The 72,089-nt window shown below is 32.9% G+C and overlaps 4 protein-coding genes across 4 annotated transcripts; 2 read left to right on the top strand and 2 right to left on the bottom strand.

Moving 5' to 3' along the window:
* Positions 1-16,815: 16,815 nt before the first annotated feature.
* LOC127076764 (WAT1-related protein At4g30420) lies at positions 16,816-19,002 on the top strand. Its single transcript, XM_051018538.1, has 7 exons — positions 16,816-17,154; positions 17,258-17,326; positions 17,411-17,527; positions 17,626-17,866; positions 18,145-18,303; positions 18,382-18,533; positions 18,626-19,002. Exons 1-7 carry the CDS (start codon positions 16,967-16,969, stop codon positions 18,846-18,848), a joined length of 1,149 nt encoding a protein of 382 aa, XP_050874495.1. The 5' UTR covers positions 16,816-16,966; the 3' UTR covers positions 18,849-19,002.
* Positions 19,003-34,492: 15,490 nt separating this feature from the next.
* Positions 34,493-38,145, top strand: LOC127076765 (WAT1-related protein At4g30420). Its single transcript, XM_051018539.1, has 7 exons — positions 34,493-34,719; positions 34,821-34,889; positions 36,509-36,625; positions 36,715-36,955; positions 37,294-37,452; positions 37,540-37,691; positions 37,802-38,145. Exons 1-7 carry the CDS (start codon positions 34,532-34,534, stop codon positions 37,998-38,000), a joined length of 1,125 nt encoding a protein of 374 aa, XP_050874496.1. The 5' UTR covers positions 34,493-34,531; the 3' UTR covers positions 38,001-38,145.
* An 11,127-nt stretch (positions 38,146-49,272) lies between these two features.
* Positions 49,273-53,507, bottom strand: LOC127076762 (WAT1-related protein At4g30420). Its single transcript, XM_051018536.1, has 7 exons — positions 53,179-53,507; positions 52,957-53,025; positions 52,644-52,760; positions 52,345-52,549; positions 49,854-50,012; positions 49,585-49,736; positions 49,273-49,470 (listed from the first exon to the last, which is right to left on the bottom strand). Exons 1-7 carry the CDS (start codon positions 53,349-53,351, stop codon positions 49,314-49,316), a joined length of 1,032 nt encoding a protein of 343 aa, XP_050874493.1. The 5' UTR covers positions 53,352-53,507; the 3' UTR covers positions 49,273-49,313.
* An 11,317-nt stretch (positions 53,508-64,824) lies between these two features.
* On the bottom strand, positions 64,825-65,896 carry LOC127138204 (WAT1-related protein At4g30420). Its single transcript, XM_051064594.1, has 3 exons — positions 65,369-65,896; positions 65,096-65,247; positions 64,825-64,981 (listed from the first exon to the last, which is right to left on the bottom strand). The coding sequence occupies exons 1-3, from the start codon at positions 65,762-65,764 to the stop codon at positions 64,825-64,827; spliced, it is 705 nt and encodes a 234-aa protein (XP_050920551.1). The 5' UTR covers positions 65,765-65,896.
* Positions 65,897-72,089: the final 6,193 nt, after the last annotated feature.

Genomic DNA, 72,089 nt, shown 5'->3' with positions numbered 1-72,089 from the left:
TACAATACATAGCGATGGATATTAGGGTCGTCCACGATATCAGATCAATAGAGAATTCCACCTTCCTTTATGGAGGAAGAGAAGTGACATCCTTGAATTTTTTTAAAGAAAACTCACAAACAACTGCATTCATGCTTCTTAACAACATTAAACTTTTTTAATTGTTTGATGTTAGTTAGGAAAACTTGAATGTAACGTAGCAATATTTGTTGTTGTTGTTGGTGGTGGTGTTGGAAATATTTAAACTCAAAAACTATTGCATTCATGCTTTATCCCAAAAACGTTAAACTATTTTCACAAGTATGTATTGAAGAAAATAATTTTATCAATTAATATTACAAGAGAAGAGAAATCAACCTCGATCAAAACATTTCTCTGCGCCTGCAATCCATCCTGAAGAATGTTTTTGTAATGTTGATTTCATTTTGCTGAAAAATCAACGTAGGGGAGAAGTTGTTTATTTCACCTCAGTAGAATGGAAACTTTCCATTACAACCTTCGTTATCTCGCTCACCAAATCTTTTGGCATCTCTTAGAGGTGGAAATAATCGGTCTAAAAATTGATTGTTTATTTAATAAAGTGTTTAGATTTTTTTGATTAATCATAATTCATGTATATGATAATATCCTTTAGTTATTTGTACCACACAATCAAACAAAAGAGAATGTCTTCAAATGGGTAAAAATGAAATTGGTTGGGACCTACTTATCTTGTTTAGTGTTATTAGCAAATAAACTTAAAACCCACTTGTTATTTTGATGGTAATCTATATCCATGTACAGAAGCCACTCATGTTTATTAGCAAAGACATGATAGGTTTAGCAAAGATGTAGAAATAGGAGTCTAATGAGAACGGTGGCATTATCATATAGCTTGAAAACAACAATTATAATTTATATTTATTTTTTATTTGAGAGTGATTCGTACATTGTTGTGTGACCACATAGGCATTCTAATTAAACTCCAATATTAGTTATGGAAGTAGTAAGGTCTTGCAAAATTAAAATTTATTTCCATATCAGAATTAATTGCAGAACTAAAATTGATTTCCTTATCAAAATACAGAATCAAAATGCAGAAATTTTGTCCAAATCCTTTAACTTGTTTGTCTTAAATTCTCTCTTCCCTTAATTATTACCAAGATTTCTCTCTTGTAAGAAGGGTTAAAATATTCCTGATACTCTTTTTCATATTATTCTTTGCTTAAAAATATGTTTGCTTGAATTTAATCCTATGTATATTCTTTTGCATGTTCAGGAACAACTACAAACTGCAAATTCTAATAAAATTATAACTCTCGATTTGAAAATGAAGTATTTGAGAATGTTTTAAAAAAAAGAATATCCTAAATATATTTGAATAATCAGACTTAGAATAACTGATATCTCAAATTTCTAGATTTACGAGATTGATATTTCTATTGAAACAAATGAAACGAAAAAAAATGAGACAAAAACAGTTATACTTTAAGAGAAGATTTAGATATTCAATGATTTGATAGAAAAAATTACATTATTAAAACAAAGAGACAATTCTAGGGATGAGGACATTGCAATCTCAATGCAAATCTTCAATATTTGAGAAAGACATAAATATTTTTGATGCATTCAATCTTAGTGAATTTTGACATAGTGTAAAATATACTTAAAAATATTCAATAAGTATTAATTTAATATATTTTTAGGCATCAGACTTAGAATCATCTAGAGAGGATAGATATTCTTGTAAGTCTAACTAGGGACTTGAAGTAATGAAACATCAACTAAGGACTAATGTGGTGTGTGCTTAAAGTCGTGTTATATAGATTCTTTGTTTTTCTAGCTTGAAATTTAGTATTCAAAGCCATAACATATTGACCGTGATAGCAAAACAGAAACGAAGAAGGCAAAAGAAGAGCTTATGCCATCTAGGTCAATCTCTATCCCTCACTTTTGATGATATCAGGATATGCTATAGACATGCCACAGGTACTTTAGATGCTTCTAAGATACTCTATTTCACAATTTCAATTAGACTTTCTATTTTCATATTAATATCGTTTATATTTAAAATACATCAAGTCTTTTCTTTAAATGAAAGTTTGTTTAAACTATGCTTATGCAAAGGTGTTGTATCACCGCTATTTGCACCCATTTTATGTCAGGTTTTAATCCTTGACCTGCAGCAACGTCTTCAATGGCCGACTCAGATTCAAATGACAATGACGCTACCTCGTCTTCTATTCTTGTCGAGTGACGATAAAAATGACAGACGTTATGTACTGTGCTTCAGACCCGACTCAAATTTAAATGATAATGATGCTACTGTTATATCCCAAAATTTTCCCTCCTCTTTTCTTCACATATCCATCTAACCATGTGACTAGGGTTTCAATTGCATACATTATTAACTCATGCATAAGCATCATTCATCACCATGGATTTTAAGTGTTTGACTTGCAGGGCTTTGGTTTGTTCGTACAATAACTAGAAATGTTTGGTTTGGACTTGCCCCGAAACACCGAGGCCTCCAAAACCCTAATCTCAGGTGATTGGTCCGTCCACTTGACCCCCCTTGGTGCTCAAGCCTTTTGGTCATGATCAGAGTCCTTGGTCTCATAACTTCCATCCACTTTTATTCATTCACTCGATCATTGTCATGCCATTATGCTTGGTCCATAGGTTCTTTTCTCTCGCTTTCATGGGTTGCTTATAGTTCTTGAGTTTGGGTTCATGGTCGTGTTCATGCATTGAGTCAAGTCATTTTCATTCAATCGGTCAATTCCATTATTTTTTATCCCTAAAACATTCATTACATACAAAAAAGGATGCAAAAAAGGTATTGCATTGGAAAAAACTCATTTTTGGAGGTTTTTAGCCCTGTGAGTTGACTCATGACTCAGCGCAAAATCCCCGGGTCCAAACAGGTTGACCCACCGGTCGACTCAATTCTGGGAAACTTGAGTGAGTCGACTCACTCACTCTTCACGTCGACTCATTCAACTTTTGTCTTTGAACCTTGTTCCCTCGGGTCAGAATAGGTCGACTCCCAGGCCGACTCAAGTCTGGGAATTCCTGATTGAGTCGACTCACCTGTCCCTTGCGTCGACTCATTTCCAATTTTCCTTTCAATCATTTCGTCGCGGGTCCGGACAGGTCGACTCCCAGGTCGACTCAACCCTGGGAAAATCACTGTTTGAGTCGACTCATTCCCTGTTTGAGTCGACTCATAGCTTGTTTTGCAGGATTTTTGCACCACTAATGTGAGAAGGGAACTTTTGGGTTGAAGCATGATCCTTCATCATTGAAGCTTGCAATCCAATACCAATGTACACCTGCATGAACACCAGGAAAGCCGTGAGCACTCGACGACACTCCAAGGTTCGATACTTCATCAAGCTTCAACCACATGCATTGTGAATACAATGATTCTGCAGCAAACCAAGTCAGCAAATTCACAAACACTTCAACTTGCACAATCATAACCAAGACCAAAATCACATAACACAACCACTGTTAACTTACAGTTGCAAGTCATTATAGTTATATCTTGTGCCTTAGCCAACATCAAAGCCTGATTTCATTCAAATATCCACCTGCAATAGCCAGTCATAAACCACCATTTCCACTAAATTAACCAATTAACTAACCTCCAGCTCAGTGAGTTAACTACCTAAACTCACTGAGTTCATTCCAACTAACTCCAGACCTCTTTTAACTAACTTCAAGCCTCATTGATCCCAAGCCTAACCTCTATAAATTCTCATCTTCACCAACATTTGAAGGTTTCACTATTCACTACTCACTACTCTCTACACATTCTACACCCTTTGCAATCATCATCTTCAGCTCTCTGCAACCATTCTCTGAATCCTTTCCCTCTCACACTCAAAGCTCAAATTTCCAAAAACTCCAATGAAGCTTCACATTGAAGCTTCAAGAAGAGTGAGCTTAACCTCATCACTACAATGTTTTTGAAGAAGAAGATTCAGAAAACAAGCAAATCAGAGGAAGATAAAGGCAATACTTCACCTATTTGTACAAGTGATTTTCCGTCTTCATCTTCTCCGATCAACACTCGTCATTTTTCATTGCATTTTGGTTGTTATGTTGAACATTACACCATGCTATTACAAATCCCTATCATGAGGAGCTCTGAATCTTGTTCATGGAGGAGTATTTTAGATCTAAGTTCTTAGGGATTCTTGAGGTTTCAGTCCCATTATTGGATTTAGGACATCATTTAGATAATTTGGAGGGTACATCCTTGTTCAGGAGATGGAGACGGAGAGGGAGGTGTTTTCGCTTTTCATTTTCGGTAGCCACCGCCGCCGGAAGCGATTTCCAGCGCGGTGACTCATGGTGGAGCTCCGGCGCCGGCGGTCTGAGCTGTCATGAGAAAGGCGCGCAAAACATTCAAATTTTTCTGGTTTTTTTTCAACACTACTCCCAATCTTTGGGTTTATTTTCTTATTGGGCTTGTCACACTCTAAGCCCAATACAGTGATATCTCACTCCAATTTTTCTGCTACACCCCCTGGATGAAAATGGGATTGTTCTGCATTGGGTTTTGGCAACTGAAACCCATGTATTTAGACTATGCTTTGCCCTTTGTTTTTCTGCACATCCAAATTAGGCATACACCTTTATTTTGCAAAGGCCCACGCTATTTTATTTGTTTTGTTTGATATTTGTTTTGTTAATTAGATAACTTTGGTTGATAGAATTAGGTTAATTAGATCAATTAGGAGTTCAACTAGAAATTTCATAATTAGGATTATATATTCAATAATCATTAATTTGGAAAAAGACCATTTTACCCTTTAGGAGTAATTTTGGACATTTTACTCATATAATCACATGCTCCTTTAGGATTAGAATTTAACTTAGAATTTTAATCCAAAGTCTCAACATTAACATGTTCCTTTAGGAATAGAATTAACATAGATTTTTTTATCGAAACTTTGATTAACACGCACATGCTCTCCTAGGATTTTAACATAGGTTTTTAATCAACTTTAATCAAACATAACATGCTCCCTTATGCTAGTTTGATCAATTATAACCATTAGATTAGGTTTTAACCAAAAATTCCAAATCACTTTAAACTCATGGTTCAAGTTGATCAAAAGCAATTTTGATCAATTAAATCTTTTGAACTTGAATAATCCCACAGTCTAAATTGAGTGACCAAAAGACCCTTGGTCAGTTAATAAGACTTTTCTTCTAGGCTGTGGAGCTCGAGTCCTAAAGTTAAGATCTTCAATCAAGGCATCCTCAATCATACCAAGCAGCGGATTATGCAAATGCTTCAAAGGTGACATCTTCGAAAACTTGTCAAATCCAAGTTGGAATTGTGTGGCATAAGCCTTAAGCAATAGAGAAGGAATGGGAATAAAGTATTCCTACCCCCATTCAGAGTATCTTTGGGTATGGGACGGATGACCCATCGCTCATCGTATTCACCTCTGTTCATAGCTTTAGCACAATTCTAATCATACGATTGACAAGTCTCTCTCTCTTCACAAAGAAGAGCAAGGATTACATCAATAACTTATCAATCATGAATCAAGTTGTACGACACGGGCCTTAAGTAATAGAGAAGGAGTGGGAATGGATAATTCCTACCCCTATTCTGAATATCCTTGGGTATGGGACGAATGACCCAACGCTCATCGTATTCACCTCTATTCATAGACTTTAGTGCAATTCGATTCAAACGATTGATAAGATCTTCATCAACACAAGACACAACAACAAATATTCTTCTCTCTCAACTTGAAAATTAAGACGAAAGTTACATGCCACAAGCCTTAAGTGGTAAAGAAGGAATGAGACTGGAGCTTTCCTACACTCATTCTGAATATCTTCGGGTGCGAGACGTTTGACTCGTTGCTTATCGTATCCACCTTTACTCATAGACTTTAGTGTGATTCTTATCAAATAACTACCAAGTCTATTCACTCTCCTTTCTAATCATTTCCATTCAATCATCAATCATATTATTTTTCCTTCAATCACCTTGTTTTTAGCCCTAGTGGGCTGAACTACGAAAGCTCTGACTTCCTTATTGCACCATAAGGGTACGTAGGCAGGAGAATTTAGATTCTTCGCGAGCTATCTTATTTATCAATCTACCTTATCTATTGCTCAATCAATCATTCCTCATTCATTATATCAATACCATCTTTTTGAGATCAATCATATCTTCTCCTTGGACTCCTTGTCTATCCTTTTGGGAGGTCTTAACGACAGTCCATCTCCTCAATCAAGAGTTGTTTGGGCTACAACCTTAATCACTTAATTCGGTCTTTATTTTTGGCTTTACCTTATATTGGCGGCCTGCTACCCCACGTATTGGTAAATGCCTACATTGCTCTTCGATTTAGAATCTATCTCCTTCTTGGATCCAAGATACTATTCTCCTTTGATCTCGAACTATTTGTTTCCTCAACAAGTGATATTATTCCTTGTACTATCCAGTACTGCAATCATTCCTTGAATTGGTGTTTGTCTTGTGAGCCCCTGTTGCTTAGACAAATGTCTCTTTGTATTCTCGTAGTTCCGAACTACGATTGCTCTGACTTTCTCATTGCACAATGAGAATACGTAGGCACGAGGGTGCGAATCCTTGGCGAGCATACTCCTAATTATTCCTTCTTCCGCCTTAGGACATCATCTATATCTTTGACTATTTATTACCTACATTCGACCATAAATCGTTCACCCAATGACATGTTATTTCTTTGACATCGAAATACACCTTCTTGGGGATTCCATACATACCCTTTTAGGACACATAATATAGTCTATCTTTATACCTAGAGTTGTTTGGGCTACAACCTCAAAGATTTAATTCCTTCTTTTTTGGCTAAACACCCTATAGTGGCGGCCTGCTGGTCCACGTATCGATTAAAGTTATTTCCCTCTATGGTATGAATCTCATTTCCCTTATGGATTCCAATACACTTTCACCTTTCGATTTCAAACAATACTTCTCCAGTAACTTATCACCATATATTAAATTATGTGACTTCGGTCACTTCATTCCGTTCATCTCCATGATACATTCATATTCTACCTTCATTCACTCCACTTGACATACCAGTTATCTTTGAGCCAAATACACTACCTCTTTGTCCTCCTTCTTGCGTCACCTGGTTAACCAAGAGATGTTTGGGACCGTGCCCAAACACCTATTTCTTCGTCTTTTCAGTTTTACCCTATAGTGGCGGCCTGCTAGCCCACGTACTGGTAATAGCCACCTTACTCTTGGGTTCATCTTTTCATCCTCGTTGGAGTTTAAAACATAATTATTTGGTTTAGACCATATTTCTATCACACTTCTTTTCACCTCCGGCCTCTAGTTCCTTGAACTACGATGCTCTGAATTCCGCATTGTACTATGAGGATACGTAGGCATGTGGGCCCCAATCCTCATCGAGCACTTTATCTATTTATTTTCCTTTTCCCCATTCTTTTACGAGTAACCTTAGATGTAACACCTATTCGAGCGAGAACAATCAAAACGGTTCCCATGGAGTACCATGGATGTTTGGGGTGCTAATACCTTCCCATTGCATAACCGACTTCCTTACCCAGTATATCTCTTTCCCCCGGGTTTTATCAATGTTTTCCTTCCCTTTGAGGATAAATAAAGTTCGATGGCGACTCTGTTGTATGTTCGAGCGTGCGATATGTTCGGGTATATTTCCGTTAGCTTCAGCTACCTCATCTTCTATAAACACAATTAATCAATAATGTATTTTTCGTTTGATAAAACACTACACTTTTTATGATTGACTAGAACTTCAGCACCGAGCAAGAGGTTTTGCTTGGAAGTTTGGAAAAAGTCTTAAGTTTCTTTTGAAATATTAAACTTGATTTTGAGTATAATCTTATTATTTGATTTTTGAGTTTAGTTTTTTCGGACTAAGTTAATTTTGGATAATGTTTTTAGAAAACTCATGTAATATTTGGAGTGTCTAGACATTTCTTAGGGTTGTAATATTTTTTAGAATACTCTTTGAATGTCTAGAGTTAAAAAATTTCTAGAATTAATGTATCTAGAGTTCTCCTTAGGGTGCTATAAATAGAGATATAATCCTACACTTTTGTATTAAGAAAAAAATACAAAGTTCCCTCTCCCATAAATAATTCTCCTACCTATCAAGTTTCAGTTCAAGCCTCTAATATTCCCACACACTTTTCTTAAATACAAAAGTTTTTATTTTTAACAAAGTGGCCTCAGAGCTTCAAGGTACTAAAAAAATGGCAAATGGGGGTTTCTCTTTACAAATGGCAATGCTCATAAAGAATAACTATGACAATTGGAGTATCAAGATGAAAGCGCTACTAGGAGCTCAAGATGTGCGGGATATCGTTGAGAAATTCTTCAAGGAGTAAGATGAAGTCTCGCTAAGTCAAGGTGTAAAGGAGATATTGAAGGATTCAAGAAAGAGAGACAAGAAATCTCTCGTCATTTATCAATCGGTGGTTGAAGATACATTTGAGAAGATCTCCAACGCAATGACGGTCAAAGAAGCATGGGACAAGCTTCAAACTTGTAACAAAGGAGTGGATTAGGTGAAAAAGATCCATTTTCAAACTCTTAGAGGTGACTTTGAACGTTTATTTATGGAAGAGTCAGAGTCAATTTCTGATTATTTTTCTCGAGTATCGGACATAGTCAATCAACTTAAAAGAAATGGTGAAGATGTTGATGAGGTGAAAGACATGGAGAAAATACTTTGCACATTCAATCCAAGTTTTGACTTCATTGTTGCCAACATTGAAGAAAACAGGAATTTAAAGACCATGACTATTGAGCATGGGTTATTTACAAGCATACGAAGAAAAACAAAAGAGAAAAATTAAACAAAATGAGGCTATTTAGCAACTACTATAACTCAACATAAAGGAAGTAAACTATGCGAATTACAAGAGCCAAAGAGGATGAGGCCGTGGCCAAGATCGTGGTCATGGACGAGGACATGGAGGAGAAGGAAGAGGCGGTTACAACAACTACTCTAACAATGGATAAAGAAGTTGGAATCCACAAGCAACAAGAGGTCATGTAAGAGGAAATTCATGGTCGAGGTGTGATAAATTACATATCCAGTGCTTCAACTGCAACAAGATCGATCACTATGCATCTAAGTGTAGATTCTCGAAGAAGGTTGTGGAGAAATCTAAATTTGTAGAAGAAAAAGGCAGAGAATAAGAAACTTTGCTGCTCGCATGCCAAAACCAAGTTAAAGAGAAAAGAATTAAGTGGTACCTCGATACCAACGTAAGCAACCACATGTGCGGAGATCAAAACATGTTCGTAGAGATCAACGAGGCGACAACTGACAATGTCTCATTTTGAGATGACTCAAAGATACCGGTCAAAGGCAAAGGTAAAATTCTGATACGCTTGAAGAATGGGAGTCATCAATTCATATCCAATGTCTATTATGTTCCTAACATGAAGAATAATATTTTGAGCTTGGGAGAATTATTAGAGAAAGGTTATGATAACCACTTGAAAGAACATAGTATTTTCTTAAGAGATTGTGGACATAACTTGATTGCTAAGGTGCCTATGTCAAAGAATAGAATGTTCCTCTTGAACATTCAAAATGATGTTGCAAAGTGTCTCAAAACTTACTATATTGACTCTTCTTAGCTATGGCCTCTACGATTCAGACATCTCAACTTCAACAGTCTAAAATGTTTGTCAAAGAAGGAGATGGTGAGAGGCTTTCCTAGTATAAACCACCCAGACCAACTCTGTAAAGGATGTCTAGTTGGGAAGCAATTTCGAAATCCAAAGGAATCAACGTCAAGAGCGACAAAACCGCTAGGGCTCATACTCATCAATGTTGTGGACCAATAAATCCAAAATCTTTTGGTAAGAGTAAATACTTTATTCTTTTTATTGATGATTATTCTAGAAAGACGTGGGTTTATTTCTTGAAGGAGAAGTCATAAGTGTTCGGAAACTTTAAGAAGTTCAAAGCCCTTGTGGAGAAAGAAAGTAGTCTTTCCATTAAGGCCATCAGATCTGACCGATGAGGAGAGTCCATTTCAAATGAGTTCCACAAATATTTTGAAGACCGTGGAATCTGCCTCATACTAACAGTGCCAAGATCACCACAACAAAATGGAGTAGCAGAGAGAAAAACTCGGATCGTACTAAACATGGTGTGAAGCATGCTTAAGAGCAAGAAGATGTCGAAATAGTTTTGGGCCAAAGCAGTGGCATGTGGGGTTCACCTGACAAACCGTTCCCCAATAAGAAGCGTGCATGAGAAGACAACACAAGGATAAAGGAACATATTACACCATCGGCCTCACCGACACCGAGGTTGGATGAAACAAGCTCAAGTGAGAGGACACCACGACTAAGGAGAATTGAAAAGCTTTATGAGGTAACCGAAAATATAAACAACATTAACCTCTTTTGTACCGCTTTTCTTTTGGGTGATTGCAGGAATATAAGCTATCAAGAAGTAGTTGAAAACGTAAAATGGAGATACGCCATGGAAGAAGAAATCAAGTCAATCACGAAGAATGATACATGAGAGCTTACTACACTTCCACGATGACATAAAGCAATCAGAGTAAGATGGATGTACAAGGCACAGAAGAATGCAAAAGGAGACATGGAGAGATACAAATCAAGATTGGTGGCGAAAGGCTATAGTCAAAGAAAAAGAATTGACTATGATGAGGTATTTTCCCCCGTCACTCGTCTTGAAACTATTAGAGTGGTCATTTCTTTGGCAGCCCAAAATGAATGGAAGATATATCAAATGAATGTGAAGTCGGCCTTCTTGAATGGTTTTCTTGAAGAAGAAGTTTATACCGAGCAACCACAGTTCTAGGAAGTAAAATGATAAGAAGAAAAAGTCTTGAAGTTGAAGAAGGCGTTGTACTGACTCAAGCAAGCACCGAGAGCTTGGAATGTTCGAATCGACAAGTACTTTCAAGACAAGAACTTCATCAAGTGTCCATATGAGTATTCACTCTATATTAAAGCGCAAAGTGGAGATATTTTGATTGTGTGCTTATATGTTGATGACTTGATCTTCATATGGAACAATTTAAGCATGTTCAAAGAGTTTAAGAAAGACATGTCAAATGAATTTGAGATGACAGATATGGGGCTCATGGCATATCATCTCGGTGTCGAAATAAAGCAAGAAGACAAAGGAATTTTTATCACCCAAGAAGGCTATGTCAAATAAGTCCTTAAGAAGTTCAAGATGGATGATGTCAATCCAGTTGGCACCCCAATGGAATGTGGCAGCAAGTTGAGTACACATGAAAATATAGATATTATGGATCCAACTCTTTACAAAAGTTTGGATGGAAGTCTACGTTACTTGACAAGTACAAGGCTGGATATTCTCTATGTTGTAGGAGTCGTAAGTCACTACATGAAAGCTCTAACAACAACTCGCTTCAAGGCGGAAAAAAGGATACTTCGATACACCAAAAGTACAATAAACTTTGGCTTGCAATATTAATCTTCTAACAATTATGGGATTATTAGCTACAGTGATAGTGATTGGAGTGGAGACTTGGATGATAAAAAGAGCACTATTGGTTTTGTGTTCTTTATGGGAGATAATGCTTTCACTTGGATGTTAAAGAAGCAACATATCGTCGCACTCTCAACTTGTGAAGCTGAGTATGTCATCGCCACATCATGTGTTTGTCATGCAATTTGGCTAAGGAATTTGTTGAAAGAGTTAAAAATGGCACAAGAAGATCCTGTGGAAATATATGTTCACAATAAATTAGCACTTGCTTTGACAAAGAATCCTGTATTTCATGAAAGAAGTAAGCACATCGACATCCGTTACCACTTCATAAGAGAATACATCGAGAAGAAGGAGGTGAAGTTGAAGTATGTGATGTCTAGAGATCAAGCTGACAACATTTTCACCAAACCACTCAAGTAGGAAACTTTTGTGAAACAAAAGAATATGCTTGGAGTCACAAATCAAGTTTAAAGGGGGATGTTGAAATATTAAACTTGATTTGGGTCTAACCTTATTATTTGATTTTTGGGTTTAGTTATTTTTGGGTTAGTTAATTTTGGATAATGTTTCTAGAAAATTCTTGTAGTATTGAAGTGTCTAGATATTTTTTAGGGTTGTAATATTTTCTAAAATACTCTTTGAATGTCTAGATTTGAGAATTCTGTAGAATTAGTGTGTCTAGTGTTCTCCTTAGAGTACTATAAACAAAGATGTTATCCTATATTTTTGTATCGTCGTATTGCTTTACTAGGTTTGGATATCATGTGATGATGTTATTCTTTTGTTGTAAATAGAAATCCAAGTCAGCTTGTTAGCGTGTTCTTATTATTATACTTTGATTCTGTATTGTTAGCTTTTTAGCATATCAAGCTATGAGGTAAAATTGAGGATTGTGTGTGTGAGACACGAGTATTCTAAAACTGAAGACATACATACATATTGGTTTTGCACTTGTACATGGTTTTTACAATAATTTATGCTCTTTTTATTTCATATATAAGGTCTTTTTATTTCATATATAAGGTCTTTTTATTTTATATGTTAAGCTTATTTGTGTTTTTTTTTATCTTTTATATTTTGATTAAGTTAATGTTAATGTACCCAGATACCCCTATCCATGCAACATAGGTATTCATGTTGAAATTTGAGATGTATATTAAGTGGAAACAATGGAAGTGTGATTTAAAACAAAAGACATTATCTAAGTAAAATGGAAGAAGAAGCTGCAGGTATATTATATTTTATTCTTCGAGTTCATATTTGAAATATTATAAAAATATTTATTAAATTGTGCTTGTTACTTATTTTATTTTATTTTCAATGGATTATAGATGTTCTTAGTGCCCCAAACTAGATAAATTTTTAAAGTCCATGCAGTAATGAAGATGGAAGTGAGGAAGATTAAAATTGTTTTTATCTTAGATATGTTTTTATATTTTTTGTTATTTTCGTAACATCTATTTTAGTGGTTGTTATTATATTAATTGACACTACTTTATTATTTTGATATATTTCTAAGACTTGCTATTTTGACAATATAATTGAATTTTTTTTAATGTTACATTAAATTTTGTGTGGTGAATATAGAAAGTATTCATAATATTTGTTTATAAAAAAAAATATTAATTATAAAAAAGAAATATTTATAAAAAAAAGTCATATACCAACTACTAATTTTGTCCAAAAGCAAGTTGCTATATCCATATATCAACGACTAATTTTGTGTGGTGCATATAAAACATATTGAAAATTTTGATTATTAAATAGTGTAAATAGTCGTTGTTATAGTCCTGAGATTTTGTCCGACGCCTGAAAATTGTCGTTGTTATAAGATATTTGGACGATAATTTTCCTTATGTATAGAGAAGTATAGTTGACAGAAACAAACGTCCGTTGGTGTAGGTTTTTTACCTTTACCAATGGATTTTGGCCCTTTACCAACAACTTTTTGTCGTTGGTATATGAAAAATTTCTTGTATTGTATTAGACTTATGTCTTAGCCTTCGTTACCACAGACCTACATTTATGGTGAAATCCTTCTCTCAATCATGGTGATAGATACTTTTTTTTAACAGTGTGGAAATAAATGGAAGGATGTCTGATGTCATTTGTTTGCCAATAATTATAAATGGGCCCTCACATTGCAGGAAAATCTTGTAAATTATCCAAAAAGATGTTGATAAATAAATGAGTCTTTACTAAGTGTTTTCTCGGGTGTTTTTATTTTTTTAGTGTTTTACTTATATAATTTTATTTTTTTAGTATTTTTGATATATAAATGAGTCTTTACTAAGTGTTTTATCGGGTGTTTTTATTTTTGTCAATATAGAAAAAAAATGACAAGAATAGACAAAAACTAAAGATTTCGTATACACTAGGATCTAAGTCGATGGCAAGGAAGCGAGATGAGATGGTATGACTCAACCTATATATTGTTGATTGTAGAAATTGAGAGATGTACGAGCATACAACAAATGAGAAATGTATTTCGTTTGTCCTAAAAATTCGGAAATATCTTTTGTCAACGAAGACACTTCGTACAAATAATAAATTTTGTGACAAGCTTTCACCTCAGACAACAAACACTGATGTGTAAATCATTTGCTTACCACTTTTTTTTAAAATACTACTTATTCCATTGATTATGCTGGAAACCAAGAGTAGTCGTTATGATTCAACCTCCCTTTAAATCTCAATAAGTGCATTTAATCCCAATTTATATATCTTATCATTTTTAATTAATGAACTATTCCTTCAATTTATTTGAAAATCGATGAAAAATGTTTTGGTTAACCCTCTTTCGAATCCCATCAATGTTATTTTAACGTTTTTTATTTTTTTATTTTTTATCCATGACCTTTTTTCTCGGTTCTTTTGGAAACCGGGGAAAAACATGCGTGTTTGTTTATTTAAGAAAGGAATCTTTGTCGTCTATTTATGAAAAAAAAAACTCTAAAATAACTTACCAAAATGATATTTTGTTAAAAAAAAAATAGATGATAAATTTTTATTATTTTATGGTCAGACCGTAACTTTTTAAAGATGAAGACCGTTGTATTGTGGATTCAAATCAGAGATTTTTTTAAATAGTCTATTTTTTCAATTAAAATTTTAAAATAATTATTTTTTAAAAATATTTATCGAAATAATTATTTTTAATGAAGCATGTGTCAGTTGGATTGACGCATCAATTCTGTTAATGAGCATAGGCGCTCATACCTTTGACGCATGCATGCAATGAAGTCAATGCAATTGACGCATACTTACTATATATCATGTGTATGCGCCATTGCATGTGGCGCATGCTGTATATAATTTTTTAAATTTTTTTATATTTTATAATTATAAATAAATAAAATAAATAGGTAAATAAAAAATAATTATTAATATTATGATATAAAATTAAAATACATAACAGTTGACAAGAAAATCAATGACCCGTCCGATTGAAATGCCCCCTGTTTCACATCCCGATGCATTAGCCTGCCTTCTAAGTCTTCCACGATTTCCTTGAGGTGTTTGCATTCTTTGAATGCTGACATGATGCAACAGTGGCTGGTGTGAAGGTCCGGTGGGAGGTCCAGTGATATTTGACTGATTTCTCATCATTTCTCCCCAATAGTTTAGGGGTTGTCGCCAACGTCGCTGCCGTAATTGAGTTCGGTGTCCATGTTGTCGTAGTTGGATCGTTTTGGTTGGGTGGTTTGTGGACGGTATGGTTGCTCGAATCCGGACATTAAATCATTTTGGAAATGAAGCAATGATTCATGTGGTGTATTAAACTCAAACAATGGTTGGGTGTTATGGTGATAAAATGTTTAGGAGTTCATAAGTGGGGGGCTATGATGGCATGAGATTGAATCATATGAATCATCCAGGCAATAGACAAATGTGGTGGCTGTGTATGGTTGTTGGTGGTTAGGGTTTGATTCCTAGTTTTGAGTGTGTCATGAATTGGTTGGTGGTGGTTTGGGTGTGCCATGAATTGGTTGCGAGGTAGGGTGTTTGGTGGTTGGGTGTATATGGTAGGTGATGGTGTGAGGTTGGTCGTTGGGTTGGGGTGGGTTGACATTGTTCTTGGGTGGAGATTCTTCTGATCCTTTCACCATCTGCAATTTCTCCATCTGCAATTTCTCCATCTAACCAACGATTCAAGGTCCTATTAAGATGTTCGAACGTATCTACATTCCAAAGTTGGATCTTGATCGCAAGCTGCACTACTGAAAAAATTAAATCGGTATTTCTCTTGTGAATATAAGGAAACAAGTATGAATATGAAGACATTTTAAAGAAAATCAAAGGCGGTTGAAGGAAAATGGAAGAAGAGGATAAGAAGTTGTGTGAAAAATTATGGAAGGGTCATCTTGTGTATTTATAAATGTAGTGGTGGAGCAGTAGTCACATGCATTGACGCATACATATAGTGGACTATGCATGCGCCATTGCATGTGGCGCCTACACATGCATACGCCATTGCATGTGGCGTCTACACATGCATGCACCAATCCTACTAGCGCATACGCGATGGATGCGCCAGCGCATGTGGCATCAATGATTAATATTTTCATTGGATGCGCCAATACAACTGACGCCTAGATTATAAACATGATTATTTCGGTAAATATTTTGAAAAAATAATTATTTTAGAATTTTAATTAAAAAAAATTATTTAAAAAAAAAATCAAATCGGAACTACTACCGAATATGTGTCACTAGCAATTGAGTCAGAGAAATCTTCTCTAAAAATAAGTGAAGTAAAGAAAATGAAAAATTCTAGGAAAAAAAGAAGAGAGTAATTTGTTTTTTAAAAAGAAATTTACTGTTTTAGATATGTATTAATGTTATTTTTATAATAAATTGTTAGAGTTAAAATGAAAAAATAAAAGTAAAATTATTGATAGGAAGTTGTCATACATTAGCTTAAATACTCCTTCTGGTCAAAGATATAAATAAAAATTAATAAAAGAAACAATATATTAAGTCAAAATTAATAAATATATATATAAGAATAAATGTATTTAGTCATAATTAGTAAATACATAATAGAATTAATGTATTTAGTCAAAATTAATTAATATATAAAAAAAATAACTATTTTTTATAGAGATTAATTACTATGCACTATAGAGATTTTTTATAGTGTAAATCCATTTTTATATATTTGAGAATGGAATATTATTTAATAATTTTAAAATACAATATTTATATTTTATTAAATTCTATTTAAAACAAAAAGAAAATTACCAGTACCATTTTTGTAATCAAAATCATAAAAACTCTTGATATATTAATTTCTTCATCTCTCGTATAAAATATGTACCGTGCTTGTAATTTTCGTGCTATTATTATTTAGTAGTTAATAATGATAGATATTTTATAAGTGCAACAAATCAATATAAGGTTATTCATAGTTCTGTGTGGTTGTCTCTGGAAAATTCAAAGGAGACAGGAAGATGGCAAGTTTAAGCATGGAGTACTATCTTCCAGTATTGGTTATGGTTTTGATACAATTTATATATTCAGGTTTGACTCTTAGTACAAGAATTGCCCTTGTGGAGGGTATGAGCCCAAGGGTATTTGTGGTATATCGTCATGCTTTTGCAACCCTAATTTTTGGCCCCATTGCTTATATATCATCAAGGTAACTTCTTAATAACTCTAAGGTTCACCACTCTTATCTCAAAATGGATTAATTAAATATTTGCTTCTTTCTCTTCTTTATTTATTTATTTATTTATTTACAGGAGAAACTCGACTTCTTGCTCCTTAAATTTGAAGAGTTTTTCATTGATATTCATCACCTCACTAATTGGGTTTGTTTTCATTTTCTAGTAATATAATTGCATATAAAAGACTCACCGAATAAAATTTAATAATGATTGAATCATATAATGCAGCGTTACATTGTATCAAAATTTATATTTTGAGGGACTATATCTATCTTCTTCTTCAGTTGCAAGTGCCATGCTAAACCTTATTCCAGGAGTCACATTTGTAATAGCAGCCTTTGTAGGGTAATCATTAATCAAATCGTATGCCTAATATGTTTTTGTTGCGTTATCAAAATTTAAATTAATGCGTTTCGATTAATTTGAAATTGAATATTTTACAGAATGGAGAAAGTGAATTTTAGAAGTTTGAGAACTATAGCCAAAATTGTGGGGACATTGATATGTATTTGTGGAGCAATGTTCATCGCATTGTTGAAGGGTCCAAAACTACTGAATGCAGAAAACACACCTTTGAAATCAGTCATGGCCTCAACCTTGGGAGGTGATGAGAACAAATGGTTGTTAGGTTGTTTATTTCTTTTGGGAAGTAATGTTTCTTGGGCAGTTTTTCTCACTTTACAGGTATTTAATTTTGTGTCGATAAGAATCAATTTTGCAGATGCTGCAATGGTTAATTGCGGCTATTATGAGTGATATTTGAAATACACTGTTGAAAAATACTTATAGTTAAGACTTTTCATTATATTTTAAAATTATCTGACGCAGTTTTTAATGCAGTCATATATATGATTATAACTCACATCTCGCAGAGGTGACCGCGTCAGCAAGATTACAATATTACGGTCGCATCAAAATGCATTTTATATATAGATAACCTTACTCTTCTATGTTTTTCTCAGGTTCCAGCATATGCAAACCATCCTAATTATTTATCACTATCAGCATGGATGTGCTTAATTTCAACATTCCAATCAGGAGTAGTCACAATATTCTTGGAGCCAGACCTAAATGCATGGAAAATTACTTCTCTACTTCAACTTGGTTGCACTTTATATGCAGTATGTGTGTAATTTTCCATCATGATACAACAATACTTATAATCAGTGGCCAAATTTAAATTAAAATAAATTTTACAGGGAATTATGGGATCTGCAGTTGCATTTTGTCTCCAAGCATGGTGTATTAAAAAAAGAGGACCTCTTTTTTCTGCAATGTTTAGTCCTCTTGTGACATTAATTGTGACTGTATTAGCTGCCTTGTTTCTTCATGAAGAATTATACACCGGAAGGTATTAATATCAAAGTTCGATTTATTTATTATTAACACGTCTTGAATTATTATTAATCAAATTAAGTAATGATTTTGTTTCATGTGATTCAGCTTAATAGGCGCAATTGGAGTGATCGTTGGCTTGTACATTGTGCTTTGGGGTAAAGCTGGAGATGTATTTGAAGTCAAAGAGAAGATGGATCCCAAATTGATGGTTAATGAGAGACAGGAAGTGACATTTTCTATGAATGAATCTTATGGAGAATCAGGTAGTAGAATTGATATAGAAGAACCTCTTTTAACCGATGTTGTAAAAATAGATCATAGATCGTAGCGGTGAGGCCTCTAGTGTTCTGTAATACTTAAGATAATAGTATAAGCTATTGATATTTTATAACGTGTGTGCACATACTCTTATTTTGCCACATTTTTTTATAAGCCTTTCTTAAAGAGAGAATAGTTGATTAAGCAGGAATTATTAACATCAATTGGAATCCTCTTTTTAAGATCAGACACCAAATCACAACTTCTTTAACATGAATCTAAGATAGTCCAAACTGAGTCTGTCATAATTCATCGTCATAATGAGGATGAGTACACTACCAGCACTAGAAGAACCATCCTCCAAAGCCAACATGTGTCGTTGAAATTCTTCAGACTTACTTTCCAACATTCATACATGCTCATAAGCTTAGTTTCAGTGGTATCACCACCAATTTGTGTCATTTGTTTCAAAAGATCAACATATTCCTGCTGTACGATACAACATAAAAAACTTTTGAATTTATATTACCTTAAATTCAAATTCATATCACCTGAAATTCAAATTAATCACTTTTAGAGATAAAGCCCAAACAACAAAATAGGTTCTAGTATAACTTTAACCACAATTTCATGTAACAAATACATAGAAACAAGTTATACAAAAATCATAAAATTTGGAAATGATTTTATAAACTTTCATGTTTAAGTGTGTTTAAGAATGTGTTGATTAACAGAATTTATAATACCTCAAATTCAAATTTACTAATACTGCAACATCATGTAACATGCAAAGCAAGGAAGAAACAATTCATATGGTGATACTACTCTTATAAGGCCTTCTACAACCAACTGTAGTGTGCTCTATTTTTTTTTTAATAGAGATGTCCTCTTTGTGCAGTCTTCATGTATTATGCCTAAGTTCAGCTCCAATTTGTCCTATTTTATTCTCTTTCATCTGAAACATATACAGAAATAAAATCCACAAAATAGAGATTAGACTATTTAAGATTAGAAGATAAAATACTCTAAAAGCACAATTGAAATTCCACTAATCAAATCCTCTCATACATAAATAATTGCTCATCTTCAAGCCATTTCCTAAGATAAGGAAGATTAGGACTAAAAAAATGTATCTTGAAGAAATTTTTAAAGGTATACTAGCTTGTAATCCTTGTTCTGCTTCAGCCTAGTTTTGGATCATTCGACACTTGCCTTACCTTAAAATTCTTATGAAAACGCCTACTAAAGAGTCTTATGCTTTACTATAAGTCTATGTATTTTCCGTTTTCCCTTCAAAACACAATTCTTTTCAATTTTGTATAACTTTTAGGAAGGACAACCAATTAAGGACTATCTGAATTACTCTGATTAAATGATCCTTTATTCATGTACAATTTTTTTCATTTTTTGAGCATTGAGAATCACTTCGCCTTTGGACTAAATAACCAGGTAAGGGTTATCCAACTTAGTAAGCTCAGTTGCCTCAGTTTATACATGGTTTTGTAAGAAGTGATTATGACATTTGTTTATACATATTAAAGAGGATTGAGAAATTCATTATCTACCTATGTTGATGATATATTGATGGAATGTTCTAGCAAAAACGAGATTGTTAAGTTCAAGGAGATATTGAATGGTGAATTAGAGATGAAATATCTTTGTGAAACTAAAAGAATCATGGGTATGGATATCATGAGAAGCCGCAAGAAGAGTGAATTTTTCTTATCTCAGTTTAGTTACTTGAAGAAAGTGGTGGAACCGTTTATAATACAAGATGTTAAAATTGTGAACACTCATTTGTGTCATCACACAAAGCTTTCGGTAAAAAAATATCCTTAAAATGAGGAAAAGAAGATAATGGAAAATACTCCTTATGAAAATGGGGTTGGAAGCATTATGTACGGTATGGTTAGTATTATACTAGACTTAGCATATGCAATAAGCTTAGTAAGTCGATTTATGATAAACCATGGTCAGGTTCATTAAGAAGCTTTAAAGTGGGTGATGAGGTCAATGAATGATTCTTTAAAGGGTGGTTTAAAGTACACAAGTATAACTCAAGAGGAAGACGCTTTTGAGGGCTTTATAGATTAAGATTATGCAGGTAATGTGAACACTAGAAAATCTCTATCAGGTTTTTGTGTCTGCGTTGTTTGGAACAACTATAAGTTGGAAGGCAAATCAATAATCAGTGGTGGTCGCGTTATCTACTATTCAAAAGGAATATATTCCCTTGTTGAAAGAGTCAAGGAAGTCACATTTCTACAAATAATACATTTTATGACAACGCTTTCACGTCAACCAACGAATAAGTGAGGGATATGTCCTAGGAACGCCATGATTATTTTTAATATATATACCAGGGACCTCGCTTCGAATCCAAGTTACTGTTTTTTTTTCTTCAATTGGCCTAGGGAAAACGTTACCATTTCTTAGTTGGCATCATTCCCCTTTCCCTTTTTTATTTATTTTAAATTACGAAATTAATATTTTCAAATGTCTTTATTTTTCTATTACTTTTTTTATTTTTAAAATTGTATTATCCCTCGATTACTTTGCCCAACCTAGAGGTAATAAAATTTGCATGAATTTCCTAGAATATGGTGCTTTTTTATTTTTTATTTTATTTTTAATTAATTTATTTCCTCAGTTTTTCCCGAAACCAGCGTGTAAGTTCTTTTGCATGAGTACTTCATAGAACTAGACTCTAACTTTCCATTTACCTATCAATACTCCTCATTTTATCGTCATTCTCTTAAAAAACCCTAGGCGATTCTCATCTTCATAAAAGCTCAGATTCCCTCGTCTCTTCCGACATCAACTTGATCATTGACTCTTCCAACCCAACTCGTTGAAGCTTCGTGATCACGTTTTCGGTACGTAACTCACTTTATCTAATGTTAGTTTGAGAAAATGGTGTCATTGACCTCTGAGATGTTTATATAAATGTTTTTTTTCTTGAATAGTGTTAGGTTGAAAACATGGTGTCACTGACCACTAAAATGTTGAAAAAATATTGTTTTTCTTGAATTGTGTTGGTTTGAGTAAATGGTGTTACATACTGACCACTGAAATATTCATAGAAATGTTGTTTTTCTTGAAATGTTGTTTTTCTTGAGTATTGTTTGTTTGAGAATATGTTGAATGTGTGTTCTTAGGAAGTATATCATGAGTATAGTATAGTTCAATTGCATTAGTTGCCTTGGCATATATTTTTTTGTTTGAGCAACATAGTTCTTGGTTTACACAAAGATCATCGATTCGACCAACACCTCTCATACAACCTCTGATACAACCTCTGTTAATATTAAAAGTAAAAGAAAAACTAGAGGTTCCATGATTGTTGACCAAGGGGACAAAAGCCTACGAAAGCGATGTTCGCTTCCTAGTTAATTTTTGTCCCAAACCGATAAGGCTTATGGTGAACATGCTGATAGTTTTAAGGGTTACATGTAAGTACAAGATAGATGCAAAGTCATAACTTTTATAGATAATTAGCATGAAGTTTATGGTGAATTGAAAGATAAATTATGGACTGGTATAATGGTATATTATAAACTTTATGATTTTTGTACAAGTATAGATGACCATTTATTTTTTGGTTCAATACTAATATTAACTCTATTATGTAATGATAGGAAGTGTTTATTGTTCCAGAGGATGGTATGATGAAAAAAATGGATTGGATATGCTAGTGAGCGTTGAAGGAGTTTTAAGACACAACTCACACATGATTATATTACAAACTCAAAGGATAACTTAGAACCTCCATACATGAAATATTCATATATTGATAAGAACGTTTAAGAGGAGTTTTTCAAGTCTCGCACCACTCCTGATTTCTTGACTAAGAGCCAAAAAGGATAGGAGAATAGAGTCATAAATATTTATCCATATAGATTGTCTCGTGGAGGATATGATAAACTGGAACAAAATATGATTAATGAAAAAGAAAACAAAAAGAGTCCTTCTAGAAGCCTTGATTGCATCCCATCTCCACCATCACGCCATGAGAAACAGAAGAGGGCACGTTAAAAACCTGGAGGCAAGTTCACATCAGAGGCTTCACGGAAGTGGATGAAAAATTGTAAGTACATAATTTTTTCAACATCACTTATTTAAGTTAATTCAATTTGGTAAAGATGGACTATTATATGCGTTGTAGGATTTAATCGTTGAAAAATACAAAGATGGTATCTTTGTTCCACGAGAACGTCATGACATCTTAGTAGAAGTGATTGAAATTGAGGAGTATGATGGGCATGTTCATGATCTTGGATGAACAAGTAACAAAGTAAAACATAAGAAAGAAATCAAATATATGGTTGATTAAAAGGTTGGGGAGAAATAAATCAATGAGATGGTTGATTAAAAGGTGGGGGAGAAAGTACAAGAAATATTAAAACTAGAGCGAGAGAAGTGGACTCAGGCGGCACTGGAAAAGTAGATCATGAGGTACGAGAGATAGTAACTCAAAAGGAACGTGAGATGGTGCATCTGAAGGAGTGAGAGAGGTTGTTGTAGAAGGTGCGGGGGAGGTTGCAGGAGGAGTGATAGAGGTTGAATGAGGAGGAGCGAGAGAAGTTGATTGAAGAAATGCGAGAGAAGTGTACTTGCGATGTGATTGAGGTAAGTATAAGTTAAAAAAATTATGTTATATATTGTTGTTATTATTTGTGTATTTAAATTTATGTATTTTTTTTGAGGTTGTTTTATGATGTACCAATTGAAATAAATGTATGTACTCATCCACCCAAATTCAGATCAGTTAGACATACCTGAGAAATTAGTTGAGAAAGTTGTTATGGATGGTGTAAGCACGAAAGGTAGTTGTCATGCCCCACAACATAATATTGACAACACATTACCTCATCAAGATAATATACAAATACTATCAAGGATGATATAGGAGATTCCAAACATCTACAAGTTTAAATTAAAACATGAACCAAAACAAGTTTATATACTTCATAAGAGTTGTATTTTGGAATTTTTGAAGGGAGATGACTGGTTGGACATAACCTTACTAATATTGTGGTACTTGTAAGTACAATTTTCATGGTAGTTTCAATTTATACTCATTGTTCTCATGCTTTAACATCAATATTGACTTATGCAGTAACTTTTACGTACATGCATGAGATGTGTGTTGAAATAGAATTAAGAAAGTATTGTTTCTTAGACCCATATGATCTTCAATTTCAACAAAAGGAAGCAAACGTTATCTAGATGTACATATAAAATAAGTTGATTGATAAGAACAAAGAATGTTACATGGGACCGTTTTACCATGTGTAAGTATATATTAATTTGTATTTTCTTTTATAAATAAATTTTATGCACATTATTAATTATTCAGAATGTGTATGCAGTTCACATTGACACCTAGTTAGTATATTTCTGAAGTAAACTATTGTAATTATTTTATGTTCGTTACACTATAATCTTGATGATATGATGCATGACGTTTTGAGCGGATAAGTGGTATTATTTGTAATACTCAGATTTTACCTTTCGCTTTGAATATTTTTTATTCATAATTAATTTTTACTGACATATAGAGTTATGGAGGGCTACAATTTTGTGAAACTAAAAGTAAACGGTAAAAAACAAGGTTCCTTTTCCAAAAAGTGAGTATTATTTGTGCTTTTTAATATTCTTTTATTTAACTAATGTATTACTTGTGCTTTGTGTGTATTACTAACTATATGAAAATTATTTGTAGTCCAAAAACAATCCGACAGTCATTTGTGTGGATACTATGTTATGAGACATATGTTTGACATTGTCTCCCGAGGCATTAGTAATTCATTGTTAAGATAATGTTATTGTTGTTGTTAAGTTAAATTTTGTCACAAAATGTTATGTTTTGATTATGATTTTGTGTAAAAAAAAATTACAGACAAGTTAAATTGAGATTTAAAACAAAATATAAATGACAAAAATTAGGTTTTACCCATCGGTTTTAATTTCAAACTGACATAACTACATTCTTTTTCCCTCGGATATTAATAGAAACCGAGAGGTATGTGGAGAGCGCTTTATAGCTTTGAAAATAAAAAATAATGTTGTTGACCATTACACTTTGCCTCTTGGAGGAACAAAATCCAAGGGGTAAAAGTGACAATTTTTCATGATGTCATTCGTTAACTCGTATGTGAAATCAAGGTAAAATCCCTTTTCGAACTGAGGTGAAATAATTTTTTATAGTAGTGCCATATGGTTGAAATACACGATTGGGGAGTTAGGGATCACTCAATAATGTGTGAAAGTCAAAGTGCAGTTCACTTGACGAATCATCAATTTTATCATGAGAGAACAAAACACATTGATATCTGTTTACACTTTATAATGGACATGGTAGAGTCAAAGAAGATTCAGGTTCAAAAAGTGTGCTAAGAAGAGAATTTAGTATATGTGTTTGTCAAATCATTGTCAAGATCAAGGTTCAAGCATTACTTGGATTTGATCAAATTAAATTTGTTAAAGAGTGTGATTCAAGCTTTGGAGAGAGCAACACGATGATTGATTATTAAATTGACATCACAGTCAGTTTAAAGTTAAGGTGGAGAAATATTATAATATGCCTTAAAATCTCAAAGTGAAAAAAAAATACATATTTTGGTACTAATATATTTTCGGTTTTGGGCATGTTAACGTTTTGGTAGTTACAAATATGAGTTTTTCTCATTATTTGTAATACAAGTTATAGAAGTTGTATAATGTAGAAATCACAGTAAGAAGTAAAAGGTAAAATTCCTTAGAATTATATTGTAGGGATCTGACAACTTTTTGAGATTATCAAAGGGATTGGTAAATACTTTAAACACCTTGGATTTGTGTGATTTTTATATTGAGACTTGGAAAGAGAGGAAAACACTTTGATAGAAAATATGGTTTGTTCTTAGAAACTCCGATTACTATTTTCTTGTAATTCATATTGTAATCTCTTGTATTTTTTTTTTAAACATAGTGAATTTTGGTTCAAAAAAAGTTCTTAATGGACGGATTGAGGAAAAAGTAACAGATATTCGAGTTTCCAAAATAATTACCTTTGTAAACAAATTGATTGAATTCAGGTATGTGACTATGGGGTCTTGTGGCTTTGTTGCGCTCCTGTGGAGGAAACAACAAAAGTGTGATCCTTATGGGAATTTGAGGATGTGCTCAACAATTTGGTTCTCCAAGTTGAAGCAACGGGATCCGGGAATTTTTTTGCAGCAATAAAGTTATACAACCTTGAGGACAAGGTTGCTTTTGAAGAGGCAGGTAATGATAGGATCGTGGAGTCAATTTTAGACCATTTAAATATTTAGGTTAGAAGTTGAATTTAATTTAGTTGGACTTTTATTATTTAGTTGGACTTCTTAGTCTTTGGGCCTTTTACTCTATTATCCATTACTTGCTCTATATATGTACTTCTATTGAGAGATTTGAGATTATCAAATCAGAAATTAGTCTTTTCTTCTTATCTTTTTCTTAGGAGGCTTCTCAATCCTCGAAGTTGAATAATCAAATTTCTCAATCATAACATATATTCTCACTTTATTTTAAAACAACAATTTACAAATATCACTACTACAAATAACTCATTTCACCTCGAACGTGAGTAAAATATATCATCGGTTACACATGCAAGGTAAAGAAGGACGACATAAAAACAAGTCACTTTACCCCTCAGTTTTTGAATAACCAATGACAAAAGTGGCATTGATCATGAGTTCGATCCCCAATAACTAAGGGGTAAAGTCTTATTTACAAAATTTTAGTTTTAATATGTTTTTTATTTTAATCTACAAAATATCAAAATTATTAATAAAATCTAAATCTTCCTCGTTATCATCATCAATAACACCAATAACAAAACAAAAACAAAATCAATAGAATTTTTAAACAGTAAATCTCAATAAAAAAAACAGCAGTAACAATAACAAAAACAACAACAACAAATTACATGGAATATTTAAAAATTAAATCTCAACAACAACAACAAAAACAAATAAAAAAAATCAATAGAATCATTAAATACTAAACTTCAACAACAACAACAACATTAAACATTTTACTTGATACAACTACAAATAACGTTAATATGTTACTTTCATGCTATCCTAACTAACATTAAACATTTTTAACAAGGAATTACTAGAAAAAAATATTACATTAAGAAATCAACCTTAAAATATTTTCATTCTCTTGTTTTCATTATCATTGTTTTCAATATGGTAAGTTTAAATTTCAGCATTTTACATCCATGATTGATAGTTGTAACATTCACGCGGATCGCTAATGTTTCAGGTAGATTGACGATTTTCTAATGTCTTGACCATTGTTATGTTATAAATGGATGATAAAAATTCGTTACTTGATTTTTTATCAAATTTGTCATAAATAAATAAAATAATTTTTAGCAAAACCGAGGTAATAGGTCATAAAAAAAATTAAAAAAATTAAAAGGTGATAAAATATAGTTGTTGAGATTCGAAGACGAGTGCACTATATACTTTATCCTTTGGTTTTCAACAAACCAGGGTAACATGGCATAGAAAATTTATTAAAAAATTAAAAGGTACTAAAGTGTAGTTGTTGAAATTCGAAAGTGTGTCCTTTAAATATTTTATCCCTCGTTTTTCGACTAAAATGAAAAATTATATAGTATTTGAAAACAAAAATGACGTGTTTATGATTTTCACCTCAGTTCTTTATTGGATAATGTGAAAGTTTCGTCATGAAATTATTTATAGTAGTATATAAATTATTTTAAAATTAATGATTCATTTTAAATTGAATATAACATTAAGTATTTTTATTTATAACTATATCGTTTTCTTTAATAATACTTATATCACTTTCATTATAATATCTTCAACTCAATATAAAGAATATGTTTAAGTTTTATTAATTCAAGCAACTTGATAACTGCAGAGATATTTAATTCGAGAAATGCGTTGAATGCATAATATAACACATGTTCATCTTAAAAATTGAAATTCTAATTCTAATTAAGTACCAAATTAAAAGAAATGAATATTTTAATATGTTGTGAAATAGAGAAAGTATAATGTCTTCTAAATAGGAACACAAAGAATACAGTATAGTGGCTTTGATGACGGCAATCATATCTTAACATGTGAATGGCTATCTTATTAAGACGACTCTTATGACTCACCAAATAATTTTATAGGATACAATCATTTCAATCGACTTTTATGATATATTAGTATAAAATTTTCATATGTACCAATTGTGACATTAAATTATGTCGATGTTGACTTTGGGTGATGACCTGTCTTGCTTTCGAATCACGTGGAATGTCAAAATATATTTATTTCCAAATGTAGTGAATAAAAGAGATCCACATTGGAAATCGTTTCACACATTTCGTGGCGTGTAAGATATTCTCTTCTATCTCGATTATGTTTAAATAAGAAATCCGCCAGAAACTCTGTATTTTTTTGGTTTATTTTGAGAATTTTATTTCTTTTGATTTTTTAATATATAAAAAAAATATTTTTAATATTGAATAATCAATATATAGGTCATATATAGATTAAATATATTATTTATTCAATAAATTTAAAATGTTACGAAATAATGGAGATTCAATGTCATTGTTCTTTTGTCTTCTAATAAATTTCATTTACTAAATCTCATTGTTCTTTTGTATCCTATAAATAGGATCTAGATTACTATGGGTCTGTTTAGTAAAAGTAAATGTTCACGGATAAGTTAGTTTAAAGTTTATGACTCATAACTCAGGTATGATGATTGATAGCTTATAGATAATAGTTGGTGACAGATAACTGATCATTAATTGAAATGTTTTATAAAATTAACAGTTCAACAAATTTATAAATGTAAAATTACATAAAAGATATTTAATATATATTTATTTTATTTTAAATTAAAATTAATTATAAATGATTTGTGATGAACTATAAAATTATAAAAACATCATTGAAGAATTGACTATTGTTAGAGTAAATTGTGGTTGAGTTTCACTAGAACTAAACAATTAGAATGTGATTAAATTTTGTAAGATGACTTTGATATAGTATAAATTGGAACAAAGAAAATTAAAAGATAAATTATTATGTTTCTTCAATATGTTCCTCAAAGTAGAAAAATTAAGAATTTAATTTTCTTGAAGATTACTCATAATTGTGATTAGATTTTTATTGTTCGTAAGAAATGTCAAAGGTCACATATTCATTATATTATATTCTTAATAAACAAATTATTTATAAGTTTCTTTTAGGTTTGATTTAACTAATAAAAACATAAATTTTGTATTATGACTTTTTCTTTTTCATTTTGTTGCTAAGATTATGATTTCTACTATTATAAATTATAGTGTAGTAATTTGGCCTTATAAAGATATATAATTTTAAACACAGAAAATTTTAATTAAAAAAATTAAATATTAATTAATGATTATATTAAAAGAGAGTAAATAAATGTTGTATAATTATTTATTTATTCGTTCTTTTATACGTTAAAATTGAAATGTTATTATTATCAAATTCATTAAACCAAATAATAAAATATTTTATAACATTGATCATGCAATAATATTAATTCATGATTAAGATTAATATAAAGATAAATGTGATAGTTTTTTGTTTTTAAAAGTATGAGAAAATAGTAATATTAAACCATAACATTTTTAATGCTTAATGATGGTATGTTTCAAATTTTCTAATATATATATATATATATATATATATATATATATATATATATATATATATATATATATATATATATATATATATATATATATATATATATATGTCATGATCAAATGACATCAATATGTCAAACTTAGTAATATGACATCTTCAATAACTTTTCATCATGTCTGTATAATAAAATTCACCGTTGAATTGAAAGCAATTATAATATAGATCATGCTTATAAAATTTAACATCAATCAGAAATCATTTGACAAGTTAACGAGGTGCATAAAAACTAACGTCTTACAAAACTTCATAAAAATCGTTAATTTTTATCATTCTCTTTAACATATCAATTGAGTTTTGATTAATGTGAAATTTTATAAACATGATCTATATGATAATAGTTTTCAATCCAACGGTGAATTTTATTATCCGGACATGAAGTGAAGATTTATCGGAGGTGCCATATTACTAAGTTTGACACCTTAGTGTCATTTGATTATATATATATATATATATATATATATATATATATATATATATATATATATATATATATATATATATATATATATAACTTTGAATTTATCTTTTTAGTGATAGTAAAGATCGTTTACAATTTTTATGTGTACATGATTTATCATTATTCTAAAATTATAATGCAATGGTTTTAAAATATTTTCTTATATTCAATTATTTTTAATATAGAAATTAAAAATATTATATTGTAATTATAGTGTCTCTTAATATCAATATTGGTTTTTTTTTTGGTATATTAAATTATTATAATGGCTATTGAAATTATTATTTATTGCAAGATAAATAACATATTGATAAAGATAAATTTAATTTATTTATTATTTTTTTGTATGAGAAATTTAATAATTTGATATTATTTTACACTTTAAATTGAATTTAAGCTCTTTACATCTCTATGTATAAAAATATCATATGAATATCATTTTATGAGAAGATTAAGAAAATTTTACAATATGACTGAATAATTTCTACTAAACTATATTATTTCTATATATATTTTCATGTTTTTATTTTTCATAATTCTTATTTATTCCTTATATTATTCTATTGAAATTTACTTATATTGTGTTGGGGATGTTGAGAATGTATCAAGTGTGAGTAGTGTGGATAATAGTCGCACATTGGTTAGAAATGTGGAGACATGACCATTTATAAGTAAGAGAACCCACTCACCTATCACTTTAAGGTTTGGGGTGAATATGTGGTGTATCTCTCACAAAGGTATTGCTCTAAAAAGAAGAAGTCTCACAATGTTCAATGCTCCCTAGTGAGAAACTCCCCCAACAAATGGTATCAGAGTCTTTGGTTCGAGAAAGGGACCGACTTACTTGTATCGAAAGTCAACGGCGTCAGTGTGGTGAATAAGAAACATTCTATTGAAGAGTGTCAACGGCGCCAATGTGGTGAATAACTATCATGGCCATTGCTTGTGAGTTTTGAGTGGAGTCTTAAGATTGATCTTGCTTGGTTGAAGAATTGCTTCCAACATTAGGATTGGAGTTAGATGTGCTATGTGGCGTGAAAGATTCACCAATTCTGTTTCATCATTCAGTTACAACATGCCCTTATTTTCCACATAGCTGACATGTTGGTCGATTTCTTGTGTTAGGTTGACCTATGCCACGACCTCGACCTCTAGTGAAGCGATTACCTCTAATGCTCCTCTGAAGTTGTTAGTATCTTGGTTTGTGTGTTCAAGATTGGAAGCAACAATGGATACAACAATTTCTTGTCGGAATTTGTCCAATTGTGCTTCTTGGACATATAAAATGGATTTAACATATCATAGGGATGAGGCTCAGTACTTCCATACATATGCATAACAAATGGGTTATACTCTTCAGGAAGAACATCAAGAAACAAATCAATTTGATCTTGTTTAGAGATTAAATCTGCCACGACTAATAGAGAGATGGCCATAACTTTGATTCTCATAACGAACTCAATAATGGACTTGATTTGCAGACTTCAATTCAATGCGTAATTGACGAACCCTAGATTTAATTTCCGCATTGAAAGAGTTGGGGGTCTTGTCCCAAACTTCAAATACGTGTTTGCAAGCAAGTACTCTAGATAAGACAGATTTAGAAATTGTAGACAATAACCAGATAAACACAGTTTGATCTTGAACAATCCATGCTTCGCAATAATTAGAAATTGTACCTGCTACGAGATCTTGAGCAGATTTGAACTTCTGGGGAATTTGTGGATTAACGATGATTTTGTGAATCTTTTGTATCAATATTACACCCTATATCTGTTGAATCCATAAGAGATAGTTGTTTTCTTGCAATTTGATCGAAAGCTTTGGTCCGAATGAATTTATGGAGTTGGAATTGGCAAACATGGATGAGAAGGTTTGAGACTGAATCTGAGTTTTTACAATTGAATCTTAATTTTCTGTAGATTCCATTTTCAAATCACTCGTCAATCCAGCACATGCAGATCAAAGATATGCTCAACAAGGAAGATGAAGATTGATTGGGGAAGAGCGAAAGATCGTACCAGAGAATGATATCATGTTAGAGAGTGGATTTTATGAAGCTCATTCTCCTGAAGATGATAAAAATCAAAGAGAGAGATGAGAGTGAAGTGTTCAAATGAAGCTATATTAAGTTGAAAGTACAATAGAGAGTGAGATATATACATATCGTGAGGGGAAAGGATTCCCTCCAGTGTGAATTTGACTGGAGGGGGAGCAGTCTACGTCTATACCCTTAAAATTTCACATCATTATATTTTTTATATTTTCAAATTTTACTATGTGGCTCAGATTTAACTGCACCATCAATTCATGGGAGAGCAGTCTACATCTATACCCTTTTCAGGTCACCAGATAAAGAGCTCTCAAAATCGAACACAAAGATATGTCGGGTTTGATCCAATCAAGTAGTGTATCAAAATTGATTTCCTAAATTCCTAGATCTCTGACTTCTACACTTCTCTATAATGGTTGGATCCTAAGCTACTCACTTCATCACCAACATCACAACTTGAAGCCTTACCTGGTTTCCAATGATTGCAAGCTAAAATTGGATTGCATGGAGCATACAAATTGTTGAATAACATGTACAATATCGTGCGGGAGTAGAATTCGCAGGCAATAGAAGAAAGATTGATGTGTCTCAAAGAAATTATGCACAATGTGTCTCTATGAGGAAACATTATTCAGTAGGACATATCAAAGAGAACTCAAACCTCCATTCCTGAGCCGATCGCAACGAAGAAAGAAGAAACTCCAAAGTCAAAGAATCAACAAAGGAGATAAAAAAAAGTCTTCCACAAATCTCCGAGGGTTATCGAGGCAGCTACACTTCTCCCCTTGATCAACTAGAAAATTATCCACAGAAGAGCCAACATAAACATCCTCAGTGCGCCTACATTTTGGATAGAAGAATACTTAAATCCATGGAGAAGCATCCCAAGATGAGCGACTATAATGAAAAGGAAGATCCATATGAAAACCTGTAACTCATCATTGATCGATTAAACTATTTCAGTGCCGAAGAACTTCAAATGCAAGTTGTTCGCGTTAACTGTGGTAGGGCCATCCGGACTATGGTTGAACAGTCTACCGAACGAGTGTATTAAATCTTGGATGGATATCTATGCGAGATTCACTACTAGATTTACCACCTGGAATAGGCAGCCACTGACAAAAGCTGCTTTGAGCAGGATTGTTCAAGGGAAGAAAGAGAGCTTATGGGCATACATCGATCGATTTACACAAGTAGTCGTGGAGGTAGATGGAGTCAACGAAGACCTTAAATGTTGGATATTCAAGATTAGCCTCATGCGGGACCATCCCTTCAGATTGAAGCTAGGAAGGCAAGAAGCACGGACCACCCAGGAAATGTTGAGCATGGATCAATCTTACATGATTCTCGGATAAAAGTTGAATACGCAGTTTGACAATCCCGCTTCAACCGACACAAACTTTAGCCTCCTGGCGGGGAAGGAGTCCCATCGCTGGAAGGACGAGGCTGACCAAGGAATGCAGGGCCAGTACGACAAGTATACGTCACTGAATTCATCACAAAAGAAGATCTATCAAGACTTTGCTAACACAAAATCCTGAAAGTGAGAGATTAACCCTTTTTCCCATCAAAGTGTCGTCCTGGACTGACAACTTAAAGTGCCACCATTTCCACAAGGGACATGTCCATAATACTGAATATTGCATCCAACTGAAGGATGATATTAAGAGGTTAATCAAGAGAGATCGATTGTATGAATACGTGAAGGGAGGAAAAAGAGGAACAGGAGAATCACCCAAGGGTAAATCTCCCTCAAAAGTTGTCGACGTCGGCACTAATGGCTAAGATAAAAAGGCCAGCAAAAGGGAAATGTCGGTATATATTGTTGTCATTTCTAGAGGAGCACCCTGAGGAAACCTCCCCTCCAAGGGGATCATTTAGAGAAATATCATCGAGATGTTGGTCGTCCATTAAACATTATGTTTGTATGATCACTTTCTTCGCATGCAGGATTAATTCTCAAAAATGAATGAAATATTGCAATTTTCAGATATATATTCATTTATTTTTAATTGTATGAAATAACATCGAGTCTGGAATATGACCAAAGGGATCGAGGTCCAGCACAAAATACACTACTGTATTTTTTAACAGGTATAATATATATATATATATATATATATATATATATATATATATATATATATATATAGAGAGAGAGAGAGAGAGAGAGAATCAGTCACATTCCTAAAAGATATTCTTAGATTCAATTGTGATTTGTTAAGTCACACGTTGTCTAGCTCTCACATTTGTACATATTTTAAAATACTAGTGATATATCGGTTGGTGCAACCTATACGCGGCTACATAATATGTGAGAATAGTAATTTATTGTCCAACTAAGTCTTCAACAATATATATTAATGGACAAGATGGAGGCTTCGATCCATATATACCTTCCCCACTATAAGTCCATCCCTCTATATATATATATAAACAATAACTTTCTTTTTCTCTTCATAATAACAGACAAGCCTCTTGTTTTTGTGAAAGGAAAAATGGCAAGTTCAAACATGGAATACTATCTTCCAATAATGGTTATGTTGTTATTACAGTTTATATTTGCAGGTATGACTCTTGGCACAAGAATTGCTCTTTTGGAGGGTTTGAGCCCAAGAGTGTTTGTAGTCTACAGATGTGCTTTTGCAACCATTGTTCTTGCTCCTCTTGCTTATTTATCATCAAGGTACTTTAATATAAACTTACTTTCACACCACTTCTCTTCAATTCATTTTTATTCATTTCTTTTTCATTACATAATTCTTCTCTTAATTAATTTTTTTACAGGAGAAATTCTGCTTCCTGTTCATTAAATTTAAGGAGTTTTTCATTGATATTCATCACCTCTCTAATTGGGTTTGTTTCCATTCTCAACTAGTATAAATGCATATTTACTCTCATTTATATCACAATAAGTAACATATATATATATATATATATATATATATATATATATATATATATATATATATATATATATATATATATATATATATATATATATATATATATATATATATATGTATATATATATATGGATAAAACACTAGAGACCATTGGTATATAAATGTTTCTAAGAGTCCTATTTAGATTTGAAAAAAATGAATGTTAAATAACAATAATAATTTTATTTGTAAGAGTTAAATTTCACATCAACAAGTAAAATAAATTTATTAGTTTTATAAATTTATGAGGAGATATAACATCCGTTACTTTAGAAGTGGAAAATGATCATATTCTCCCTATTTAAACTTCTCCACAAAAGTCTAAAAGGAAGTGTACGACTGAGATGATTAAGAATGCGGATCTAATATTTTGTCTCGTTCAAAAAATAAAATAGAGAATGGGGCAAGAAAGACATTGAATTCTTAAAGATTCAAAATTGCAAATATTCTTAATAATCCCAAAAGCTTGGAAAAAATAATAACAAAACGAACATGATCTAGATGATTAATTTTACCACCCTATTCTCTCCTCTCTCTTGTGACATTATGTGTTTAGATAAAAAACTAAAATGAATTTATTACTATTTAATAATGAGAAAATAATAGATGCGTTATAAAATAATTTTATAGTGTATCAAATCATCAAGATATTTTAAAATTATTTGGATGATATAGTTGATTGTTGACTTTTTATTTGACGAGACTATAAATTATTTTACACCGTCAATACATATTTATTAAATTCTTTAATTATTTAATAAAAATATTTTTATTAATTGGATGCCGGAAATATTATTTTATTAGGTTATTAGAATAGTTCATGTAAAAAAAAAAGTTCTGAACAATGACGCATATATTCAAAGAATCGTCGAGTGTTTGTTTATTTTACTCAATTTTGTTGATTCTAATAATCAACTATTTGGTAATATAATTTAATTCTCATCGGCCTCATTTAAATATCATTTTAAATTTTGGTATTTAAGACTAGTATAAGTATACAATAAAAACTAGTTTTTTCTTCATGAGCCCGTTGACGGTTTAAACATTAAAATTGTTTTGTGGTAATTCGATAAATACGTATTATCAGGGTTAACGTTGTGTAATAAATATGTGTTAGTTGAGTTAGATAAAATATAAAATAATAATTTAAAGTTAAATTTTTGATAACAACATTTATTTATATTTATATATTAATATAAACAGATTATTGATATTATAAATTAATAATTTAAAAAACAAAACTAGTTTTTATAGATGGATATTCATCTAGTAAAAATATGATAATTGGTGTATTTTATAGTTTTTATATTTAGTTGATAATTTGAAAAAATATTTAAAAAGAATCTTTAGTGGTTTGTTTCTTTTTATTGATTGTATCATTCAAATTTAAATTTATTCAATAAATATATTTTCCCATCCTCATAGATAAATAAATAGACTTTTATGTTATTTTTCATTTAATAAGATATGTGATTGATTTTAAGTGTTTTCACTTTTTTAATTAGTTGTTTCTTTTGGAATATCTTGCAGCATTACAGTGAATCAAAATTTGTATTTAGAGGGTTTATATCTTACTTCTTCTTCGGTTGGAAGTGCCATTTGCAATCTTCTTCCTGCAATAACATTTATAATAGCAGCAATTGTAGGGTAATTTTACTGAACTCAACCTATTTTTATCACACAATCAAAATTCAAACAAGTTTTCTTCTTTTAATTTAAAATTAAATATATTACAGAATGGAGAAAGTAAATATTAGAAGTTTGAGAACTATAGCCAAAATAGTTGGGACAATTATCTGTGTAGGTGGAGCAGTGGCCATTGCATTGTTGAAGGGTCCAAAGCTACTAAATGCAGAAAATCTACCTTCAAAATCAATCTTAACATTAGGCTCATCAGGAAGTGATGAGAATTGGTTGCTTGGATGTATGTGTCTCCTTGGATGCATCATTGCCTGGTCTGTTTTTATCATTTTGCAGGTATTTATCTAAATCTACATTCAGTATTTTAAGCAAGGTTTTAAAAAACAGTTAGTTACCGCAAAAACGATCGCGACAAAACAAAATCAGAAAATATTGATACCGATACCGTTATTGTTTATCATTTTTATGATGAAAAATAAATTATGGTTAATTCACAGTCCTAACTCCTAACTGTATCAGCCGAAATTGCGAAAGTCTTTAAACGACTGCAACGCGACTGTGATGTGACCGTTATTTAAAACCTTGATTTTAAGTCATGTAGATATTTTTTGCATGATATGTTACAAATCACAATATCAGCTTCTATAACCTTGCCACCTTTTTATCTTCAACAGGTTCCAACTTATGCAAGTCATCCTAATTACATATCACTTTCAGCATGGATGTGTTTCATGGCAACATTACAATCAGCAGCAGTGACATTATTCATTGAGCAAGACCTAAATGCATGGAAGATTACTTCTATACTTGAACTTGGTTGCTGTTTATATGCAGTACGTGAAGGATAAAAATATTTAACTATATGTCATATAAATTAATACATCAGAAGTAGAATTATTAGTAATTAATACATTTTGCAGGGAACTATGGGATCTGCAGTAACATTCAGTCTCCAATCATGGTGCATTTCAAGAAGAGGACCTGTTTTCTTTTCTATGTTTAATCCTATTTTCACATTAATTTGCACTGTATTGGCAGCTTTGTTGCTTCATGAGGAAATATACATTGGAAGGTACTAATTTTAGGTTCAAATAGTTCATGAAAATTCTTAACACAAATTGAATTATATGTGATTTCTATCTAACTAAATGATGCTTTTTTTTCTCTCTTCATGTTTGTTAGCTTGATAGGTGCAATTGGAGTGATTATTGGCTTGTTTATTGTGCTTTGGGGTAAAGCTGAAGATATAGTTGAAGTGAGAGAGAAGATAGACCCAAAATCTATGGTTAATGAGAAAGAGGAAGTGAAGTTATTGATAGATGAATCCTCTAAAAAGGAATATTCTAAAACAGATTTGAAAGAACCTCTCTTACCATGTTAGAACAAATGAATATCTCATCACAATAGATTATTTATTTTTTCTTTCTTTGATATGTTGCATGTAACTTAATTATTTGTCACACTTGAGTTTTCAGAAAACTATTCAATGTTTGTAAAATTCTTTTCAGAATTGTTTTAGTAGGAGATTGTGTATTATAAATTGTTACATTAAAACTTATGAACTCCTTAATTTTAAACGTACAGTGTGTTTTTTTAAGAGAATTGGATCGAGACTATTAGAGGAGGCAAGCAGGCCAAAAGAAGCCTAAAAAAGAACATTATAAGTAGACATCTCACTCCATCAGGAAGAAGAAGAACTAAGCCTCAAAGACCTATCCTTACCGAGAGAGGAAACCGCCAAATCTGCGTATCTAGTAACAAGAATAAATCACCAAAGCCAAGAAATACCTAAGAAAACTCTCCACGTACAATTACCTAGGAGAGCTATGTGGAGCTATGTACTTGCAGGTACACAATCATATGCAATGATCTTAATAACATGTGATACTTTGTGGTTTTGATGTTGATAACATCTAATGTCAAACGGTGTTCAAAGGAGTTATTGAAGATCTATGATTAAACAAATTGATTGATTAAGAAGTATTTCTAATAAATTGGAAGATTCTTTACCGTGCCTAGTCGATTAGGGACTTATTCTAATCGATTAGAGTAAGGTAAATGACTTCCCAATTGATTAGAAATAAAGCTAGTCGATTAAGACACTAGAGGTTGGAAGCTTTCTTTTTTGGAGCTCATAATCGATTATTCCTATGGCATAGTTGGCTAATGTATCATTTTCTTTTTGAACCAAATCATTTCTTATATAAGAAGGTTTCACCTCATTTTAAATCACACAGGGATTTGGATTTTTACTATCCTTTTCTTATTTTCTTCTCTATTCCTCTCATTTTTATATTCTTTTACTAAAATTGCCTTAGTGCCTTATGAGTGAAAAATAATTGTGAGATATTTTATTGCATTGATATTCATGCTTAAGTGTTTTTCATCAAGATTAAGGAAGATTTAAGGAAGTAAATTAGGGTTGAGATGAAAGCTTAACGGATAAGGAAGAGTACTAGATGAAAAACTCGGAAAAATCTAATTTGGAGCGTCACACTAGTCACCCTACACAACAGGTCTGCTATGAGACATGTCGTCTCCTGCAGACACTATGTATTATCCCAATACTTATATTATTCTATAAAAAAATGGAATGGGTTTTACTCCTTGAGCCAAATCAATTCATAATCAAAATTCCAAAGATCCAAAGTCCGAACGAAACCCTGGAAAGGAAGGAGGCTATAAAAGGACATGTATGGGGAAATTGAAAGCAACTTTAGAAATTGAAAACACTTAGAGAAAAATATCTCATAAAGAAGAAAGGAAAGTTAAACTAGATTCTTATGTGTCTCCCGCCCTTCCACTCTTAAAGAATAACACTCAGTCAAACGTGGCACAACTTGCTTGTTGCTAGTTGAAGACTGCAAGTCGTAGAAGAGTTTATCTTAGGTTTATATTTTCTTATCCATGTTGTTTAGAAATGTTACACTTGAGATCCTGTTTTGTTGTATTTCTCTTTTTGATAAGCAATGTGAAACTTAATAAAAAGTAACTTTTTGTGTGATGTGATTTGATCTTAAGGATATATTTTTTTCATATGTTTTAACGTTACATATATGTTTCATTGGATAAAAAATGTAAATAGGAATATTTTTCATCTAGTTACTCGAGAGATTAAGAACTAGAACCATAGGAGAAAGCGGGACTTAACAAAGACGTGCATATATGTTATTGTGAGACTTAGGAATTTGTTCCATAGATATTTATTGGACATATTCTAAGTTGTTGGCATACATCAATAAGTCATGTTTTGGCCTCATTTGTCACAACATGTCTTAGCACACCAACACACTAGATGAAAATCATTAATTGGATCATTGTTGAACATGTTTCTCATAAGTTTCTTCCTTTTAGTTACTATTATTTACTCTAAATATGTGACAAGAAAAATTATTATTATTCTCTACTCATGACTACTCCCAACTTTTAAGTTGGAAATAAATTAAAGTTAATAGAAGTTCAGTGGGATCGATACTCTCTTTTTTAACACTTGCTACAACTTTTATTATGCATACTTGCACATACAAATAGGCCAATTTTATGCTTTGTGGAAAAAGAAGATGAGAATCTTCATAGAATATATGTATTTTGAAATGTGGAAGATTGTGAAAAAATATTCATTTTCCCCAGCATCAAGTTAATGGTGTTGTGGTAAACAAAAATAAAGATGATTAGACAAAAGTGGAAAGAGAAAAAGTTAAAGACAGATTGAAGGCAAAGACTATCATCACTACCTCTTTCAGTATTGACAAGTTCTTATGTCTCTCTCATTGGGAAACTGCTAAGGAAATGTGGAACACCCTTCAAATTACACATAAAGGTACAACCAAGGTATAAAGGACAAAGATGAACACATTAAATCATGAATATGTGCTCTTTAGAATAAAATCCGAGGAGAATATTTATGACATGCAAAAACACTTTATCCGCATTGTTAGTCGCATAGGAACTCTTGCAAAAAAAATCAAAACAATTATTTAATTTTAAAAGTCCTTAAATGCCTAAACTGTAGTTGGCAGCCCAAAGTCGTTGAAGTTTTTGAATCTAAGAGTCTGTCATCCATGTACTTGGCTATCCTTTTTAGTAAATTGTAGGACCATGAGATGGAGGTAAAAAGACTAGCATATTATGAAAAAGGTGACAAGAAGAAGAAGAAGAAGAAAAAGAAAAAGTATTGCTTTAAAAGATATAAACGTCAAAGATATGGAGTCTAATGACGAGTACTTCCAAAGCAAGTAATAAATACATTGAAATCATGTTTCAAAAATTTAAGGGATTCCTAAGGCGTAAAAAATAAACTTCAAAATTCCAAAATAAAAGTGAAGAATGTTCCTCATTCACTCGTACATGCCATCAATGCGGAAAGAAGAGCACATAAGACCAAACTTCCCTAAAAACTAGAATAAGAGAAGGATACTCATTTAAAATAAACTTCAAAATTCCAAAATAAAAATAGATAAAGATCCTCATTCACTACTATATGACATTAATGCAACTAAGTGAAAACAATCACTTCCATAACGTCACTATCAAATATGCCTTTTAAGGGAGAGACTAGCACCCCCGATTAGAAGAAGGAGATTATAAGACAACTCAATTTCCCAAAAGGATCTTCTGCCATAGATATCATACCACAAATAAGTTCAGTTTAAAATTAACCTCCAATGCCATTTTTTAAGTAGGACCAATGAATAAGAACAATTTATTTCCAAACCTTAACACACATTTTTAAAAAGGAAAGGAAGAACACATGGATCAAATTAAGGACCGAAATAAGGATAATGGCTCCCGCCCAAACTAACATAGAAATGGCTCCAAAAGAATAATTGTCTATTAATAATCCTAATCAAAGACTCTTAGTTGACTTTGGAGCAAGGATTAAAACCAACCAAAAGGCTAAGATAGTTGAAGGGGAGACACTCTTGTTGAAATTGCAGAAAGTTTTCTACCAAAATCCAAAAATTGGATCCAAAATTAACCCATATGAGCCCGCTCTTAGAAGAATTAACACTAAGCCTCAAAGTAGGTTCGAAAACCCGGATGATAGACTTAATGGTCCAAATCAGAGATAAACCCATAGAGAAGACCCATATCCACCACATGACCATTTAGGCCATTGATTCCTTCCACCACTAAAAAGAAAAACAATGGGGCTAGATGATCTTATTTCTGTATCCCCTTTTGAATATTAATTTCTTGATTATGAATTACATTAACAAGATTAACAATAATAAGATTCCTTGAGAACACACAAGGGTATATCTAAACGAATCATTTATCATAGAAATGAAACCTATACAATATATAGTCTAGGAAGCTCCAAATAACATAATAATATTTCTTTTTAAAATCAACCTTAAAGTTTAGGAAGTCTTTGTTGGTTTTATTAGATAAATCAACAATTTCATTAACCTCCACCACTCCATCAACCAAAAATATCCCCTTTAAAAAAGTAGACTTATTCGGCTAACCTTGGAAGACGGGAAACACATAATCCTAATATAGTTAAGCTGAAGAGTAGGCTTTTAGTTGGAAAGGCAAGCATCTTTATTTGGGTGGAAATGTGGTATTGTTTAATGCAACTCTGAATCATATTTCCATTTATATGTTGTCTTTTTTCAAGGCTCCTAAATCAATTTTAGATGGGATCATCAAGGTGCATATGGATTTTCTGTGGAGTGGTGGGGAAGGTGTTAGGAAGATTAATTGAGTTAGTTGGAATCGGGTTTTCTTGGCTAAGAAGGATTGTGGCTTAGGTGTCAAGCATTGTGATACGTTCAACAAGGCTCTCATTAGTAATTCAGGATGGCAATGATTATCTGAGCCAAATACCATATAGTCTAAGTTTCCTAAATTTAGGTACGCCGACCTTCATTCCATCTTCTTCGGTGTTGGTTCGTATAACACTCTATTTGATGAAGGGATCTGAGGAGTGTGTTTTTTAATGATGTTGGTCCTGGTTGGTTTTCAGGTGGCATTTCGTGTAAGCTAGGGAATTGGGCTTCTTTTGATTTTTGGAATCACATTTGGTTAGGGCAGGATCCTTAGAGTATTCTTTTTCTATAACCCATTTGTGTGTTACTCACCCTTTTGGAAAAGTGGCAGACATGGGTCATTGGTCTGGGAATCATTGGCAATAGGATCTTGGTTTGATTGATCCTAATTTTCAGAAGCTAGCAGAGCCCAACTGCATGAGATGAAGGAAATTTTGAAGGGGGTGGGATCTATTGAAAAGGTTGAGGACATAGTAGTGTTGTGAAGGAATGCCAATGGTTTTTCAGTAAAAAACATTTACCTAAGTCTTAAGGAGTAGAGTAATGCCAACTTGATCTCGGATGTTAGCTTGCTAAAGGACTTAAATGTGGAAAGTCAAAGTGTCAAGAAAGATTAAACTATTTGGTTGGAGACTCATTCTCGACAAGCTTCCATCTAGGCTAGAGTTGCTAAGATAAGGGTTCTTATTGGTGAACAATTTCTAATTTGTCCTATATGTTCCAGAATGGGGTGGAGGCGTTGGTGAACAGTTGCTAATATGTCCCATCATTTCCAGTATGGAATTTGGTGGGGAATTAGTTAGGTCTCGAGGCGTTTGAAGTGGCTTATCTGACTCATCCTTCTTTCAAGCATGTCTAAATGGGGTTGGAGGGTCCAATTCGTAAGAAATTTCATAGTCTGGTGCGCTTGCGATTTCTTGGTCCACGTGGCTTGTTAGGAACGAAGTTGTATTCAATGACAAGCGTAGGAATGTAGAGAAAATCTTTGGTTTTAACAAATATTTGTCTTTGGACTGGTTGGCTCTTTACTTTACGGGGAGGGAATTTTTGGCGTGGGGTGTTTGGATCTCTAATTTGTTGCATTACATTGCATAGTTATATTTTTGCATAGTAGTTGGCCAATTCATCTCACATTTTATTTGGGATTTGAATTTCAGTTGGTTTGGAGTTGCTTTATTTCAGATTTGGTGCAGTTGTGACCTAAGGCAGTTTACTTCTATAGGTCTTATTCTCTCGTAACAGGCTAATCTAGGTTGTGTGGTGTTATGACAGTTGTTGTAAAAGGACCTGCATGGGGGAATTGAAAGCAACTTCAGAAATTGAAAACACTTAGAGAAAAATATTTCATAAAGAAGAAAGGAAAGTTAAACCAGATTCTTATGTGCCCCCCTCCCTTCCACTCTTGAAGAATACCACTCAGTCAGACGTGACCCAAATCGCTTGTTGTTGTTGTTGGTTGAAGAGTGCAAGTAGTAGAAGAGTTTATCTTAGGTTTATATTTTCTTATCCATGTTGTTTAGAAATGTTAAGCTTCAAATCATGTTTTGTTGTATTTCTCTTTTTGCTAAGGAATGTGAAGTTTAATAAAAAGTAACTTTTTTGTTTGATGTGATTTGATCTTAAGGATACATTTTATCATATGTTTTAACGTTGCATATATGTTTCTTTTGATAAAAAAATATAAATAGGAATATTTTTCATCTAGTTACTCAAGAGATAAAGAACTAGAACCATAGGAGATAAAGAACCTTGGTTCCATTCTGTTTTTTATAACATTATTATATTTAAATTTAAAATAAAACTTATTTATTATGCAATATTTTTATTTAATTATGTGTTTTAATTAAATAGTATAATTTTGAATTTTATTTTAATTTCTTTTAAAGTAATACAATTGAATGAGCATAATGTAGATGTTGTTATAGAAAAATAGTGATTTTTCATCGAAGAAATGAATCTTAGAATTTTTGTGGTCGCGATTCTTTTTGTTTAGACAGTCGTCATTGATTGAACCAGGCTATGGATCATTTTACAACAAAATTTTCCACCAAATGCATTCAACCTCATGCCACCAAAATACCTCAAATAATCATAGTACAAATCATCTATTCTATCAAAGACCATCAAGAAATCAAAGTCATTTCAATCTTCTTATTATTCTATAGTAAGATTATTTTATTATTTTATTTAATATAAATTAATTAACTCCTTCAAAATTAATTTTACCAACAACATTTATTTAAATACTGCATATGAATTTTAACACTATTGTTTATTTAAATAAATAACATAATTAAAAGAAACAATACTATTATTTATTACAAACTATTATACCAACAACACATGTAATTTGGTGGTTGGGGTGTTCTCTTGCATAAGAAACTGTTAATTTTCTAGAATATTTTGATGACTTTTTCATTTAAAATAATTGTGTTTTAAATGGGGTAATAAGAAAGGTTGCACATTGTTTTTAAACATTAAATTCAGAATGCAACCCTTCTTCCATTTTGTTAATCTTCTCTCATTCCCTGAACTATCCACTTTTGCTCTAAAATGAAATAAACTCTTACTCCATCATCCTTAGTCAGCTCTCAAGCTGCCAAATCGTAGTTATCTACCTCTCATTTTTATTTTTATTCCTACACATATATATCTTCATTTATTTTCAAGTGATTATTTTTTCTATTATACTTTAATATATTTTTATTTGTAAAATTGTAGGGGTATGTGATTTTTTTCACTTTTTTTAAATAGTTATTTTTTCACCTTTTTTTCATAATAAATCGTTCAATTGAGGAATACTGAATTCATCTATTTGTATTATGTTTAATTATCACTACGCCAAAAACTGGAATAGACAGTGCACCTTAGAGGGCGCTTTATTACAAAAGCGCACTCTAAAGTGAAGCGAAAAAATAAGGAGCAAACAACTAGAATAGACAGCGCACTTTAGAGGGCGCTTTTGTAATAAAGCGCCCTCTAAGGTGAAGCGAAAAAATAAGGAGGAGATAGAGGGACAACAATACATGGCGCTTTTTAGAAAGCGCCCTCTAAGGTTACCCTTAAAGGGCGCTTTTAAAAAAGCGCTCTATAAGTCCATGTGCATTTCCAGTTTATAAAGCGCTTTTGGAAAGCCTTAGAGAGCGCTTTCATAAGCGCCCTCTTAGGCCCCCTTTAGAGGGCGCTTTTTTTCCACAAGCGCCCTCTAAGGTCCCCTTTAGTAAACATTAAAATTATAACATACTGCGCGTTTTGTTATTTCACTCTCTGTTATTTTCATTCTTTTTCACGTTAGGGTTCTCACTGCTACGATTTTCGCTACTTCTAAGGCGTTCTCCTTCCACCTCTGTTAGATCTACGACGTTTCCTCCTTCTATTAATTCGTTGTTAGCTGTTCGATTTTGACACCATAGGTATTTTTCTAATCTTCATATTACTTGGTTTCTCTTCTGACGTTCGCTATTGTTCATTTTTGGTTTCATTTTTCTTGGTTCATACATTTATTGAGTATTCTCAACAATAATTATTGGGTTGCAATGCTAGCAATGGAGACTAGGCATTATGGGTTAAATTTCACCAATTGTTCCATTTGTTTCTCGATGTAGAAAAAGGAGGCAGCAATATCTAAAACACCTTCTACCAATCAAAGGTACACTATGCACCTTATGAGTGTATTTATTCTAGCATACATAGCGTAGCTAGTAACTTAAGAAGTTTAGGTATGGATGTTATTTGATAGAGTAAATTAGAGTCGACTATTCTTCTGTTGGCTTTCAGTTAGACCATTATACAATTCTACATATATATTTTCTAGTCAATGTTTATCTTTTGCAAAAACTATATGATGATATATAACTATGCTACAAATTAGTGCATACCACTAATGCTTAATGCATGGTTCATACATTCTCATGCTATTGAAGTCAGAGATATCTGAAAATGTTGAGAAACTAACTCAATAAACCAAAATTGTTTTGGTTTTGGGTTGTTGTTGGAGACATGAATGCCCTGCACAGAGACTAACTCAATAAAGCGAAATTGTTTTGTCTCATCCCATTTTTGGTTTCTCTTCTGAAATTGTTTTTTGTTTATTCTAATTAGTAATGGATAATACATGGATGTCTTCCAATCGATTGTCGAGAGAGTACGAGAATGGGGTATCAGAATTCGTTAAGTTTACCGTTGCGCACGCCGAAGACCCCAGTAGAATGATATGTCATTGCTTGGGTTGTTATTATGGGAAACGGGTTGACGCAGTTCAGTTGACATCGCATCTAATGAGGCATGGAATTGATCGAAGTTATACATGTTGGAATTTGCATGGTGAGAAAAGTAACGAGAATGTTGAACCGGAGGATAGTACGACCTATGCCTCAAACTATAGTGGCGCAGATACATACGATTGTGATCGAGTTGAAGAGATTGCAGAAGCACTTGAAGGAGATCTTAAGGATTGTCCCGAAATGTTTGAGAGGTTGGTAAGTGATGCAGAGAAACCTTTGTATGATGGTTGCACTAAATTCACAAGATTGTCTACGGTATTAAAGTTGTACAACTTAAAGGCGGGCAATGGATGGTCGGATAAAAGTTTCACAGAGTTATTAGCCCTTTTGAAAGATATGCTTCCTGAGGATAATGTTCTTCCCAATCGAACATATGAGACCAAAAAGATGTAGAACATATTCCAACCAAGAAAAGAAAGAGAACATAGTGAAAAAGGTACAGGTCAAATGATTTTAATTGTTTTCTTTATTACAGGTAAAATGACTTTATTACAGGTAAAAGGTATAAACACAATTATATGATATTTATGCATAAAAAATGTTAATTCTTGATCTTATACTTCACCTAACTAATTTTATGATATTTTAGGTTCATGCTATTGATATTGAACAAAAAGAGGTTGTTGCTAAGAAGACTGCGGCTAGCAAAAAAAACATACATCTCAGAGATGCTTTTGCTACTTAGTTTTATTTCTTTTTAAGTTATGAATTGGTTGTATATTTAGAATCTTTAGAAGTTAAACGATTATATATCAGTGGATTGTTGTATATGTATGGATTGTTGTATATAAGGCTTGTTGAATGCAATGTGTGAAAAAGGGCTTCAAATTATACAGTTTTAGGTGTACTGCTTCAATATACAGGTTGTCTAAAATAAATAAAAAAATATAGCGCTTTTTAAAAAAAAAATTTAAATAACCACCCACTTTAGAGGGCGCTTTCCAAAATAAGCGCCCTCTAAACCCTTTAAATTTCCACTTTAGAGGGCGCTTTCCAGTAAAAGCGCCCTCTAAACCCTTAAAAGTTTCCACTTTAGAGGGCGCTTTCCAGTAAAAGCGCCCTCTAAACCCTTAAAAGTTTCCACTTTAGAGGGCGATTTCTTTAAAAAGCGCCCTCTAAAGTGGCCCTTAAAGGGCTTAAAGAGCCACTTTAGAAAGCGCTTTCACCAGGAAAAAAAACGCTGTCTTTACCTATAGCCAGCGCCAGATTAGAGGGCGCTTTAAAGCGCTGTTATAGGCCAAAAAAAGCGCCCTCTTTTCCCTTATTTGGCGTAGTGATTTCCATCCTCTTCAAGCTTGTTACGAAAGACCCATCCAGTTTTATTTACTTGATTAATTAAAACTTTGGGAGAAAGTTCACATAAGTTTTTTCTCTCAAATTGATTTAACTTTTCTTACATATCAAGAGATCCATGTTTGTTGATGAGAGTTTCATGAACTTCTTTTGACTCAATTAGGAAACAAAATCCATAAAGTTTCACATGTTTCTAAGAGAGTGTTGAGTTGTAACTTGCTTAGAAATATCTCCAGTGATATTTTGGATTGAATGGTTTTTAGCAGTCATCCATTCCTTTGAAAGATCCTGACATTTTGTTTCTTCATTTTTAATCTCTTCAATTTGACTTTGATCTTTCTCTTGATTTATTTATTGGTCTTTTTCTTTTTCTTTATCTTCAAGAGATATTTTCTCTAAGACTTCTTGAGAAGAAAAAAAGTTTATAATTAAAACATTTTGTCTCTTTTTAAGACTTTATATTTCTTCCGATAGATTTTTAGAGGTGGAGACATGATTATTTAATTTACTTGTATAGTTATTTAATTTCTTGAAATTTTAAAATAATCATGATAATAGAAATGTGAAGTTACATCAACTTGTTCATGATCTTCCTCTTTATTTACCCCAACATCGTCAACTTTATGTGTGGGAACAAAAGGATCCCCCTTTTTCTTTTACAGATATCTAAATATCAAAATTCATCTTCTCCCTAAATATTTTTAACTTATCTTTCCACGAAGCATACCCTGCTCCATTAAAGGATGCGAGTTTTGTTTAATGAATCATTTGAAAGCACTATTTTCTCATGATGTTACTTATGATCAAATGACTCCAAATATAAGAAGGGGTGAATTGTGTTATTCAGAAATCAAAAATATTTTTAAATATTTTAGTTAGAAATCGATTTATATTAGTCCAACAAATATAAAGCAACAAATAAGAGAGAATAAGTTGAGAGGAAAGAAAATAGATCACAAACAAATAAAGAGATAGAGTTAGAGAGATTGCACCAGAAAAATAAATGACATTTATAAGTTTTACAATATCGTTTATGAGAATAACTTATATCATCTAGAAAAATGATTTAAATATTTTATTTATATTATAAGAGATTAATTGTTATGCACTGTCAGTGTAAAAAAATTTACACTGTCAATACAACACAATCATCCGTTTGGATTACTTTACATGTGATTATAGAAAAAGTCAAACTTTTCTAAAAAATGAATGATTGTGATTAACTGACAGTGTAAAATATCTTTACACTGCCAGTGCATTTCAAATAAACTGATATTATAAACTACTTACATACATTTAATCATAATAATAAAGTGCAAATAAGTTATTTATCAAAACGGTTTTTTAGTTAGGTAATAGAGGGTCTTTCAATCCACTTTTCAAATAGGTTTTTCCACAAGACTCATTGTCAACAATTTTCTCTTGAAGATCAACTACATCTTTAGCTTTACCCCAAAGTACAATGTACAAGCCAATGATGACTCCAATTGCACCTATCAAACTAGCACATGAAGTAGCATGATGATTTAATTAAGTTAGTAATATTGATTAAAATCACTATAAGTCAAGTTATAATAAGAATCTTCATTAGTTATCCGAATTTAAATACTTGTACCTTCCAATATATATTTCTTCATGGAGCCATAAGGTAGCTAGTATAGTGACAATCAATGTTAAAAGAGGATTAAACATTGCAGAGAAAAGAGGCCCTCTCTTTGAAATGCACCATGCTTGAAGATAAAGTGCAACTCCAGATCCTATAACTCCCTACAAAATGTGTTTACTACAAATTAGAATAATGATGATGTATTCCTAGTAAAGTCACTAGTGATGTATCCATTTATATAAACAAGAATTGATGTATCAATGTGAAAATCAACTTACTGAATATAAAATGCAACCAAATTGAAATAGAGAAATAATCTTCCATGCATTAAGATTTGGATCCAAAAACAATGTTACTGCTAATGATTGTAATGTTGCCATTAAACACATCCATGCTGCTAGTGATAAAGAATTAGGATGGCTTGCATAAGCTGGAACCTGTGGATGGTATAAGTGAGTAAGGTTTCATACAATAAGAAAGGTACAAGTGAACATATACGGTGATAATATTTGTATTTTGATATCATTACAAAACATGCCTCTCTAAGGTGAGATATCACACTTATTATAAATGTTTCTCATATTCTATAATAAATTAAACGATAGTTTTTTTCCTATACACTACTTCACGTTTATTGCTATTAAATTTGATGCGTTAATATAAATGATAAAGATTTGAATCAATACACTTTAATAACATCTTAAAATTTGGATTTGATCAAATTCAGACATAATTGGCGCAAAGAACGAGACTCAAACACCAAGTTCTTTCAAATGATAATTGTACATCTAGGATAGGTCATCCTAGGATATGGCGAAATAAAAGACTCCGCCCTTAAACGCCTATTCATTTAGATATCACGCTCGAGGAATTGTGTACATCCCGAATAGATCCTTCTGAAATAGGACTTAACACGGGGTATCTCGCCCCTTGCCTAATTAGTGAGGCACCCCTAGATTGATTTGGGGCGTGAAGTCATCACACTCTGATACGCATTTATTAACAATCAAAGTATAATGTCAGCATGTTTTCAATATGTTTCCAAATCACACAACCTACCAGCATCCGCATTGATGATTATTAATGAGTATTCGTTTTGTCTAAACCTCCTTCATCAAAGGTATGGGTTATATAAGAAAGCGGATTCCGAGAACAATATTAGAAGAATGAATAATAGAATAATAGCCATAAATAAGAATAAAACCTTGTTAGAAGGGGTAAAAAAAGGATAAAACATTCTTTGAATATATATTTTCTGTAAGGAGATGCAATAGGATATACTTAATGGAGTGGGTTTCAATCAATTGGATGGTCAAGATATGCTTTTCTTATAGAAAAGACTCACAAAGGGAGAAATTATTAGCGTCAATTCGGGAGGTCAACGTGAGAGAGTATTTTTATTTTGGAACTTTTCTTTAAGAGTAATACATTTTTGTGAGAGACACACCACATACTCACTCAAAATCTTAAGGTGATAGGTGTGTGGATTCTCCCACTTATAAATGTCCAAGTCTCCACATTTCTAACCAATGCGGGACTTCCCCGCATTACTCACACTTATTATTCTCACACTCCCCCTCAAGTGTGAGTCTATCCATAATACCCCCCTCAAGCGGAAGCTCTTTTTTTATCCCATACACTTGTATCGTCGTTGACACTCTTCAGCTGGACACTCTATCCACGATCATGTGGGGATACTTTTGATACAAGTGAGTCAGTCTCTTCACTTAAACCAAAGGCTCATGATACCACTTTTGGGGCTATTCGGGGGATCAACACGATGGAGCATTTTTTACTTTGGGAACTGTCTTTATGAGCAAAATACATTTGTGAGAGACACACTACATACTCGCCTAAAACTTTAATGTTATGGTTCTCCCACTTATAAATGTTCAAGTATCCACATTTCTAATTAATGTGGGACTTCCCCGCACTACTCACACTTGTTATTCTCAATACCCCCCTCAAGTATGAGTCTATCCACTATGATACTTCTCAAGCAGAAGCTCTTTCATCCACATACACTTGTATCACCGTTGCAGGCACTACAACGTAACGCGTCGTCCGACCACCACATTGTCAAGAAGACTTTCGATACAAGGAGATAGTTTCTTAATTGAACCATCGACTCAGATATCATTGTTGGGGCTATTCGGGCGGTTAACACGAGGGAGCATTTTTTAACTTTGGGGACTGTCTTTATTAGTAAGACAACTTTATGATGGACACACCATATACTCACTCAAAACCTTAAGGTTTTGGATTGAGATGTGGTGTCTCGCTTTCTTGTGGTCTTGGAGCATTAGTTTCATTGGTGTTCCCGACACTCCCAGACTCCCCAACATTGGTATCAGAGCACTGACTGTGTGATTCTTGGGAAGCTTAGTGCGATGAATCATCCAAACATATATTTTCCGACGAGACTCCAAATTCTAAAGAATCAAAATTATGAGAATCGATGCAAGCAGGCGAATATTATTTTCTGTTGTCAAGATCTTTTGGATTTTGTAAAGGAGGGAGTGACGCTGCTTGCAGAAAACGCGACAGATAAAGAAAATGCCACACACAAAGAATTGAAGAAGAAAGATTATAAAGCTCTCTTTATAATTTGGATTTGATCCTTTAAAGAAAGCGAGTAAGTTTTTCTACTTTGATGATATAAGGGTTGATGTATCTCTTATAGTCCCAATCATATAATTTATTTCTAAAAATAAAAATATTTGATATTTGGATAAAAATATTCAAATAGCATAATTGAAAATAAAATACCTGTAAAATGAGAAAAGCTGACCATGCAACCATGCTTCCAAAAAGAAACAAACATCCAAGCAACCAATTTGCATCACCTTCTAAAGAAGAATTTAGTAGTTTTGGACCCTTCAACAATGTATTGGACACTGCTCCACTAACACATATTATTGTCCCAAATATTTTAGCTATAGTTCTTAAGCTTCGAATGTTCACTCTCTCCATTCTGTAATATATTTTATTTCAAATTAAAATAACACATCTTCTTGGATTGTACCTGAATTTAAATAATAAAAAAATACATTGAATTTATTAATTACCCCGCAAAGGCTGCTATTACAAATGTGATTGCTGGAACAAGATTGGTCATGGCACTTGTAATTGAAGAAGACGTTAAATATAGACCCTCATAAAATAAATTTTGATTCAACGTAATTCTGCAACATAAAAGAGCGAAATATACAAATCAATCTCACAACTTAACAATTGCTGGAAGTGAAATATTTAGAGACAAAATTCACACACTAAATATAAAAAAATATAAAAATTACGAATATCAAAATGTGTCCTATATATAAGAATTATTTCAATAAAAATATTTAATAATTTCAAATTTAGAGAATGAAAACAAACCCAATTAGTGAGGTGATGAATATCAAGCAAAAACTCCTTAAATTTAAGGAACATGAGGTAGAGTCTCTCCTGTCAAAAAAGAATGAAAGAGACATAACAATTCATTAATACATTTGAGATAAGAAAATAATTAAGATAGAGCAAATAATAATAATAATAATAGTAATAATAATAATAATAATAGTAATAATAGTAATAATAATAGAGAATTATAAAGTATACCTTGATGATAAATAAGCATTGGGAGCAAGAAAAATGGTTGCAAAAGCATGACGATATACCACAAATACCCTTGGGCTCATACCCTCCACAAGGGCCACTCTATTCCAAAGAGTCATACCTGAATATATAAACTGTATCAAAACCATAACCATTATTGGGAGATAGTACTTCATGTTGAAACATGCCAATCTTTGCTTTCCACCAAAACGAAAAGAAGTAGAAACTTATTATTATATACTCCTACTCTTTCACATTTTACTAATACACAGTGCTTGTTCACACCCCCGGTTAAAATTAATGCATACCAAAACAAAATATTGCATATGGTTGTTGTACTGTTGTGCTATGTATATCCGTTCAGAGATATAATTGAGTGGTCATAAAAATATGCACATGGATTGTACATTTGCTGACAACTCTATGAGAAAGATCAGTGAAAAAGTGAGAAGGGTATGATTGATGATTGTTGGGGTAAAATGGTACATGAATAATTGATACTTGGTTTGAATACACATACATTGGATTAGGGGTGGCAAACGGGCATGCCCGCCCCGTTTAGGCCCGTTCCACAAAAGCCCGCAAAAAAATGGGGCGGGGCGGTCATAGTTGAGGATGCGGGCCTAAAACTTAGACCCGTCCCGCAAAAAAGTGAGGGCGGAGCGGGGAAAGTCCGCGGGCACTGCACTCTTTAAGTCTAAAAATACAAAAATTTATGTAAATACACGTGCCCGCAAAAGCCCGCGAAAAAAACGGGGCCGGACGAGGCAGACACATTTGAGGGTGAAGGCCTAAATCCTTGGTCCGCCCCGCACAAAAGTGCGGGCAAAACGGGCATGCCCAGCGGGTCGAGCCCGTTTTGCCACCCCTACATTGGATAATACTCTTTCCAACCCTTTTTAAAATAACACAACGTTTTAGATTTATTTACTACTTTTTCAAGTAATCAATGAGAAAACCCTCGATTTATGAGGAAAATAGGATAAATATATTTGTATTAATTTTTTAAGTGTATATTTATCAAAAACAGACAAAAAGGATTAAAAAATCTTCAAAATCAGACATAGCTCATCATTAAAGTTCGCTAAGCATGAAATGCGTAATAAATGGCCAAGAAAATCTCAGTTAGGCATCAAAACTCGCAAGCAAGCGCGCTAACCAAGATATGGTGTGCTAGAAAGCTTCAAGGTTAAGTTATTTCTGGTTAAAATAAGGGTTATTTCGCTAAACAAGTTAGAAGCGCGCTGATATGGATCAACAAGACAACCCAAGAGTTAAAGTTGGATCCATCAACACTGAAGCTCAAAAGAGCTAGTTGTTAGCCCAAGAAGTTAGCCGACAATGAGGTTTACAAATGAGGAACTTCTAGAAATGGTAGGGAAATGGTTCTCTGAATTCGAGGACAGAGAGGGCCTCAGAATTAAGGGGTAAGAAAAGGTTATACTTTCATTGATAATCCATCATATATTCTTTAATGCACATATATAGAAAAATGCAATATTATTCTCAAGATTACATGGGATCACATTACAACTCCTTCAGGCTCTTGAACTCCGTTTTTCTCCGACGACGTACGGCGATGTGCAGGGTAAGTTGTTCAAACTTGTGCAATCTTTTACAGTTCTGATTTACTTGAGTGAGTTTGAAGTTGTGGAAAAACGCATTGTGGGTCTTTCTCTCCTAGATTTGTTAACTTGCTTTATATCGGGGTTCAAACCATAAATTCGTTGGGAGGTTTTAGCTCAGCATCTGGCGTCGCTACCGCAAGTAATAGGGTTGGCTCGACTTCATGAGGAGAAGATTCTAGACTTGACTAAGTTGTCTCGTTCGCGCCTGTTGTACCTCGAAAAATATGATCCTCTGCGAAGCGCATCGCAGGCTCGCGGAAAATGTGTTGGAACAGAGTCGTCACCGAACTTTATTTATTCCAATGAAGGAATAGGAAAATATTGATAAAACCTTTTAATAGAAAACGGTCTTCGCAACCATATTTGCGTTCAGGATTCGATTGTGTAAGGGGAAGGTATTAGCATCCCTCACGTTTGTTGTACTCAACAAGAACCTTTTAGTTAAACTTAGGATTGAATGTTAGCATATGCCAATTGTTTTCTTCAAGTGATAACAGTGTAAAAAGAAAAGAAAAGGGGTCGCAAAAAAGTTTTTATTAGGGTGCTTGACGAGATTGTGGGTCTCGCTCATACGTATCCTCTGGTACAATAAGGAACTCAAAGCTTCGTAGCTTCGGGTAGAAAATATTTTGTTTGTTTGTCAATTTTAGCAAAAGCTATTTTGTCTTAAACGATGGAGCAACATTGCTTGCTACTCAAAGCAGGTGGAGAATGAAACATTTACATCACGACAAAATGGATTTATAAATCAACATTCTCGGGAAACATCGCTAGCTTACTCACACATTCAAGTGGATGAAGCGTTGTCTTACATCCTCTCGAGACGAAATACTTTTCGTTTGAAAAAAGAGTTTGATAATCATCGCACGGTGGCGAGAAAACATTTTGATTGGTTGAATATTTTATAAGTGAATGACGAATGCTTGAAGAGAACGAGACATAAGCCTCGGGACCAATCATTCAGGGTTCCACCAGAATGCTAGACTTCAATGGTCATTTTTCATTCGAGGTATTTAAGAAATTTGTTTGATGGACATCAAACGCTCGATAAGAAGGAGACGTATGCCTCAGAATCGGTTGTTCAAAGGTTCCACTGGAATGCTAGACTCCAACGGTCCTTTTTAGTTCATGTTTATATTAAGTGTTTTAGAAAACGAAAGAAAGAATGAACGGCTAGCCGAAGACGTATGCCTCAGGACCGATCATTCGAGACTTCCATCAGAATGCTAGACTCCAACGGCCCTCTTCTTTTGCGTTTGTTGAGAAAAAACTTTTAATATTACTTTTGATTAGGAAAAAGTCACTTGATGCTGATATAGGTTTGTTGTGTTAGTATGCAAATGATTATTAAAATTGAAATGGATATTTTGATGATAAATCAAATGATCATGAATTTATTTTTCAAAATGCATAATGAAAAAAATGCAATTTTAGTCAATTTCTTCAACATGTAAAAAGTTGACTTTATGTTGACTTTTTTTACTATAATGCATATATGCATTATTATGTTGACTTTATTTGATGAAAAACTTGACAAATGGATATGTATCAGATGGATTTAAAATATCGGACAAATTTGGAGTATGACAACGTCCTCAATCTCCATGGGGATCTAACACTATTACACACGTTATCGGTGTTGCCCATTTGCCAGCAACAGACACATCACATTCTTCGGTGCCATGCCTGTTTTCTACGGCAACACGTCCCTGTTTTTGTCACTTGTCTATGTATGAGATTGCTAATCCTTTAGACAAGGGTATTTGCTTCAATTGCAACCAAAGGTTTTCCTAAAACCATCATTGTAAGGCCCATTTTTCTTTGTTGAATGTTGCAGAAGATGACACTTCCATTGATGAATTTCTTGCTGCTAATGTTAAAGTGCATTCTTTGTAGCCAACACCTGTTAAAGACACCTAACTCAGCTTCCACGTCATCTCGAGGATTCAGGGTGTTAGAACAAAATTGTTCATATTCCCTAGGTTTTGATGATAACAAAGTACTTAAAGAACAATTGGGTATACTAACGTATGTTCAAGTGTGTAGGATCATAAGTTTAATATTCAACTCAGAATTGGCCCTGATGAAAGCATATGTAGAGAAGTTGAATGTCTCGTATTCTAAAGGATCAGAATCCGATGACTCTGATTGTATAGTTCAGCTTATGAAGGAACAACAACTAATTATGGTATCCCTGCCTCTAGTGACAACTCAGACTATGGAGACCTCGGATTCTGGTCCATACTCTTCCTACATAGCAGACCGATCTTGTCAACACAAGACTTATGGAAAAAGTCAACTAGATTCTCTTAGTGCAAGGCTCAAGGAAAACTGATGTGACTTCTCTAGTCATCCCCAATGTATAGTTTATACGTAGTTTTAAAAATAATCAGTGGACTATGTTATTACACATTGGTTAAAGATCTTAACAGGATTCATCTTCCAATGTCTCTTTCTTGGAACTACTATTTTTTAAAGATCACATGTGCAAGCAACTTTCTAACGACTCTTTTTCTGCCTCTATAAAAGGAAGTTAAAGATTTGAAGGAGGGTGAACAACTGTCAAACAATCTAACAAAACGTATTAAGTACACATTTTGAGCTAAATTTTTATCTGTTTAAGGCACAAGCTCTTAAGATTTCTTATCTTTTTATATCTTAGAAATCTTAAGTGTTAAGAATCATTGTGGTTGTTGTAACACTTTTACACTTCTGATTGTTCATCAAAGTATAGTTGTAAATATTTCTACTAAACTTTTTGTTTAAAGTAGAGGAAGTCTCTTGCTAGTTTGCTTGAGCAGTGAAGCCTCTTGCTTGTGTGTTTGAGTAGAAGTATCTTACTGGATTGCTTGAGCAGAAGTCTCTTTCTAGTGTGATTGAGAAATTGAAATCTCTTGCTAGTTTTCTTGAGTAAATTGTAATCAGTTTGATGATAATGAAAGCATATTGTTGGACAAGGGGAATGGATTACTTTTAGTTTAGGAGATGAACCAGGATAAACTTTATGTGTTGATTTGCCACTTGCTTTTGAACTCTACTTATTTCGCTGCTATTAACATTCTGATATCAAAATCTGAACTTGTTCAGATTCTGAAGTTGAAAAGAATTTACATATAAAATTCAATTCCCCCCCCCCCCCTCCTTGCGCCCTTCTTGTGTATTTTTCTCACCTTTAGTTGGCACCAGATCACGACCTGTACTTAACACTTCACGTTGGTATAATAAAAGATACTGAAGAGAAAAATACATTAAATGGTTGGCTCTACTGATAATACTTTGACTAATAATGGTGGCGTACCCTATGACTACAATACTCCTGATAAAAGTCATTACTCAAGTGAACCACCTACATTTAGTGGTGACTCCACTCAGTTTGAATGGTGGAAAAGTAAAATGTATACTTGTATCATTGGTCTTGATGATGATTTATGGGATATCCTTGAAGATGACATTAACATTGAAGTTAATGGTGTTGAAATGGTAAAGGATATGAAAACTCTTACACCGGCTCAGAAGAAAATTTATAGAAAACATCATAGAGTTAGAGGCATTCTGATATAATCCCTACCTCATTCTGAGTATATCAAGATCTTTGATAAGTCTACTACTAAGACTATCTTTGAGTCTTTTTATTCTACTTATGAAGGGAACCGACAAGTCAAATAGTCTAAGGTCAACCTTCTAGTACAACATTATAAGTTGTTCAGAATGAAGGATGATGTAGATATTGAAACCATGTTTTCTAAGTTTCAAGTTCTTGTATCAGACCTTCAGGTTTTGAGCAAAAGTTAAACTACATCTGACCATGTAAAGAAGATTTTAAGAAGTCTCCCTGCTAGATACAAACCCAAGGTTACATCTATTCAGAAGGCTAAATATCGGAATACGTTGAGCCTTGAAAGTATGATTAGCAACCTTTAGAGCCATGAGATGGAACTAAATAGTGATGACCCTGTGATGAAATCTGAAACACTCGCGTTGAAGTCAGTAGCTGAAAATCTTGTGGTAAAGCCGCTAGATCCTCAAAATTCTAGAAATCAGAAGAAACTTCTAATGAAGAAGTTTCTGATGGTGACTCTAATGATGAGGAGTTGGCCTTTATCATCTAGAGGTTTCAACAACTGACAAAAAGGAACAAGAGATTCTCTGGAAAAATAAGTGGCTTTAGACGATCTTATTCCAAAGACAAAGCAGATGATCAGAAGGATTGCTTCAACTACAAGACGCCTGCTCATTTCAAAGCTGACTACCCTGATATGCAGAAAGACAGACCAAAGAAAGGAAGCTTATAGAAGGAAAAATTCATAAGTAAATTCAATAAGAGTCTCATGGCAACATGTGATGAACTTGATAATGAAGATAGTTTAGATAAAGATGAAGGAGACACAAATCTGGCACTGATGGCACTCATATCCTCTGGCACAGAATATGAATAAACTTCTTATTTAGAGTCTGAAGAAGAAGACATGGTATTTTCTAATGTATCTCGTTCTGATTTGATCTCTTTTATTCAATACCTCATGGTTCGTTGCCAAGATAAGGCAACAAACATGAAAACTTTAATATAAAAAAAAGAAAAATGATCTTCTGAAAGAAGAACTAAAGTCTCTTCAACATAAAATTGAATCTTTAGATAAAGTTCATATTTCTCAATTAAAGGAAATGTCAGATACATCTCTAAGTGAGCATGAAATGACTATTCAAGATTTTATCATAATTGGTCTTGAGAGAAAAAAACTTGCTTCCATAACATACGGAGTAAGTAATAGTCAAGAAATAGGTCTAATTTACAATGAAAGATGTTCTAATCAGAAAGCTCAACTCTTGAAAAATCCCTCAGACCCTTCTTCTTCAAGCAATGCTCAAACAGAACTGAAAAATTATTTTGTGCCTACTTCTGGTAAAGGAAAAACTCTGATCCCATTAGAATCTGAGATACCTGAATTTACTTATGTGTATCTAGCAACTATAATAAACAGTGAGCGGTATCTAGCAACACATCACTGTTACCCAAGACACGAAAATTTCATGTGATCTGACAAATCCTTTTGTGATAATACTTATGTGTATAATTATCCTTTTACCCTTATGTTTATATTGAACACAAGGCATAAACCGTGTCATCCTTGTCCAGTTCAATATTGGGCCCGTAGACATTTATCTTGTTACGCAGGATGGGCAAATTCCATCTAGGTCACTTATGTCCCTTAGCATGCTTCGTGGAGTACCCATCATCTGTCTTTATGGTCATCCAGTTACGGACAACGTTTGATCAGCAATAAGGCACTCGACTCTACATCTAGGGTCCATAGTGGTTTCAGGTCGAAGGATGGTATACACCACTATCACCATGAGAATAACTTATGACACTTTGCATAACATTCTATATAGTATTCTCATTGTGGGTCAATCCAGTATAAATATTACTCTTAATATTCATACCTATGTTTAAGACTTGATAACTCCTTATCCATGATCCATGAGATGTCATCATCAGTCTATATACATAATATTCTTAATGCTTTAATGTTATCCCACTTTACAACCAAGCTCGACTATGGATACTTTAAGAATAGTGTCTTTATGTTTAATGGGATCTCATTATTAAGTCACACTTGATACATTAAACGGACTAACTATTCTAGGGACTTTATTAAACAAACATAATAAAGAAAAAGCCTTTTATTATTAAGAAATAATTCGATACAAGTACCAAAAGTATTGGCCTCTAGGGCTTACACCAACAATTTTTTCAATACTTTTTTCAAACTTTATCTGTTTAGAGTTTAGGTTTTAATGAAGAGACAGAGAGAGAGGGGGGGCGGGACAATATGCAACCTCTGGAATCGAACAACAACAAGATAAAAGTAATGATTTTGAAATGGGTCACGTGTCGATAGCCCAAAACGTTATGGTTTATCTGCCAAATTGTCAAAATATGGGGAAAATGGAGGTGTAGTTAAATAAGTAACCAAGTGACAACTAACAAACAAAACCTAGAAGTAATGTGGTTCAAATTGATAAACATAGTTAAACCCAAATCTATAGTAAAATATAACGGAATAACAGAAATGTGGGGGTGAGAATAAGCAAATAGACCAAAATATGATATTATTACCATAACTTCTACCAATTCATTTGGTGGTGCTCAGATTCCCACTCAGTTCATGGAAAAAACACCATCTCTCACGAAACTTACTTCCCCTTCTCCAAAACCTCAAAACTGATTTAGGATAATTTAAATATTTTCAAACACGTCAAGCTAAATGTATATCTACTCTTTAATTTTGTCAAAGGATTCAACAAACTTCCTTAGAGGGTCCAATATGTGATGAGACTCTCTAGATGACTTTGACATCTATCGATGGAATAAGCCCTTTTGGGAAAAAGAGATTAAGAAGTGGCATAAAAGTGTGGAACATAGCTAAAATTATCAAGGGTGGTAGGAGAATACAAAGATGGAGTGCACATTCAATCAATTCGAACTATGGAAGATCGTGATCAAATCCAAAAATTTAAGAGGTTGCAAAATAAAAAGGGACATTGATGAATTTAGTCTCATATAGTATTAGAGGTTGTAGTAATAGTGAGAGCGGAAGGTGGTTATCACAATTTCTATCTCAAGTAACTTTTAATTTTTTTTGTAAAAATATTAAAAGGAAAAATATTGATGATGAAATGGTCGAGATAATTTAGGGAAATAGTTTGATATAATAGACAACAGACCAAATTGTGGATTGTTATGGGTTCAACTAGTAGCTTCAGATTCAGGATTATTTGAGTTAAACTTTAGCTTTTTCAGTGAAGGGTGTCTAAACTAAAGCTTTAGTATTCGAGTTAAACTTTAGCTTTTTCATGCTAACTAGAAGGGAAATCGAGGTGAACCCCAACCAATGACAAGCCATCATTAATATAAGAAGCCCTAATATATGGAGGAGGCCTAGAAACTAATAAGGTGATTGGCCGCTTTGTCAAAATTTCTTTCTTGCGTATGCAATAAATCCTTCCACTTCTTTATCAAATTGAATAAGAAGGAGAAGTTTAAATGGATGAGGGAGTGCGAGAAGGAATTTGCATTTGTGGAGCTAACAATCATATTTAGAAACCCTTACAATACTAACATGCCTATAGGAAGGTGTGTTAGTATACTTATATTTTTTAGTAACAGGTGAGGAGTTGAGCTTTGTATTTGTACAATAAAAAGAGAAGATTGAACAGCCAGTCAACTTCGTCAAAAAATTGTTCAAGGGAAGAGAGTTGAGAAATAAGAAGATCGAAAGACTAACATTGGTGGTTATGATAATGACAAGGAAGTCGAGCTGCTACATTTAGGGGCACCATGTTGTGGTAAAAACGAATGATGTGATCCATCAAATTGTGAAGAAGCCTGGTCTAGAGGGCATGGTGGTGTCCTTTTCAATAGTGCTATTAGAATATGATATCAATTGCATACTAAGAGGAAAAATTAGATCTCAGGTTCTGGTCGACTTCCTAACAAAATTGAGCTCTCTAGTGGATAAGGATGTCCCACATGTCTGGATTTAATCAATAGATGACACCTTAAACCTTAAAGGTACTGGAGTCAAGATGATAATATTGGAAGGTATGAGAAGCATCTTTATAGTGAAATCCATGAGGTTTGAGTCTAGATCCAATGATACTTAAGTTGAATATAAAGTCCTCATTATAGGTATGAACCTCACCATAGAGGTAGACATTTCAAATCTCATAGCACGAAGTGACTCTTAGTTAATCACCAATTAGGTAGTTAATGAGTATCAGACGAAGGAAGCCCACCTCGTAAAATACCTTAAGAGATTACAAAACTTAGCTAAAATTTTCAAGTTCTTTGAAATAGTTCAAGTACCTAGAGAGCACAATGCCCGATTGGATCTCTTACTGAAGCTCGTCAATATCAAGAATTCGGGTCATAAAAGAACCTTGTTACATGAAATCCTTATATGCGCATAAGGGTTGTCACATTTATAAGGACAACTCCAATATAAACACCATAATCACTAAGTTAATGTTTCATTCACAAAATTTACACACACAAAAACTACCATGCAACAACATATTCTGCCTTAACTATGAATAATACTACACTTGCTTTTTCTTGGTATGATAGGAGACAAGTGAGGTTCCAAATAAGTGACACATCTCGCTAGTAATTATTTTATCGATTTTGCAACCAACAAAATTGGAATCAGAGTCCACTTGAGTCATATTTCATTCCTTTGGGGTGCCATGAAACAATTTATGGTGTGTTAGTGAGATATCTTCATAATGCATTTTACTGCATTGAGATGTGATTATTTGGGATTTGCTTGAAAAAGAGCACAATGATCCATATGAAACATTAGGACGATATGTATTAAGGTAAAGAAGAGACTCGATCATACCTTGATACTTTATTTCTCCAATTGGATTTCCTTCCTCTCGCTTTTATCCAAGTTACACGAAGTACTCATTGGAGTTGAGATTGACTATGTTTTATCCTTGAAAAATATCTTAATTATTTATTTATAATACTTGGCTTGATTGATAAATGAGCCTTATTTGGATTGATGGATTCTTAAGCTTGGGAAATACTAAAGCTCATTCATCATGGACATCTCGAATTCAGTCTACATCATCTGAGTAAAATTTATTACACAAGAATTTGTTAGTAGCACCGAATATGAATTCATCAATATAAATTTGAACTTATAAAATGTCATAGCTCAAATTTCTTGATAAAGATTTTTATCAACCTTCTTTTTTTGAAAATTATTTTCAAGCATAAACTTGCATGGACGGTCATGCTTAATTCTAAGAGTTTGTTTCGGATCGTAAATAGCATTTTTCAGTTTGAAAACATAATTAGGGGAAAAAGGATTTATAAAATCGGGAGGTTGATCAACATACATTTTCTCCATGACGTCACCGTTCAAAAACACACTCTTTATACCCATTTGGAAGAGTTTGAAAATCATGATGCATGAGAAAGCTAAAACCATCCTTATGGCTTCTAATCTTCCTATAGAGGCATAAATTTCATCTAAATCCATGTCTTTTTGTTGATTAAAACCTTTTGCAACAAGTCTTGCTTTGTTCCTTAAAATATTTTCATTATCTTCAAGCTTGTTGTAAGAGACCCATCATGTTCCAATTACTTGATTAACCTAAGTTTTGGGAACAAGTTACCAAATATTCTTTTCTCAAATTGATTTGACTTTTCTTGCATTTCAAAAAACCAATGTCCATCGATTAGAGTTTCATTAACTTCCTTTGACTCAATGGGAAACAAAACTCATAAAGTTTCACATGTTTCTAAGGGGGTGTTGAGTTGCAATTTTGTTAGAAATATCTCCAATGACATTATGGATTGGATGGTTGTTAGCAGTCATCCATTCTTTGTATTATTTAGATTTGAAAGTATTTTTATATCTTTTATTTGAAAGTCGAATTATATTAGTCCAACATAGGCAAATCACCGGAGAAGATCCAATAAGTAGAGAGGAAAGAAAATAAATGACAAAAAAATATAAAAAGATAGAGTTAGAGAAATTATACTAGAAAAATAAATGTCATTGATAAATTCTATGTAGAAGATACTATCTCCGTTTTTTATTATAAATCATTTTTAACTTTTCATACGTATTAAAAATAATTATTGGTGTATGAAAATGAGAAATTATGAATGTTTTTACAAAATTGTCCTTCATTAATAATATAGGAAAAATAAATTTATATAATTGAAAGAAGAGAGAATAATAAATTTTTAAAGATACAATAGAAAAAATAACATTAATTATTCATTAGTAATGTTAAATGGCTTATATTGTTATACAATTTTTTTTCTAAAGTAACGTATAATAAAAAACTGAGAGATGGCTTATATTATTATACAATTTTTTTTTCTAAAAAAATTTATAATAAAAAACTGAGAGAGTATCTTATAAGAATAATTTATATAGCATATATAAAAATAATAATAATAATAATAAGCTGCGAATAAATTGTTTATCCAAACCGCCTATTAGTTGGGTAATAGAGGATCTTTCAAACCACTTTTACAATAGGGTTTTCCACAAGACTCACTGTCAACATTTTTCTCTGGGTGATCAACTACATCTTCAGCTTTACCCCAAAGTACAATATACAAGCCAATGATGACTCCAATTGCACCTATCAAACTAGCACATGAAATAGAATAATCATTTAACTATATTAATAATATTGATTAAGATCACTATAAGTCAAGTTATAATAAGAATCTTCATTAGTTATCAAAATTTAAATAATTGTACCTTCCAATGTATATTTCTTCATGAAGCCATAAGGTAGCTAGTATAGTGACAATCAATGTTAAGAGAGGATTAAACATTGCAGAGAAAAGAGGCCCTCTCTTTGAAATGCACCATGCTTGAAGATAAAGTGCAACTCCAGATCCTATAACTCCCTACAAAATGTGTTTACTACAAATTAGAATAATGATGATGTATTGCTAGTAAAGTCACTAGTGATGTATCCATTTATATAAACAAGAATTGATGTATCAATGTGAAAAATAATCAACTTACTGAATATAAAATGCAACCAAATTGAAATAGAGAAATAATCTTCCAAGCATTAAGATCCGGCTCCAAAAACAATGTTACTGCTAATGATTGTAATGTTGCCATTAAACACATCCATGCTGCTAGTGATAAGGTATTGGGATGGCTTGTATAAGCTGGAACCTGCAAAATGAGAAAAATTGACCAAGCAATAATGCTTCCTAGAAGACACAGACATCCAAGCAACCATTTTTCTTCACTTTTTAAGGATGAACCAATGATTGATTCTGAAGGTAAGTTTTCTGCATTTAGTAGCTTTGGACCCTTCAATAATGTAATGGACACCGCTCCACTTACACATATAATTGTCCCTACTATTTTAGCTATAGTTCTCAAACTTCGAATATTCACTCTCTCCATTCTGTCATATATATTTAATATCAAATTCAAAGAAACATATTTCCTTAAATATTGACATGAATAACAAAAGTACGTTAAAGTTTATTTATTACCCTGCAATGGCTGCTATTACAAATGTGACAGCTGGAATAAGATTGGTCATGGCACTTGTAGTTGAAGAAGAAGATAGATATAGACCCTCAGAAAATAAATTTTGATTCAATGTAATACTGCAACGTAAAGAGTGAAATATACCAATCAATCTCAAAACTTAGCAAATGTAAATTACAATATCATTTGTTATTTTGTTCTAAAAACTACATAGACAAAATTTACATACTAAATATTGAGAAATACAAATTTATGAATTATATTTCTTATAGTTAGTGAGACGAGATGCAAGTTTAAGAACAAACCCAATTAGTGAGGTGATGAATATCAAGCAAAAACTCCTTAAATTTAAGCTACACGAGGTAGAGTTTCTCCTGTCAAAAAAGAATGAAACATAACAATTCATTAACACACTTGAGATGATAAGAAAGTTAAGATAGAGTAATTAAGAAATAATAATGACAAAGAATTATAAAGTATTACCTTGAAGATATATAAGCAATGGGAGCAAGAAAAATGGTTGCAAGAGCATGACGATAGACTACAAATACTCTTGGACTCAAACCCTCCACAAGGGCAACTCTGTTCCAAAGAGTCATACCTGAAAATATAAATTGTATGACCACCATAACTATTATTGGAAGATAGTATTCCATGTTCAAACTTGCCATTTTTTCTTTTACAAAACAACAGGCTTATGTTATGTATGAAGAGGAGAAGCTTAGTAGTTCTTATGTAAACCTCACAGCTTTGCTTTCCTAATAAAATACTATGTTTATATGTATGCAAGCTTTTTATAATATTATATATATATTTTTTAAAATTTACAAAGTTTCAAATAAAAAATTAGATTGAAAGATTTTTTCTTAAAATACTATTTGTTTTAAATTATTTTAGATATCAAATTTTCAAAAAATTACATAAACTTAAAATCATTTTGAATAACCTTTTATAAAATTAATTTTAAGATATAATTTTTAAAAAATTTAACTTATAAACAATGAGTTAAAAATCACTTCTACTATATTTAAATTATTTGTTACTTAGCATTTTTGAAAATATGAAGAAAACTTATTTGTCAAATATATTAAATTTAAGTGTTGAATTACTTTATATTACATATCTTGAATTATTTTTATAAAAAAATAAATTAATTAAAGTATTGAATATTTTTATTATATATATATATATATATATATATATATATATATATATATATATATATATATATATATATATAATGATATTGTTTGTGTGCGCGCGCGTGAGCGTGCATGTGTGCGTGTGTGTTTTACTTATTCCATAGACCATGGAAGCCATCTTACTTCTATCTATGTTTCTAGCTAGAAAGTTTTGAAAAGATGTTTCATATTTCTTTGAAACACGCCCATAATTCATAGGAGCTGATGAAAGAATCAAGTTTTTCATTCTTGCTTTTGAGAGAAGAGTTTTCTTTTTCTAAATTGTCAATTCTCTCTTTAAAAATAGAATTTTCTTTTATCAGCTCACTATGAGATCCAGAATCTGTTTCAGATTCTTTTATCATTTTTGGAGTTTTAGACTCTTTTCAAGAATTTCAACTAAAGCTAATTCAAGTTCAGAACGAGTTAGATGAGAAAATACCTCTTTAGAGTCTGAATCTGATTCAGAGGCTTCAGTGCTAGCCATAAGTTTCATATTTTCCGGCTCTTCTTTAGATTCATCCTCGGAAGAGTCAGAGTTATCACATGTTTCCATTTTCCCTTTCTTCTTCTCTTTGAAGAATTTCTTCTTAGACTTTTCTTTGTTGAGTTTGGAACACTCATTTTTGTAGTGACCTGGCTCTTTGCATTCAAAGCAGGTAACCTCTTTGTCAGCTCCAGACTTTCTCTTCCCAGAGGTTGACTCAGAGTGTCCACCTGGTCTTATATAGCCTCTAGACTTACTTTGCCTTTGTTTCCAGAGTTGGTTGACCCTTCTGGATAGTAGAGACAACTCGTCCTCTTCATCAGAACCTTCTTCAGACTCTTCTTCTTCAGTTTGAAGTGATTTAGTCTTTTCAGACTTGCCTTTAGACTTCAAAGCCACAAACTTCCCTTTCCTTTGGGGCTCATCCTCTTCTAGCTCGATCTAATGACTCCTTAAAGAGATTACAAGCTCTTCCATAGTTGTGTTATTCAGATCCTTTGACACCTTGAGTGTTGTCACCATTGGCCTCCATTTCATTAGAAGGCTTCTGATGATTTTCTTTACATGATATGTGGTTGCGTAGCCATTGTTCAAAACCTTCAAGGTAGTAACAAGAGTCTGAAACCTTGAGAACATATCATAATAGTTTCATTTTCTTACATTTGAAGGCTTCATACTTCTGGATCAAGGCCAGAGCCTTAGTTTCTTTACTTGCTCATCTTCTTCATGAGTCATCCTCAAATAATCAAATTTAGAATTTGTTGAGTCTCTATTTGTAATTTTTCCATACCCAATATAAGAAATAACATTCAACAAGATTGTTCTTGGTCTGTAATGGTTCTTGTTGTTTTTCTTATGTTGTTTATCCATCTTGTTTCTTTCAAGCTTTATACCATTTGAATCCATATAATGTGTGTGACTATCCATTACCATATCACATAGATATGAATCATACCCAAGGAAGAAACTTTTGATTCTATCTTTCCAATAGTCAAACTTTTCTCCCTCAAATATTGGAGGTTTAGCATAGTGATGATCTTTAACATTGTTGTTTGTGGGTGTCATATTGTGTTTCTAAAAGAGGATCTTTATCTAACATGGTTAAGTGTTTGACACGAAAGAGTCAATACCAGAATAGGACCTATGATGCAAATTAAAGGTACAAGAAACACAAGAAGGGGGGTTTGAATTGGGTTTTTGATATGAAAACTTTTCCCAAACCAATGACATAAACAACAAAGATAAAAATACACAATGATTTTTATACTGGTTCGCCATTAACTAGGTTAATCCAGTCCACTCGTCAGAGTGATTTTGCCTTATCAAAAGGACTTAATCCACTAATCAATCAGATTACAAACTCAAATACCAATTGTAAATGACTTCTCAAGGCTACTGATTAAACTTAGTCCTACAAGGAAAAACTCAAAGACTAACTCTCAATGACTTCTTGAGGCTACAGACTAAACTTAGTCCTCAAGGAATGACTCAAAGTTACAATATAAAGATATGTGTTTATAAGAATTGTTCTTAACAAGAAGATACACACAATGAAATTCAAAGTTTCCACTTAAGAAAAATATATACAAATGAAAATCTCTAAGGGTAGTGAGTGTGTTGTTCTTTTCTTTTTGTTGTTGTCACTTCAGTATTGTTGTGTATTTTGTTTCGTTAATTTTCACAGTTTCTTCGTCCTCTTTGTATAGATGATGAATAGTGTCGTTGGAGGATATAATTGGAAACTTATTCAATTCCACAACTGTAATAGTGGTATGAGGTAGATTTGTGTACCGTTGGTAGTACATTCCTCAATAATTCCAGCATATTTGTCCTTTAAAGGAAACATTTAATTTTTGCGCTCGAATGTACGATTATCAGGAATATTCTTTCAATCATTATTCTCTAAATCATTGGCTTCGTATTTGAGATGATTTGAAGCTTAATCAAAGTTCAGAGCTTTGAAGATAGACTTTAGAGTCTAGTGAATATGAGGCTTTGAATTTATTAGAGTAATTTGGGTTGACTTTTCATAAGAGTTAACTAGGTTATCTAGAGTTGACTTTTAGTTTAGCACTTCTTCATATTATAACCTTGGTTCAGAATCTGATGGTGTCCAGAGTTGAGAGTCCGATGAAGTCTATAATCTAGAGTCTCTTTATCTAGAGTTTCCATCCAAAGCTAGAGTCTGCCTTATCTAGAGTTTGTTTTGTCCATCTTTGTTCAACGTCTCGCTTATTCAGAGTCTGTTTTATCCAGCATCTGGCCTATTCATATTCAGCTTTATCCAGCATCTAGCTTGTTCAGAGTCAGCTTCAGCATCTGGCTTGTTCAGATTTTGTTCACTTAACAAACTATTAGAGTACAAAATTGTTCTTTATAATTTGTTATCATCAAAAATCAAGAATTTTAGATGTAGAACCAAACTTGTTTCAATACCCTTTAGCTGATGGACTCGCCCAAAGTTGATGGACTCACCCTTTATATAAATAGTACCATTCGTTGAGTGACTCGCTAAAAGTTGAGGAACTCTCCCTTTAAATAAATAGTCCCCTTCAGCTAAGGGACTCACCCAAATCTGATGGACTTTCCCTTTAAATACATAGTCCCCTTTGGTTGAGGGACTTTCCCCAAGCTGATGGAGTCACCCTTTAAATAAATAGTCACATTCACCTAAGGGACTGGCTGAAGGGAGATGGGCATATCCCACAAATTAAAAACACCTTGAAAACACTTTGCCCTTCACAAAGCCCTTGTGCTTGAGAGACTATGTGGTGTTATATTTATAAGTATCCTAAACAAGGGCGTCCACGCCCAGAAGTTGTGTCGCCCATGCAATGTCCCCGTAAAGACAGAGGGATCGTTTTTGGCACAGATGATGTGTGTAATGTCGTTAGTCAAATAATAGGGGGTCTACCACTACCCCCTGAAGATTAGGTCGTTAAAAAACATCCTCTGATCATGAGGGAGCGGTAGCCGCCTCTAAGGGCTACCCAAAACCTAGGCCCAAAAGGATATTATAAATACTTCTCCCCCATGTAAGAAAAGGGACAGATCTTAACCCATGTATATCACACCCACATACACTTATACCCAAGCATGTCATTCAAGAACAAATTCTCTCACCTCACGTGAACAAGACCTCTAAACCAGCGTAGAACACCACCATATGGGGTTTCTTGTCGCCGCGACAATCCTTAACCACCATATATCGTAATATATTTATTAAGACCTTAGAGCATCCCTTTCCTTCGTGGGGTGACATGCACACACGTACTTTTTGACCAATACAATAGTTATCCTTGACCAAGGGGCCATAAATATTACTCCTGTATATGTAGAATGGAAAAATCCCATCTAGGTCACTCATGTTCCTCATCATTATTTTTGGAGTACCCATCAACCATATTTATGGTCATCTTATTATAGACAACAATTGAAAGACAATAAAGTAATTGACTTCACATCTAGGGTCCATAGTGGTTTCAAGTCGAAGAGTGACATACAACATTATCACTATGAAGATAAATTAGGATACATACATAACACACTATGTAGTATTCTCATGGTGGGTCAAACTTGTAGAAATATTACTACTAATGTTTATACCTATGTGAAGACTTGATATCTCATATTCTTGACCTGTGAGATACAATCATCATTCTACTCACACAATAGTCCATAGGCATCATTATTGTCGTAGGTGATAATAAAGCTTAACTACATATATGTAGTGGTATATTTGTGAAGGGCCTAGTAAGGGCGGGAGAGTTGTGACTTTTAGGATGGGTGACGCATGTACGTCGCCCGCCATTAGGAATAATCTCGCCCTAAGTGTCCAATTTCTCCCCAATCATGGGAAACGTGGGAAAAGACGTTTCTCGGTTAGAGGGAAGTCATACTCAACTGGATGATCCACGTCCTCCTATGAAATAGAGGTTCAACGGTCCACCATTAATTGAGTTGGCGGTTATCAGTCCCTAGAAATTCCTAGACCTAAGTGTCTCTATAAATACCTCTTCCCTAACAAGAAAGGAGGACAGATCAGTATACCCTCAGTATACTTACATAATACAGAGCTTGTCACCTCACGTGAGATTGCTCTCTCCATAACCCACAAATACTATCAGACAATGTCTCTCACCACCGTGAGCAAGCCCTAATCACCCTTAACTACAAATGTCTTTGAGTATCCTCTACTCGCACATGGATATCACACACCCGTGTACTTTTTGACAAGTGCAGTGACGCCCACCGTGGACCCCAATAAAACTAACCCGGATCACACCTTCTTCATTATCATCTTCTCCATCTTCTCTCGGAGATAGCCAACAAAACTTCACACTCCCTGATTAACACCATGGTTGGGGATTTACTGGAGGGGGAAGTTTCAACTCCTTCGAAAAGAAATACACCAAACACATGTGTTAGCCGCTTACATAATATCTACCGCTCCAACTCCTTCGTCTAGAGTTTCATAATGTAAAACAACAGGCATACATGTGTTATTGAAAAACCATCTCCAAACTCAAATGCTATATTTTCACTTGCACTTTGTAATTTATTATAC

This window comes from Lathyrus oleraceus, chromosome 4 (assembly GCF_024323335.1).
Source record: "Lathyrus oleraceus cultivar Zhongwan6 chromosome 4, CAAS_Psat_ZW6_1.0, whole genome shotgun sequence".
In the NCBI taxonomy this organism is placed as follows: Eukaryota; Viridiplantae; Streptophyta; class Magnoliopsida; order Fabales; family Fabaceae; genus Lathyrus; species Lathyrus oleraceus.
This window is presented reverse-complemented; position numbering and strand designations above follow the sequence as displayed.

Bases quoted from the DNA above. Each gene is read 5' to 3' on its own strand.
- LOC127076764 (XM_051018538.1), top strand. From the start codon at position 16,967: ATGGCAAGTTTAAGCATGGAGTACTATCTTCCAGTATTGGTTATGGTT. The intron at 17,327-17,410 runs GTTTGTTTTCAT...CATATAATGCAG, and splicing joins TTCATCACCTCACTAATTGG to CGTTACATTGTATCAAAATT. The intron at 18,534-18,625 runs GTATTAATATCA...CATGTGATTCAG, and splicing joins GAAGAATTATACACCGGAAG to CTTAATAGGCGCAATTGGAG.
- LOC127076765 (XM_051018539.1), top strand. From the start codon at position 34,532: ATGGCAAGTTCAAACATGGAATACTATCTTCCAATAATGGTTATGTTG. The intron at 34,720-34,820 runs GTACTTTAATAT...ATTTTTTTACAG, and splicing joins CTTGCTTATTTATCATCAAG to GAGAAATTCTGCTTCCTGTT. The intron at 37,692-37,801 runs GTACTAATTTTA...CATGTTTGTTAG, and splicing joins GAGGAAATATACATTGGAAG to CTTGATAGGTGCAATTGGAG.
- LOC127076762 (XM_051018536.1), bottom strand. From the start codon at position 53,351: ATGAAGTACTATCTCCCAATAATGGTTATGGTTTTGATACAGTTTATA. The intron at 53,026-53,178 runs GTATACTTTATA...CTTTTTTGACAG, and splicing joins AATGCTTATTTATCATCAAG to GAGAGACTCTACCTCATGTT. The intron at 52,761-52,956 runs GTTTGTTTTCAT...TTTATGTTGCAG, and splicing joins TTCATCACCTCACTAATTGG to AATTACGTTGAATCAAAATT.
- LOC127138204 (XM_051064594.1), bottom strand. From the start codon at position 65,764: ATGGAGAGAGTGAATATTCGAAGTTTGAGAACTATAGCTAAAATAGTA. The intron at 65,248-65,368 runs GTAAGTTGATTA...CACATTTTGTAG, and splicing joins TTGGTTGCATTTTATATTCA to GGAGTTATAGGATCTGGAGT. The intron at 64,982-65,095 runs GTACAATTATTT...TTCATGTGCTAG, and splicing joins GAAGAAATATACATTGGAAG to TTTGATAGGTGCAATTGGAG.